Source organism: Aegilops tauschii, chromosome 7 (genome assembly GCF_002575655.3).
Source record: "Aegilops tauschii subsp. strangulata cultivar AL8/78 chromosome 7, Aet v6.0, whole genome shotgun sequence".
NCBI lineage: Eukaryota > Viridiplantae > Streptophyta > Magnoliopsida > Poales > Poaceae > Aegilops > Aegilops tauschii.
The window spans coordinates 183,635,421-183,707,509 of NC_053041.3; the positions used below are offsets into that span (position 1 = coordinate 183,635,421).

Below are 72,089 nucleotides of genomic sequence, written 5' to 3' on the forward strand. Positions count from 1 at the left end.
TGGGAGAAGGGTTTCCCCTCTGGTCCTTGGCTTCCATGGCATGGGAGGGGCGAGAGACCCTCCGAGATTGGATCTGTCTCTCTGTCTCTCTCTGTTTCTGCGCTCCCAGATCTGGCCTTTCACCGTTTCCTATATTCCCGGAGATCCGTAACTCCGATTGGGCTGAAATTTGAACACGATTTCTATCCGGATATTGGCTTTCTTGCTGCAGCACCAACCACCTTACGAGGTGTCCAAGAGGGTCAGGGGCGCGCCCCCTGCCTCGTGGCCCCCTCGGGCATCGTCTCGCGTTGATTCTTCTTCCCAAAAATCACATATATTCCAAAAAAAAATCTATGTCAGTTTTTATCCTGTTTGGACTCCGTTTGATATGGATTTTCTGCGAAACAAAAAACATGCAACAAACAGGAACTGGCACCGGGCACTGGATCAATATGTTAGTCCCAAAAATAGTATAAAAAGTTGCCAAAAGTATGTAAAAGTTGTATAATATTGGCATGGAACAATAAAAAATTATAGATATGATGGAGACGTATCAGCGCTCCCACGCCGCCTCGCCGCCCCAAAACCACTCCCCACCGCCGGTCCGCCGCCGCCCCGGCCAGCCCTCTAGCTCTTCCCCCCTACCCGCGTCGAGCTTTTTCTCCGGCGATCCCCACGCCACCGCCCCACCACCGCGCCCCCACCGCCCCCACCCTGAACCCTAAGATAGATAGTGGGGTACCTCTCCAGCGAGCCCCCCCTCCCCGCTGCGGGTGGTTCTTCCTTAACTCCAGCGAGCCCCCCACCCCCTGAAAATTAACCGACCCAAAAGTCGATTCAGTCGACTGAAGTGTAGCTAAATCGGAGCAGAGGAGCAGCACGAGTGAGGAGGAGAGCAGCAACAGCAAGGCGAGCGAGCGAGCGAGAGCCAGAGCAGCAGCAGCAGATCTAGCTGGTATGGATGCTGCCACCGAAGGTGCCTCGCACTGGGGGAGAGCCATCATGGAGATGTCGCCCGCGGCATCGACTTCGAGGTAGCGGCGCCATGGGGGTGCGGGATGGAGCACCGTCGGCGCCGGGAGGTCAAGTTAAGGAGAAGGTACGATGCGATGAGTGTACAACCTCTTTGGTGGCGCCGAGTAGGCCTCGGCTTCGTCCGAAGAGTCAGCGAGGATGCTGCGGTTCTGGTGGAGCAGGTTAAGGCAGCCCTGTGGGGATGGAGTAGCCGCAATAGATGAGGCGATCATCGGAGCAGCTCCTTGGAGGTGGAGGACGGGGCGGCTGAACCGGCGGGACGATAAGATGGATGACGGATCCTCATCCGGTGAGGTGGATGAGGGACGTCAAGCTGTTGCGGTGGACGACGTCTTCGGGGAAGAGGCTCCGGCTGGACAGCGGTGAGGTGGCGGACGGGGGAGGGTGGGGTTTCGTGGGTGGAGCAGAGAGGTTATGGCGGCATGGGATTTCAAATGGCGAAAAGGAGGCGATGGGAGGGGGGAACCATGACTTAGAGACGTGCTTGTCCAAAATGTAGGGTGTGTTACAAAAGTACCCCCACCGATTTGAACTAGCGGCCCTTCCGGCTCAGGGTTAGGAGGGGGATTTCGTGTGTCGGGATTTGGCAGCTGGAGGGAGTTTTCACGCACGTTGTAATTTAGGGATAACAAGGCGCGGGTTGTGAAGGCGCGAGTTTTGGGAGCACGATATCTGAATTTTCGGGATATAACAAGGCGCGGGTTGAATTTTAGGGACAAGCCTAACGTGTAATATTGTACTTGTACGTACCAAATCAACTCGCACTTCCCTCAACGAAAAAATGAAACTATTCACACCACACAAAGAAAGAGTCTTGTCTCGTTTTACTATACAAATGCTATTCAAAGCTATGAATCCATGTTATGCCCAATTAATTTTTTTCGCTGGTTGTATAATGCATGTAACCTACTCATACAAACATTTTAGTGCATTCCAAATGTCTATACTACCACTGCAATTTGAACTAAATTTGAATTTGTTTCTCTATTTGAATAAGAATCTACAATCATGATTGTTGCCAACTTCAACCATCATTCGTGTATTACCTTAACAACACACCATATGATTACTATAGAGATAGATATGAACTATGTGTACTATATGAACTCAAATTAATTTTTTTGAATACACTTGATGTTGATTCCAAATAATAGTACATTTGATGTACTAACTAGATATTCATAATCTAAACCATGTTCCATGCGTGCACCGTGTTTATCACACAAAGTATAGTGCCCCGCCCCCTACATTATGAAAAGTATTTAGACCTGAGCTACAAAAGCCACACATTATCTCAAATTATAATCAATGTTCTATATATTATATGTAGTACTAGCAAGATGCCCATGCGTTGCACGGAACATCAAGATGATCGAGGGGAGGCCTTATTTGCAAATGTGGAGAGGGGTGTGGGTATCTTTTTTCAAAGTTGCCATAGTTTCCTTCCTATCCGTCAGATATAAATCGGACGGCCTATATTGTAGGATGGCAGGCACACCATCATCACCAACTCTGTTTTTTATATATAAAATATATTATATGTAGTATAACATGTTCATAACCACACCATGTGTATCACTGTTATATATATTCACGCATGCGTCGGTTTAAAACACTATGATAAATTCTTCAAATATCCGAATTCACTTTTTATAATGAATTATGATCTCTATTTGCCTTTTACACCCACACAATCCTCTTATCTTTGTAGCTAGCACTAACTTTCTCTCGTGCATGCACACGCTCGCATCCCTCTCACCGTCCCTCAGCATTCTCTAGCTCCATCGTGCAAATTTGTCTTTTCACTTTAGTTTGTTCACCCATGGTGTGTGTAGGCCCCCTAGCTCCTTCTTTACGGCACACATCGATCAATATGCCTCTCTAGCCAGGTGTGCCTACCATAAACACAAGCTTTCCCTCTTCTCTTCTCACCGTCCATGCCTAACTCCCGCCCCTCTTTTCATCGATCTTGTACTCGCACACTCCTTTCCCCTCGATATAGTATGCCTCTCGCACCACCTCCTAGCTGCATCGCTCTCTCTCTCTCTATCCTTCTCTCCGGGCCTTATTTGCTTCTAACACATACATGCATGTATACCGATCGATCTCCCTACATATACCTATGTCGACTTTAACTATTTTTCCCCACCCATCGATCGACGTATCTCACAAGTTATGTCTCTCCTTTCTCCGATAAAGTATGATTGATCTTCGTATGTAGTTACCTCTTCTTACCACAGCCATATCGTCCCCCAACATCATTCGTACATGCCTCCTGACCCATCTCTCACACACACGTGCACAGACAGGCAGGCATCCCCTCTCTTATTGATATTGCAGGCGTGCCCTCCATTTGTCTAGCAAGCCTCTCCCACCATTTGTTAAGCAACTCCACCACCAACCCCTCTGACACTCTAGCTCTGTCTCTCTCCCAACCTTATTCCTCTCCTACACATATGCATGGATGCCGATCGATCTCCCTCAATACATAAGGTAGGTCTCTCTCCTCCTCCACCAGCCATTGTACCTCTATAGTTAGGTCTCCCCCCACCCCCACCCCCACACACCATAGTCGAGCGCTGTAGGTAGGTATCCATGCCATAGAGACAAACTGCACCTTTCCCCACTCACATTCCAGTAGGCCAGCCACCCTATATCTTTGACGTGGGCACAGACAAATTCGATGGCACTCTTTATCGATCGCGCACACACACATCATCCCTCTCTTCGATTCTATGGATACCTCACGCCGATGATACCTCCACTCTCTTCTCGTGGATCGCCCCCTCTATATATATATGATATATCCAGGCCTCTATTTCACACACATTGCATATGTCACATTTTTTGATTGAAATATCATCGACACATATTCCATGTCTATCTCTCACGCCCCCCCAAAAACACTCACGAACCCACACACTATATCTCTGTACGTTTGTATCTCTCTCACACAACCCCACGTAGGTGGTGCACGTACATGAATAGAATAGGTGCACGTACTCACGCTTCGTGCCCAGCCACACCTGTGCGGGTACACGGTGGAGCTCATTTCTATACGAAATGGCAGCCCACGTGCTAATTTGAGCGTGTGTAGTGGTTGTTTACCTACGGAGGTCGTGTACCATGCGTGCACGAAACAAAGTTCGACTTGATGCATTGGCGCATTATTTTTAAATAAAGTTATATCGCTCAATGGCACGTACACAGAATATAAAACGATTTTTATGGAGAAAAAGGTACTCTGCTCCACTATATTCAATGGAGCCTACCTGCCGGGGTTTGTCTCTCTTAAGAGTATCTCACACAAGGTAGCGGTGGCCTCTCTCTCTCACCGTTGGTCACTGATCCGGCCGCATCCCGTCCTCTGGCGGAAAGGGAGGATGTGCATCGTTTCTCTGTTCGACGGCACCGAGGCAACACGTCCTGATCTGCGGTACCCGCCGTTCTCTCTGACCAAGCTCCGGCGCAGTAGGGCCTACGCCACTTGCTCGCTGCCGCAGTATGGCAGATCCCCCGCCGCCGCTCTCCTAGTTACATCCCGATGACCCCCAGGTATCCCCTCCGGCCTTGCTCCACTGCCCATCTTCCCACGTCGCTGCATGTGGATCTTCCATAGTTCTTTGCCCAAAGCGTAGCTCGTCCGGCGTACTTTCCAGATTGCAATCTCGTCCTTACACCGTTTTAGACAAACACAACTGTGTTGTTATCTTCCCTTAGGACAAGGAATATGCTTCTTTTTTGTCGTCGTATGTGTCATCAACTTTTATTTGCCAGTAATTGTTTCCTTTCTACCTTTTGCAAATAGGGCTATCGATTTCACCTTGTTGCTATTTAGACCTTTTGGTGAACTACACAAATCACTTTTTTCTTAAGAGTGTTTTGTGCAGTTGTACTAAAATGTCACACGGACAACGTCTCTACATTTCAGTGCGACTGCACAAAGGGAGATTGGTTTTGCTCTATCCTCCTCATCCAACTCCGAGCCTAATCTTCTCCAACTATTTGCTTAATCTTCTCCAACTAGTTAGTCTTAAGAGAGATTGCAAAGGTGACTGGCTTCTATTTGTGTGTTTATTGTTTCATCAACAATCCTCTATTATTGTAATCACACTTAATATCTTTGGAATAGGGACGCTCAGCTCTATTTTAGTGAAACTGCACAAAATGATCGGAATGTTGCATGTTCCAGACAGCTACTTTTTTCCCCAACATGCCTTGTTGATTTAGACTGAGCTGGGGGGAAGTTGCTGTCGATGACAGCATGGATCAATTTTAATTTAACACCTTCTCACAACTTTGTCTTCAGTTGTGATGTAAATATTAGCTCTGATCTGCTAATCATTGAGATGCATTGGCAAGGAAGTTAGTTTTTTCATTTTTTCTGAAAGAGCATGGATGGCAAGACACACGAAACAAAAGCTGAAAGCTCAGAGCATTGTACAATTTCATGCCGCTGGAAAATTATTTGTATAGTACGTCAATTATGTAAACAAATGCTGGAAGCTTGATAGCATTGCCAGAAGCCTCTTCAGCATCCAGGTCCATGTGCCATGCACAAAATTATACTCCCTCCATTCCTAAATATTTGTCTTTTTAGAAATTTCAAATGGACATGTTTTAGAGTGTAGATTCACTCATTTTGCTTCGTATGTAGTCACTCGTTGAAATCTCTAGAAAGACAAATACTCTGTAGTATTTAAGAACGGAGGGAGTAGTGCACAACCGCATGGGAGACTCAGCCCGATCATTCCGCCGCACTAATATAGTGAGTAATGAGCAGTCCAATCATAAGCCCCACCTTTCCCACTGTAAGTTGCTCGGAAGAAGCAACCATCAATACGCTCTTCTTTGAATCCGCTCATACTACTCCCTCCATCGCTGTTTATAGAGCGCGCTTCAACAATCTCTGGGACCAAGGCGACTAGCGATCGGCCTGAAAATAGAATTGGTAGTTATAGCACGGCGTCTATTACTAGAAAATAATGCGTACACACATGCATGAAGTGCTTCCACCCCTGGTACACACATGCATGCACTTACTCCACTCCGCGTACACACCTAGTACATTGAGAGAAAATTGCGGACTTGATTGCGGTTACCACGCCCTAATTAATAGAGCATTAAACCAAACGCGTCTAAAGTCTCTCTGGTGGTGGAAATGCATGGAGAGAAATGCATGAGAATGAAGCGCGCCCTATAAACTGTGACGGAGGGAGGATTAGTATGAAGGTGCAAAACCAAGTACGCGTATGGCCAGTCGGTCAACGAACTTCCTCTTGGCATATCACTGACATGTGGGACCGGAGTGTGAGCAAACCGATATCAATTGACGGCAAAATGGCCAACCCGCTGTTTCTTGAGAGATGAGGAGCGAGAACGCACAAACAGGCTCGCACGGAGGCCAAGCTATATTCGAGCATGGTTGATCAATATCATCATTACATGTTCGATGTTTTTTAATACTACGATTGGGCTGCCGTTTTCCGCAGTTCTTCCGAATAAATGTGTACTTCATCAGAGATTAAAATAAAATAAGAGTACAAACGCTCCACCATGCGGTTCTAGTAGTAGTACTACTGGTACTACTAAACCTTGCGCTTGGCTCTTCGCCTCTTCGTGAAGTCAAACAATGATGGTACTATAGTGTATGCCTCTGGCAATCTGACACCGAATGAACTGCTGCATGTCCATCGCCTGGGCGTGGGTAGGTTGCATTAGTCAAAAGCTTCTCCTCGTCCTACGAGCCACCAGGCTTGAGGAAGACGGAGTGGGCGTAAGCAAGCTTCACCTTGTCTTGCAAGCTTCTCCTCGTTCTGCGAGTTGACAGGGCACACCAAAAAGTAGTGCTAGTCCATACTCCCTCCTTTCCGGTTAATATGGCTTAATCTTTTTTGTGGGTAAATGAGAGAGCTTTATTCATATATAAGCATTCTTAGGATGATCAGCCAAGAGATTGGTCACTAGGAAGCGAGGTACCCCGCAAAAAAAGAAGAAGGAAGCGAGGTGTTTCATCAAGCCAGCTCTTGGTCACATTCAAAGTGCAGCAAGCACGGTTCGCACAAAGATGCGCCGCAAGGTTTGCTGACCTGTTTACATGCTGAATAACAAAAAAGAGAAAATATTACCGAGTGTTCCTATTTGTAACAGGATATGAGCCTGAATTAAGCGAGAATTGTGGTGAGCGTTCCATGCAATCAACTTCCATTATCACATGCGAGAACCCTCGAAGAGAACCAAATATGTTGAAGATTGCTTTATCATATTTTAAAATAAAATAAGAGTGCAGACGCTCCACCATCCGGTTCCTAGTAGTAGTACATACCTCTATAGTAGTAGTACTAGTACTAGTAAACTTTGCGCTTGGTTGTTCGCCTCTTCGGGAAGTCGAACAATAATGGTACTAGTACAGTGTATGCTTCTGGCAATCTGACACCGAATTAACTGTTGCACATTCACCGCCTGAGCGAGGGAGAGCTTGCATTAGTCAAAAGTTTCTCCTTGTCCTGCGAGCCATCGCGCGCAAGCTTCTCCCGTCCTGCAAGCTTCTCCTCATTCGGCAAGTTGACGGGACACAACAAAGTAATGCTAGTCCATACTGCCTGCTTTCCGGTTAATATGGCTTAATTTGAAACGAGATAAATACACTGTCTGTCACTATATATTTGTAAAAATACGGTCAGTGGACTTCATAATACGCTCATTGCGCTCAATATATACATTTTCCGGTGTCTATATGGTCACTAGCTCACCCTGGCTGAGTATGTGTGTGCATGCACGTGTAGGTTGAGCACTTGAGCGTGACCGTGTGTGTTCCGTTGTGTGCTCAGACATGCATGCATTAGGGTATCGTGCGCGTTTTTGCGTCCATGTGTACGTGTGACTGTTGCATGCATGCACGAGGTTGTAGTCCCTCACATTCACATGTTCATAAGTCAATGCTTTGTCAAAACATGCAAGGTTTAATCATTCGTTGTTCACGCATGCATTCCCGATATTAATATGTTGGTAAAGACAATTTCTTGAGGAAAATGAGCCCCATGAATTGAGTACAAAGGGGACCAATAAGCCAGGATGGAGGGAGTACTAGTAGTGAACCGGAAGGAGGGAGTAGGTACTAGTAGTACTACGTAGTAACAACGTGCAGTAACAAAATTCCTCTGTGCGCATCCTGTCTACGTGTCATGCAAGAAAATAGAGATAAGTACAAGTGAGACTCAGGAACGGTCATACACGTAAGGGGGTACGTGTAGGGGCCACTCAGGAGCAGTCAAATCACACAGTAAGTTAGTCAGAAGAAGCTACCATCATTTCAATCTTCGATGACACGTACGCAATATAAAATGGTTGATATGGAGAGAAAAAGAAAACCGCTCCATGATATATACACTAGCAGGAGCCTAAGCTACAAGCCTACTTGCTTGGGTTGCTCTCTTCACAAGCATAGAACGACGGTGGACACCACTGGTCACAGATCCAGCTCGATCCCGCCGCTGGGTGGAAGGGGACGATGTTCTCCGAGACGCGATCGACAGCGGCGAGGGAGAAAACCCACTATCGGTGTGTCCCGATCGGGGGTCCCCACGGTATGGGCTGATGCCGCCTCCTAACCGCCCTTCTAGCTATAGCTCAACGTCCCAGGTACAACTTCCTTTTGGAGCCGGCTTGCTCCACTGCCACAGCTCCCCACGTAGCTCCATCTCCGTGTGGATCTTTCTCTACTTCTACCGGCTTCTATTTGTGATGAGTTTATGTCTCACGAACTAGTGCCAGTACTATTATTCTTTAGCTCGCTCCTCCTTTCTTGGGTTCCCTAATTGTCTGCTATTGCTAAAGCTCAACCTATGCCTCCGGCAAAGGCAAGACGGAAAGCAAGCTAGTGGAATGCAACCAACAACAAGAAGCCCTCAGGTCATGAGAAAAAGATATGGATCCCTATTCCTTTCTATCACACTTCTTCAATATCTTTGCCAACAGGGATGCTCAGCTCGATTTTAGTGGAACTGCACAAAAGCATCGTATGATCCGAGGGTGCCAGCCGTCTTTCCTTCGACAGGTTCTACCTACCCAGGAAATTCAATCCTATTTAGGGTTCAGGGTTTACGTCGTAGGGACCCCATCAGTAGTTTTTTTGGTACACACTCTCACAACTTTTGTCTTTAGTTGTGAAGTAAATATTGGCTATGATATGTGAATCATTGAGATGCATCAGCATGCGTGTTAGTTTTCCTTTGTATTTGATGGAATGTTGTAATGGGGCAACCTTGGAGTAGGAATGAAAATGGAGTGGAAAGTTTCGGTTTTTCTGGAGAAAAAGTGGAAACGGAGAGAAACCAGCCTTTCGTTTCGTTGCATCGCGCCATCAAGCAAAACCAACGTTTAAATCACGTATGTCGCGTTTGTGTCTCACCCTCCTCCACGGCTCCAACCCACACGGTTGCTCGGCATGCCACTCACCGCAAACTGAGTATACGATAACTTTCCCGCTTGCTTGTTGATGGATCGCGCAATGGAGTACTAGCACTACTAGAAGAGATTGACGAGGAGGGGAGGACAACTAGCTATAGCACGGACTCCCAAGAACTTTTTACATGCATGTTGTGGCCGGCTATTGCGACCTTTGAACGTGGAGCAGTCACGTGCACTGGGAAGCGGCACAAGCGACGCTCTCTCGGCCGGCGCGCCGCTTCAATCACTACAAAAAAAGACACATCCATGACATTTTGGGCTGAACGAAAAAAATTCTGTCATACTTATGACACTTCTATGACAATAATTGTGACAAAACCCGGTATCATTATAGATGTGGTGGGGTCCTACTTCTATGACAAAAAATCATGACAAAAAATGGGCTTTTCGTCCTGGGCGGGCCGGAGACGCAGCTGCATGACATTCTTTGGGCCGTCCATGACGGAAAAACCATGGTAGAAGCGAGGGCGAGGAAAATATCGGGGTGTTCCCGGTTACGGTGGGTGGTCGGGGCCGAGCGATGCGCGTTTCTCTCATACACGCACGCGCGTGGGTGCGAGGCGTTGGGCTCTAACTGAACCCAAGCGAGGCATTGGGCTCTAACTGAACCCGAGCGATTGCACTGCAGGCTACTTGTTACTGAACCCGAGCGATCGATCGATGGCTGTTAACTGAACCCGATCAAGCGATTCCTTCGCTACTGCTGCTAAGTAAAGCTGATCGATGCTGCCTCTGGATGAACAGTGAGCGTTGCTGGGGGGGCGGTTTGGATGAACAGTTCCCGGTGGGGGTGGATGAACAGGACCCTGTGGTGTTGCCTCTAGATGAACAGGACCCCGATCGATCGAGCCGGTTGGGGCTGGATGAACAGGACCCCGTGGAGGGCAGGATGAACAGGACCACCCCGTGGAGGGCTGGATGAACAGTAGATGGTGGAGGGTTGGATGAACAGTAGCCCGTGGAGGGGTGGTTGAACAGGAGCCCGTGGAGAGGGCAGGTTGAACAGTAGCCGGTGGAGTAGCGCGCGGTGGAGGCTGGATGAACAGGAGCCCGTGGATGAACAGTCGCAGGTGGTGGCTGGAGGAGGTCGACGGTGGATGAACAGTAGCCCGTGGAGGCTGGAGGGGGTCGACGGTGGAGATGACCAGTATCCCGTGGAGTCCCGTTTTGTGGTACGCCACACCCCTCCCGATGAACAGGACCCCCGTTTCGACCATAGCGCTCCAACACAAGTCCGTTTCCTCCGTTTTGCGGTACGCCACACCCCTCCCAATCAAAGGACCCCCGTTTCGACTGTAGGAGGTCCGTTTCCTCCGTTTTGCGGTACGCCAGACCCCTCCTGATGAACAGGATCCCGTTTCGACCGTGGCCGGTCGAACACAAGGCCGTTTCCTCCGTTCTGCAGTACGCCAGGCCTCGTTTCCATCGGCTGTTCCGTCCAAGCCCTCCTGATGAACACGACGACGTATTCTGTTCCGACCCAGCCGGTTGGCTCCCCATGAACACGACGACGATGCAGTTTCTCTGTTCCGACCCATCCATGTACACGAGCCCTGGCCGTACGTATGCGCGAGTAGGCGTTCGAGACCCTGCCCGTATGTACGTACGTGGCCGTATTTTCTTTCTTGCACACTGGCCGCTGTACATACATGTACATGCTACGTGCGCGCCTCTACTACGACATGTGCGCGCCTCTACATCGACCAGTATGTACGTACACGTTCGTGACCAGAATGACAATGCTACGTGTGCTTCGACTAGGTGGGTCCCGACTGTCAGGCACTTCCTTGCGTGCGAAGATAGCTGGTGGGTCCCAGCAGTCAGGGGGCGAATCGTTTTTTTTTGCCCGGACGCACTTCCTTGCGTGCGAAGATGTAGCTGGTGGGTCCCAGCAGTCAGGGGGAAACTTTTTTTCGTGAAACACGATGGCCCGTCCGGTGGGTCCCCGCTGTCAGGTGGAGGAATGATTATTTTGCGTGTAATAAGGAGGCACTTCATTGCTGCGGCCGTGGACCCAGCTGTCAGCCTCTCCACGTACAGTCCACGTCTGATGGAAGCCGTTCCTTGACCACGTTGAGCACGCCGCGCTGAGAGCACCAGGGCGGTGGACGACGGTGAGGCCTAGGAAGGGGACGACATGGAGCCGAGGAAGACGCGGCAGTGGATGCCCACGCGAAGAGGAGTATGATGGTTAACTGGTTCGGCTGCGGTGTGAGGCTGCCGTCGCCACAGAATAACAGGGGGTGTGGGTGAGTAGAGGGATGGCCTGGCCAGCGGTGGGAATAGTAGGGGCGGTGAGGCCTCCGCGGCAGCACAGCCGGCCACAGGAGGCAGGAGCATGCGGCACGACCGGCGCTACTTTGGGCGGCTGGAGCAACAACACCAGAGGTTGAAGAAGCACTACGGCCGTTGGATGGACATCGTACGGTCGCTGGAGCTAGAATCGTTCTTATTGACTAAGTTGACAAAGCACTCCGTCCCCATCAACTTAGCAGGCCCACAAGTCAGCCTCCCACCAAGGTGGGTCCCAACCAGCAGGGGGAGTATTCATTTTTTTGTGCGTAATAAGGAGGCACTTCCGGTGGGTCCGAGCTGACAACGGGGGGAACATTTTTTTTTCACGCAATACGGTGGCCCGTCGGGTGGGTCCCAGCAGTCAGGGGGGAACATCTTTTTCACGAAATACGGTGGCCCGTCCGGTGGGTCCCTGCTGTCAGGTGGAGGAATCATTATTTTCCGCATAATAAGGTGGCACTTCCTTGCTGCCGTCGTGGACCCAGCTGTCAGCCTCTCCACGTACAGTCCACGTCCGATGGAAGTCGTTCCTTGACCACGTTGACCACGCCGCGCCGAGAGCACCAGGGCGGTGGACGACGACGTGGCCTAGAAAGGGGACGACGCGGAGCCGGGGAAGACGTGGTAGTGGAAGCCCGCGCGGAGAGGGGTACGAGGGTTCACTGGTTCGGCTGCGGTGTGAGGCTACCGTCGCTGCGGAATAACAGGGGGTGTGGGTGAGTAGAGGGATGGCCTGGCCAACGGTGGGAGTAGTAGGGGGCGGTGAGGCCTCCGCGGCATCACAGCTGGCCACGGGAGGCAGGAGCACGCGGCACGACCGGCGCTGCTTTGGGCGGCTGGAGCAAGAAGACCAGAGGTTGAAAAAGCACTACGGCCGTTGGATGGACATCGTACGGTCAGTGCAGCTAGAATCGTTTATATTGACTAAGTTGACAAAGACCTTGGTATGCGTCAACTTAGTTACCCCACAGGTCAGCCTCCGAAACGGTGCGCCCCAGATGTCAGGGGGAGGAATCATTTTTTGGGTGGCTAAAGCAAGAATATCCGAGATTGAAGAAGAAGCACGACATCCGTTGGATGGACATCCAACGGCCACAGCTGCCAGAACCGTGTGTTGTTGACAAAGCCTTGCATACGCGTCAACTTAGTTTTTCTAGGGGACGCGTCAACTTAGAAGGCCCACAAGTGTGTGGCAGAGAACATATAGCCCATTTGCGATTTGTAAGAATGTACAACCCATTTTTTTAATTCTAATGGAATTTACTACAACCCATTTACAATTTGTTAAAAGTACAACCATTTTTCTAGCTAGGACAACGATTAGTAATTTCAACCAACCGCTCAAAACAAAATTCAAAAAAAAATTCCCACATTTTTATGGGATCCGAAATTTCTAGTCAGATTAAATATAATTTCAAAATAAAGTTGTATTACGTTAAAATCCAACGAAATATTGCGCGCGCAACAAGTAATGAAATTAAAAAAATTCAAATTCCGAAAATAATATATTTTTTAAACTAATTACGTGTTTGGTGCATTTTTTATAGTTACTGCCGAGTTATTATAATTACATCCCATTTATTATTTCTTAAAGTCCATTTTCTTGTTAAGCCTAATGCATACCTCCTAGGAAAGTTTGCAGCCCAGCGGGGCGGAGAATAACAAGTTGACCCGGATATTGTGTACAACTGTCGGCCCAGTTGCATTGCTGATGTTGAAAAAAAAGGCTTGGCTAGTACAGTACAACCTAACATGGCTACTCAGCCCACATTCAGCTACGCCGTAAAGGCCCAAACAAGGCTTCTGTACAACTTTTTGAAGTCACTGAGCTCAATTAATAACTTAAGAAAAAAGTTAGATTACAGTGGAACCTAATTAAAAGCTGTCACGAGCAAAGAAATAATTCAACGGGTCCCACTTGTGCGTGTGTGTGTGCGTGTGTGTGTGTGAGAGAGAGACCCATCTGTCGATGCTCGTAAACACATCTTTCAACCATATGCATTGCTGATGCTCAGTAAAAACTTATATAGTTGATACAATCATATAGAACATCATAGCACACTGAACTTGCATACAAAAATTTCACGCAGGCGGCACAATCAGGATGGAAGCAGTGGATCGCTACGGGTAGGGCTATGTTGAAACCAACGTACTCGTACATAACGGTTCATCGTCTTTATCAATGACAGGGAAATATCTTGAATGCTGTGCAAAGAAAATAGACAGACGACACAATAAGTTCTGCTAGCACATTAAGTTGACGTACAGCCCTTTCTAAAAAAAGTTCAGGTGACAAAATTAGAACAGGTCACAATCAAATGTACTGGCACATCAGTGCTTCACACCCACAGCTCGGATTTAACTAGTATCTGACAAGATTCTGTTGTTACCTCAAATTCGAGCACATCCAGGTAGCTAGCCCTGCCTCTTCTCCCAAAGAAGCAGTGGCCTCTACCGCGCGATGGAGTAGGCCCCGTGACATCCATCAGTCCAAGCAACACGGGGAAAGTCTGACGTTGACTCCTGTAATGGACGTCGTTGACGGACCCTGGCACCAGCGGCGGCGGCAGGACTTTGATTGATGGATTGACCACTTCTTCGACATGCACGAACACTCGATACAGGTACATTCCTAACGTGGTCCGCGGCGGCCTTGGTGGCGACGAATAGTACAACCCCTGTTCCTGCACCGGTATCTCAACACCAATCACCTTCGGTATGGTGGAGGACTTCTTCATCCATGCCATAACCGTCAGAGCCCAGCTGTCTGGAGGAACAAACATACTTACGAGCTCACCTCCAAGGTCATTGATAAGCTCATTCATGGACTCGCTGTTCCAAGCACGTCGAGGCATGCCGTGGAAGGTAAGCTTTGTTAAAAAATCAAGCCCAGAGGGCACCGAGCCCCATCCTGGGTGCCACCGATCAGAGCTCACCAGCGCGCCATCGCAGAACAAACGCCGGGAAGATTCGAACACACGACTACAGTCGAAAGTTGTCCGGAACCTGACGAAGAAATCAGCCGGTGGCGGACAGACTTCGACGAGCAAGTCACTTATTTGGATGCCATGCGCAATGACAAGAGCTTTGACAAGGTCGTCCGGCGAGACGGGAGGCCGGTCGCCGTTGATGGTTACCATCAGCACTTTGCCGGCAAACTGGTCGTCAAGTGCCGCCATGCCACTATTGAGCGACAGCACGCAGCGACCGAAGGCAGGACGGACCTCGGGATCTCGGGCTCGGAGATCCGCGTTGACCAGCGACATGATAGTGAGCTTGAGTACAGGGAGTACAGGAGGGGGATTTGGGGGAACTGGAGTAGGAATCGAGATTCCAGAGGTGGGGGAGGGGCGGGAGATTGGGGATGAAAAGGTAGCTTGAATTTTGAACACGCGCCAATATGCTCTCGGCACGCAAGCGCACGAAAACACCGGTGGCGCCCACATGTTGGCCAAAGAGTCCTTATTCTTTCTTTTTTGGAGAGCCCGGCCTTTTTTGAGGATCTTTTGAGAGCCCGGCCTGAGAGTCATAATTGACCTGTTTGGCATTGCGTTACTACTCGGCCCATATTCAACGACACCTCACTGGCCCAAACAAGTGTACATCATCGAAAAGACACTGAGCTCAAATTATATAACTTGAAAAAAGGAGATACACTCTGAACACTGGAGAATGGTGATGCCCTCATTTAGCCCACCAGTAGTTCGAGACAATAAACAGTTCGAAACAACGATATATACAACATTCAAACACTGACTAGTGACTACTACTGACATAAACAGCAAGACATGATAGTTCATAAGAAGTCTTGCTACACCACCAAAATGCACCCATCTGCAGCGCTCAGACTCTCGTGATCCAGACAAGAATGACATTCTCAACAGAGCCAACTATTACATAGTAAGAGTGACATAGACGCGGATGACCAAATGACAAGGAATATGCATAAAAAAGAAAGAACTACTCATCCAGAACAAGCAGCAAAGACAACAAAGTCATTCGAAGAGATGATCCAACACCATCATAATTTGCAGCCCCCCTTCAGCGACCAATGATCCGGAGACACCAGTACTCCACCCTTTCGACGCAACAGCCCAATTACCTATCAACCTGAAGGCTTGAACCACATCACTGCCTGTCGTAATTGAGACGTCCAAGGATCAAAGTTAATCCAGATGCCTTTGTCATTCTCACCTTCTTTTGGCTGCAGACTGTATCGTTGACAATCAGGAGAGTTTGCTCCCGAACTCCTAGGGCTCGCCGTGTAGACACAGTTTTCCATAGCAAACAGAGCCTCTCTGCCATCAAGGTCCTTGCCAATGGTGATCTCCTGGTTAATCAGATAATTGAGTCCGAGAAACAGAGAGTGTGAACCAAGGCTGTTTACCCGCCTCCAACTAAAAAATCCTGAAGGCCCCAACAAGCTGGTGTCCTGCTCATAGACGTAACAGCCACTGTCCGGATACTCCCGGATCTAGGCGAGGTGATGGCGGGGAACTCCAACAGGTTTTGGTTTCCTCCTCACTGATTGATGGAGCCCAAGACTGCTTGACGACTTTCGGTGTGGGGTCAGCTTGAGCCGAGGTCGTCTCGTAACAGGAACAGGAAGAATAGCTTAGCTATACCGCTTAGGTTGCAAAGCAGCAAGCTCCCTTCTAATGCGTTATTGCTTGGAGCCTTCTCGCTTAGTAAGCCGCCTTCGGCCCTTCCTCCTTCTTACTCTGTTTGGTATTCGCTCGCGGGTTTGTTTCCAGGTTCTTTCGTTCACGAAAGGTGTAACGATCTGGGCACTGTCTCGGAGAGAGGCTCGGTGAAATAGACATGTCTGTGAAGATGCGGACTACCTGCACCTGGACAGAAACACGTATTTCACGGTGCTTGTATATAGTGGGGTTTTTGCAATATAACTTTTCCGGCTCATGTGTCCGAATGATCATCAGTCTTTTACCGTCATCTGATCGAGCGAGGAACCAGTTGTGCTTCCCTGTTTTTGGCAAAGGTGGTGTGATTACAAAGGGCAGTAACTGTAGGGACACTGCATCATATCAAAAAGGACAGGCATTGTTAATATAAGATCAGCATTATTCAAAGTATGAGTAGGATAATGCAAGAAACAACATTGATATATCCCTGTTGGAACTGGGAGGAAAATACAGGGAAATGTATACTGGGTTCGAAAATATAGAAGTGCCATGCATGGTTATACTCATGTTATCTCGCAATCAATTCTTCACAGGAAACTACCATGTCATGCATGTTATGGAATCATGTTCTGTCCTCACAAAAAAATTCTTCAAGGTAACTAACAGACCATGCATTGTTATATACTCGTGTTCTGTGGGCAAAATTTTTGTGACGATATTATTCTAGCCATTGATTGTTGAAGGGTGAATATAGGTATGTACACATGGTAAGCATTACAGGATTTCACTACTTCCAAATATAGAGTTCTCCATATGCACATTTACTTCCCTAATGTATGGTTAGATGAAACCAACAGTGTGGTGCATGTTTCTACATCATAAAAATGAGGAAACTAACATGGGCATTGATACACACTCATATTTAGTAGAAGTATATAGATTACTATAAAATAAGGAGAATATCCATATATTCCTAACCGTTTGATTATTCAGGGGTACAAATTGGCTGTAGTGACATGATCACAATCGTATGAATTAACTCATTCCAAATATAGCTGATTTACGACGTCTCTAATACATTGCCATAGTTCTACTCAAATTCTGCTCAAACAGGGATATGCCAATCATCACAAAAAGTTCAAACAGTGTCATGGCGTCAGCATTAACATGAGACGGAAACAACTTACACGCGCCGTCCCAGCAATACGTGGTGCCATCTGCTTTGTCGATCACGTAGATGATGTCATTGTGTTCAATAGCATCACAGAAGAGTGTATCAGCTTTGACGATGATCCACTGCGAGCTGAGTTGCCTCCAGCTAAAGAAGGCACCGGCGTAAAGATAGGCGAGTTCGTGGTCGAACAAGGCAATTAGCTTGAAGTCTGCGTAATTCGCATGTCGTGTGGGCACTTGGCAGATTACAATCTTCTGCAAAACAAGGTCCGTCCAACTCACGTGGTAATCTAGATGACTAGGACCGCGATGGTAAAACTCTATATAATCCAACGGAGGAAGGATAATCTCATGGGAGGTCTGGAAGTTCACGAGCACCAACTTTTTACCGTCTTCTCTGAAGGCAGCCATCCAGTGGGAGTTCATGCCGACCCAGTACATACCTGCCAAGAAGTTTCGGGCGATGGTGATCGGATCAAAGTCGAGGGAAATGATGTATGGCGACCCACTACATACCTGCAAAGAAGTTTCGGCTAATGGAGATCGGATTGAAGTCGAGGGGCATCATGTATGCCTCCGTATCATGGTGAGCCAATCTCGCAAGACCAGATAGCAGCAAGCAGGGTGTCTTGAAAAGCTTTTGCCTCGCTTCGATGATGGCCGTGTCCATGCCCCTCGAGCATGCAGCCAGCCGCAGGGCGCTCAACATATCCATACACGAACAACAGAGGTCGAGGACGTCACTGGGGAGATTGCTCCAATCGCGGCTCATATGGATCCTGCGCGGTTCGCGTTCGGCCATGGTGGAGTTCGGAAGGTTGGGTTTTGGGGGGCTTGATTTACGGGGGAGAAGGCTGTCGGTGCTGGAGCGGCTAGCGAGGGAATAGTGGTACTGGGGGAGGCAAGCGAGGCGAGGGTATGCGGGGGCACAGTGAGATAATGAAGAGTGACCTCAGGATCTCCGGCGAGACGGAGATGGAGATGGAGTGGTGCTAGGGGAGAGGGAGACGAGGCGAGGCATGTTATACAGCGGCGGCGACAGTTACTGCACAGTGCACAAGGTGAGGCTGACTTTGGTAACACAGACACGCCGCCTGGACTGGTGTCACCTCGGGCGCAGGGTCTTGTCACTTCACTATGAGGACCGGATGAATAATAGTATTTTGACCATCAAGTGTACCATAGTTGTACTACTACTACTAGTAGGAGTAGTAGGAACATGAGTACACTCCCGTGCTAGCATGCCTCTGGGTTCACTTCATCCTCCAGCTATCATCCATATTGCGAGCAGAACCAAATTCTCGTGCATGCGGAAGCGTGAAGAAGGACTTTTCTTTTTTGATGATAACCGCATATTCCTTAACCGTAGTAGGAACATGAGTAGTACTCCCTCCGGTCCTCTTTTGTCCGCGCATAACTTTTTTCAGTATTTCTCTAATTAGTCTGTGTATATACCCTTTTGCATGCGCCCATTCCCTCCATGCCACGCATTCACAGCATTAATTAGCGTACGCATGAGCAGCTGCAGCCAGACTCCAGCCAATAAACTGCAGCATGCAAGTGGGCCACTCTGTGCTCGTGGGAGAGAGAAAAGGCAACCGAAGAGCCCGTCCAATCCATTGCATGCAGCAGTCAAACCACCGCACCTCTCCTCATGCATGCACATAACTTCTCCCATTTACTTCTCCACCGGGAACCGATTTTCCTCGGCTTTTTCACTACTCCTTGATCTTCATTTGCATCCAAACCACACTGCATTCACATTGTTTTAACCTCTTCACATCCTCCTGGAGTAATTCCGAAGCCCCTATAAATAATCATCTTCTTCAGTTAGACTAGCAATCTAATCCTAATTCTCCAAACCATAGCTCTCCGGTCCAGCGGTTCCAAATGGCGAAAGAGATCGAGATGCAGGTTTTTAGCGTCCAACATGTCCTCGTCGAAGGCTCGTTGAGCATAGTTGCCACAGTCACCGACCACCCAAGGGTTGTTCGGAAGTGGATCAACAATGTATCCAACTCCCTCCAAAAGGTGGAGATGAATGTCATTGGTCTCGACGCAGAGTACACGGAGCGTGCCACTAGGAAGATCCAACGCGCCGCTGTCCTTCAGCTGTGCCTCGAAGATGATGTTTTGGTTTACCACATCATACACGTGCCCTCCATACCAGGTGAGCTTCACGATTTCTTGTCTCGGGAGGACATATACTTCTGTGGGGCAGCCATCGCAGGGGACAAACAGAAGTTGGAGCTGTACAACCTTGATTTGAAAAGCATCGCTGACCTACAAACCATAATAAAAATTCCTGTAGAAGATTGTGATAAACCGAGAAGATTGTGGGGCAGCCATCCCTATTCGACGTAGCAAATTTTGTGCTAGGAACAAATCTTCAGAAGGGTGACGAGACGCTGGCATTAAGGTCGTCTCGATGGGAGAATATCCCTTGACATACGAGCGGATAAAATATGTTGCCCTCGATGCCCGTGTGAGTTTCGAGATAGCTACAAGGTCCAGAGAGCTTGTTGCGAAGCCGTCTCCCACAGAAAATGAGAAGAAGAAGAAGATGTTGCACCAGTAGCAGGGCATTATGGATGGATGAACTATTTCCTCTCTTGTAAAAAAAAATTCCTCTCTATGTATATTGATATAGATGGACTATTTCGATGGTGTGCATCTCTTTGGAACAAGTAGTAGCGTGGGTCCACTTGACTATAAGGAACTATTTATCCACCTAGCTTTCTCTACTACTCCTTCCAGTGATCGGTATGCAATGCATGTGTCCGTAGACATGACAGCTTGTCCATGGAAGTTCAACTACGGCGACCCTCACGTTTCATCCACTGCCACTCGCGATTCCCACGACGCCGCTCCAACCCATGGCACCACATCCCCCGACGTGCGCCTCACCCCTCTCGGCCGCACCGCCCCTCTACCTTTGTGTGCATGACATGTGGGCCACCTTAAATGTGGCGAGCATCAAGTTTCTAACACAGCCACACGTGATTCCCACGACGCCGCACGAACCCATGACACAACACGTCCCGCACCATCGAATTTTCATCCAGCGGCTGTGACACATTTCGTCCTGGGCATCAATCCTCAGCTGGAGTACTTCTGTACTACAGGTAGTACCCGCCGGTGTGGCCATCTACGCCTCGTAACGCCCCGACGCCCAGCTGTGGCACCCTCGCCACGGCCACACCACCACCGATCGGTTCATCTCGAACGAGTGAGTCGCGAACCACACCACCACCATGAGAATGACATGTGGGCCAGCCGCATTTAAGGTACGCATGTAATTGACTCATAGGCCAAGCACTAAGCCACTGAAGTTCGATCCCGTGGGCCCCGAGAGGGAAATGTAACTCCCGCGGCACGCCTTGTGGTGCTCCCGCAGTACGAGCTCGTGCCAAACACGGAATTTGTTTCTTACTACTACCAACTACTAGTAAGGTACACGTGCATTGCACGCATGAGATTCTGGTGGTTTGTGCATTATGCTTCTACACGTGGAGTCTTCTAGATTCTACATGTGGCAAAATCTGGTGGAATGTAGATGATATCCAACGGCCAGTAGTGCTCGGATTTGCCATCTTTGTACCGTCGGATTGGCTTCATCCAACGACCAACTTTCAAAGTTATGGTTTGGTTTGCAGCCTAAGGTTGCCACGCCTAAGCTTAGGCATGCCACAAGTGTGTTTGGTTGCGTTCTCGTCTCGGCATAGTTGTTCCCTCTTCATGCATGCTCAACTCAACACCCCTCTTCATGTATGCTCTTTTCATGCATGCTTCTAGTGTATTTGTGCTAATCTAGTGTGGACTCATGCACCCTCCATACACTCTACCAAACACCCAAAAAATGGGTCAAGAAGGGAACTCTTGGGATCATGCACCCTTCATACACCCTACCAAACACACCAGGCATGTGTTTGGTTCATTGCTACACTTGTGGCTTGCCACACTTTTCTAGCTACATGGTCCACATGTCATAGACTCAACTTCTTGCCAAATGTTGCCACACTTGTGGTGGCCATTTTGTTAGCCACATTTTTTTGTTTCAGACACACTTTGCCTAAGCTTAGTTGTCGCAAAGTTAGTCATGAATGAAGTTCAACCATGGAGTCTTCTAGATTCTACATGTGGCAGAATCTGGTGGAATGTAGATGATATCCAATGACCAGTAGTGCTCAGATTTGCCATCTTTGTACCGTTGGATTGGCTTCATCCAACGACCAACTTTCAAAGTTATTCACACACTATATATGGGGTATAGATATAGATGTGCCGGCCCGTTGCAATGGATCCAAAGTATATATGTTTAGTGGAGTGCACTCTAAACACATTATCTATTTATTTTTCTCTAACCTTTCGTAGCCATGCAACCAAGCCACATAAGCTTCATGGGTGCCCCCCACATCATATTATTCATACTACGTTGACAGAAAAAAAGATAAATCACCCAAAACAAGATCTTCCCGTTTTTTGTTCCTACGATGTTGTGCCATGCACGTACCTACTAGTTGTATAGTGGTAGTACTAGTTGTATAGTACAAACTTGGTACTAGTAGGAGTAGAGTAGTACGGAATGCTCCTACTCTATCAACGAGCCCCATCTGACACCAAATTTCTTGGCTTCCGTGCTACAGCTAGATCTTCCCCTCGTTTCTGTTTTCCAACCCGGCGGCGGGCGGGGTGCAGTTTGCCAATAGTCGGTTTGCTCAACGGCGGTCCCACATGAAAGTGAAAACGCTAGGCAACACGCCTTACCTAAGCTATGTGTCATGCCGGACGGGCCGTGGAGTACTCCCGATTCCCGGGCGTGTGGGGGGGGGGGGGGGAGTGCGGCGCGAACGCGGCAGGCCTTTTCCTTTTACTAGCAATATGCTCGTGCGTTGCGACGGATCCAAAGTAGTAGAATAGTAGTACATGGTCACAAACTTGAAAGAAATCACTCTTGTTTTGATATACTCCTAATATATTACTCCCTCCGTTCCTAAATATTTGACTTTTTAGAGATTTGAAATGGACTATCACATACGGATTATATAGACATATTTTGAAGTGTAGATTCACTCATTTTGCTCCTTATGTAGTCACTTATTGAAATCTCTAGAAAGACAAATATTTAGGAATGGAGGGACTACTTTTCACTCAAAATATATTTCTCAGGCCGTTTTGACGAGGTGAGGGAGGGATGTGGTTGCTTTCAAGATAATAAGGGGTTTTCTCCAAATTGGAGCAGAGAAGTGGGCTATTGTTGCAAAAATGCCACAACTTACATCACAGTCGTTAGATGCAGATCTAATGGTCAGAAACGACGGATGGCAGACACACCACCATCACCAACTGAGTGTTTTATAGGAGTATATATTTCTCAGGTTGTTTTGATGAGGTGAGGGAGGGATGTGGTTGCTTTCAAGATAATAAGGGGTTTTCTGCAAATTGGAGCAGAGAAGTGGGCTATTGTTGCAAAAATGCCACAACTTACCTCACAGCCGTTAGATGCAGATCTAATGGTCAGAAACGACGGATGGCAGACACACCACCATCACCAACTGAGTCTTTTATAGGAGTATATATTTCTCAGGCTGTTTTGATGAGGTGAGGGAGGGATGTGGTTGCTTTCAAGATAATAAGGGGTTTTCTGCAAATTGGAGCAGAGAAGTGGGCTATTGTTGCAAAAATGCCACAACTTACCTCACAGCCGTTAGATGCAGATCTAATGGTCAGAAACGACGGATGGCAGGCACACCACCATCACCAACTGAGTCTTTTATAGGAGTAGGAGTAGAGAAACATGTATAAATTGTAACATTTTGGTTCTGCTCCTTGGCACGATCGATAGATAGAAATAACGATTGGAAACTCTAGGGCGTGGCTATTTCCGCCAGATAAGCAGGGTACGTAGTAGCTAGGTTGGCGCATCGTTGGTTTGGTCACACGCGGTCTGACATGTTCTAGTGTTTGACGGATCGAGTACTAGTTACAGTGATTCATATAAATTAAGCAAAGGGATCGCACATGTCGGTATTGACTGGAACGAGAATGCAACAGCACAATAAGAATTAAGGCCATGATGATGATGCGATCGCAGTGGTGGTTACAAAAGGCAAGAAGAAAGATGCATCCATCAACGTACGACCTCCTCCTCCTCAACTTAGTGCCCCGTGCCACCGACCGGCGGCTAAGGAGCGGCGGCTTTTGTGGCGAGGTCGAGGTGCTTCTCAGCAAAGGCATCCAAGGCTTCCAGCCGGTTGAGGAAGGCCAACGTTGTAGCGTCCTCACTGGCCTTGTAGATAGCTATGTACACGATTTGCTCGTACACATGGATATGTAGGTCGACGAATTCTTGCAGGCCGAGGTGCCTCGCGGCGAGCGCGACCTCCAGGTGGACATTCTTCGTGGCGTCGGCGGGCAGTGGCAGGGCCACCAGTGCTTGAAAGAGGTTCCGGCCATGGAGGCCAATTAGGGTGGCAAGCAATGAGGAGCCCGGGCGCGCGGGCTGGAGGAGTACGGCGATGTCGTCCGCGAGTTTCTTGAGGACGGTGAACTTGTTGGTGGTGGCAACGATCATCTGGTCCAACTGAGAGTCGTAGTTGGTGCCGACGGCGGCCATCCACCAGCCGGTCTCCAACACCGTCTGGAGACGATCCTCGGCACCATGCCGCAGGCCGACGTCGTGGACCATCTGGCACAGCCGCTGGCCGCTCACGCGCATCGCCGCCATGGGTCTGGAGTGAGCTCTTTTGCGCTTAGTGTAGGTGCTTAGGCAAATGCTTAGGTGCGTACGATGTGGTAGATGCATTGGAATGGAGGGGCGCCTTTATATGAGGGCAAACTACATTGCATTCACATCGTGCAGCCTCTTTTCCCGGTCCTCCTCCCATTACTTCCCTCATGCATTAATTGAAGGAGGATGCATTGGCCGTTCAACATTTCGGGAACCGCTACTCCCTCGCTCGTCTGCATTAAAGCCGTATCGGGAACTGTGCCGTCCGCTGTCAAATCGAATAGTACTGCGCCGCCCACTGCATGCCCGGCTGAATACGCCTCCTCACCTCCATCAAACCCCTCCGTTAAACCCGCATGCAAACCGAGAAACCTACTCCGGCCACACGTCCATTCATGAGTGGGCCGGAATTAAAGGCAACACCGGCCGAGCTCCTCCCGTCCGTCCTCAGTTTAAACGAGGCCAGACGTCGGCCAAGCTCCTACCGTCCGCCCTCTATTTACACGAGGCTAGACAGACAGCGGGCAAGAATCGCACCCCTCCGCCGCTCCCCCATCTCCTCCTTCACCATTTTCTCCACTCTTCCGATGGCTCCCGAGGAGCCGTTCTCCGGCATATTACCCGTCTGGGTGGCCCGCCGAGCCCTCCGGATACGGGCGAGGCCGCTCGGTGCTTCACCAACCTCGCTTGGCCCGACGAAGCCAGTTGCCGCCCCAAGCAGGCGCGTGGTTCAGCAACTCGCCGCTCCAGTTCAGCTCGATGAGGAGTGGCGAGTTGCTCCACGCCGGCATGGCGGCGAGCACACCGGTACGGGCGTCGTCGCTGCCGCGTCGTACCGCGCCTCCCGTGCCTGTGGGCGCGCCTCCCGTGCCTGCGGCAGCGCCATGCAGGCGGAGACAGAAGCCGGGTGCGTGGACAGCGACGAGTCGGTGGCCAGCTTCTCCGTGTCCGCCGCCATCATCGAGGAGAAGTAGAACACGGGAGGCCGCCGCCACTTGGGTCCCATGAAGGCCACCGCCGAGGCGACGACTGCGCATTCAGGTGGTTTCTTTGCTTCTTCGTCTCTTCCGAGGACCTTCGTCGACCCCACAAAGTGTCTGCCGGACATGAGGAAGACAAAGGGATCCGCGGTGGCCATTTAGATTATGTACTCCCTCTCCAACTGGCGGGGAATTTTTGTTCTAAGAATGGATAAATTGTATGTATCTATAACTAAAATAAGTCTAGATACATCCATTTCTAGGACAAGTATTTTCGGACGGAGGGAGTATTAATTATACCAAGAGAGCCGGATTGGCACCGCTTAGTTCATGTAAATGTAATGAAATCCATCATGTTTATATGAAGATCCGGCTTTTTATACGAAATCCTTCATGGTTATATGAAATCAGTCCGTGTTTGCACGAATTTCATCTGGTTGGTTAGAGTTGTGAAAATGTATGCCGCTGGCGTTTGATGTCGTCCTCCGCGGAAGGAAGCGGGAGGAAATTTGCCGGCTACCGTTGGAGATGCTCTTATGCTGGAAATAATAGAGTTACATCCAATCCATTTGAGTTAATTGCGTGTATGATTGTCCCTCTATAAAAAGTTAATTGCATGTACAGTGTACACTTGACTTGCAGGGTGGCTACATCTTCGTACAGAAAGTTAAAAAGAAACAGGTCCATCCTTAATCTTGTATTCTAAGTACTCTGTGGGTTCCACTATCAGTACAGTAGCAAAAGAAGTACATATTAAATAAGTAATATAAAATATAAAAATCTAAAGTTAAAGACAGAATTCGAACTCATGTCATCGTGTTGCGAGCATCCGGCGCTAACCAGTCCAGCACATTTTTATTGTAGACCATGCTGGAGATATATCTCCATGTCTACTCTTATACTCCATCCGTTCCTAAATATTTGTCTTTTTCAGATTTCAAATGGACTACCACATACGGATGTGTATGTAGACATATTTTAGAGTGTAGATTCACTCATTTTGCTCCATATGTAGTCACTTGTTGAAATCTCTAAAAAGATAAATATTTAGGAACGGAGGGAGTAGAAAACAGAGTTGGTGATGATGGTGTGCGTGCCATCCTGCAATATAGGCCGTCGGATTTATATCTAACGGATAGGAAGAAAACTATAGCAATTTTGCAAAAATATACCGACACCCCTCTCCACGTTCGCAAATACGGCCTTCCTCGTTCATCCTTTTCTCTCACAAGATAAACTACTCATACAAATGCATCTTGATGCTCCGTGCAACGCACGGGCATCTAGCTAGTTTCTTTTAAAATAGTTACTGCGATAATTGGGTTGAAGTGATATATTTTATGTCTGCCCCGAATGATTTCGGATTCACTAGTAGTAACAAAGAAAAGGTTGCCTTGTTAATTAACAAAAAATAGGGTGAAAACTATCACATGAGGCCAGTAAAAACAAGGCACACTGGGTTCAGCATCATCGTCACTACAGCTGTGCGCGCGCGAGAAGTCTACATATCGAGGGGGCTACTGAGCGAGGCACAGAGACACAATGTTGGAGAGAGAAACCAATTGACAGATTACGATCAGATCGAGTTGTCACCCTTCTGCTGTCATTGTTGGGGTGGGGGGAGGGGGAGGGAGAGAAAGACGTATCGAGAGTGTGCGCGGTAGGCACAGAGGCACAACTAGTGAGTGTGTGTGTATGTGTGTGTGTGTGTTTGAAAGAGGAGTAGATAGATTACTATCAAGATCGAGGTGCCGCCCTACTCCTTCGGTGTCGGGTAGTGTGTGTGCATGTGTGTGTGTTTGAGAGAGAAGCCAGTCGATAGATCAGTATCAAGATCGGGGTGTCACCCTACTCCTTCGGTGTTGGGAAGTCTGTGTGTGTGGTTGTGTGGGTGTGGGTGTGTGTGTCGGGGGGGGGGCAGTGACACTTACATATCCCTACTCTTATAAAAAACAGAGTTGGTGATGATGGTGTTCCTGCCATCCTGCAATATAGGACATCCGATTTATACCCGACGGATAGGAAGGAAACTGTGGCAATTTCGCAAAAAGATACCCACACCCCTCTCCGCATTTGCAAATAAGGCATTCCCTCGTTTATCCTTTTCTCTCACAAGATAAACTACTCATACAAATGCATCTTGATGTTCGGTGCAACGCATGGGCATCTTGCTAGTAGCGAGAAGGATTTTGTGTGACACATATCTAGCTATATTAAGGGATAGGTAGATAGCATTTGTGCGAGGCATACTTAAAGCATCACGAAGATAAACAAAATTGTGTGCATGCAAGTGCCGGAAAAAATGAAGCGAGAAACAATGTGTGCGCGCGTGCGCGCGCGCGTGTGTGAGAGAGAGAGAGAGGGAGGGAGGGAGAGAGAGAGAGAGAAATCTCAAAACAAAAGGTGCTCTGTTGGAATCCCATTGTATGTATTCATATGGTTCCGAAACTCGAGTTAACCTTAGGCATATGTGTGAGAGACATTATTATACTTTGAGACATTAGTGGCTGTGGGTGGGCGGAATTAAAGGGGTGGGCGTGTTCGACAGAGAGAGCGTGTGTGTTTCTGTGTGAGAGACTTGTAGGACGGGGTAGAAAGACGAATTCTAACCTTGACGGAGGGAGAGAAATACACGAAGTGCGCGTGTGTGATTCCAATGCCCACAGGGAAATGAGATATGTATGCGTGTGAGAGAGATTGCACAATTCATTCATGTATCACTATCTAGCGATCGTGGACGTGCATCGCTTGAAAATAAATCAATATCTACTTCGTATCGTGGCCAAAGGTACAATATCGATTCAACGCTATAAAGATTGGACACTCACATATCACATTTTTTTCTATTTAAATAAACCTTTTTAGTTGTGCATGCCAAAGTTACAGTGATGTTTCTTCAAACAACCAATGTAGCTATCATGTACATGCACCATTGTTACTCTTGCATTCAAAATCATTAGTCTTGGATGATTTAAGGTTCTATTATGAAGTAATATATGTAATATTCATATATGAATTCAACGGGTACGCAATTTATGAAATGGAGGCTATGTAATCATATGAGGTAACACTTTTAAGTAGCGGGCTACAATATCCATTTCTTTTTATGCGCCTCTACACTAACACGTCAGTGCATTATGTTTAAAGTAAATAACCAATGGCACTAAATTACCTATTTACACGAGAAATACATAGGCTAGGCGTTTGATCCCTTTTTTGAATGCGCCACTACACCCGTACGATTGGCCGCGCCCATGTGAACGTCCAAGTTATCGACGCATCGTCTCGAGTTATTGTATTTTTTCTGGGGTGGACACACCAGGTATTAACTGCTGATGCGTGCCTCGTGTACACAGTCTCGCATGACCTTCCTGCTAGCACAGTCCAAAATTAGTTGAAACTGGATATGAACGATCCCGCGGGCGGCAAAATCTCCCGCCTCCTTCTAAAATTTCAATACCTTAGTCTTTAGCATGCGAAATTTCCCTTTTGTCCTTGGTGCACGGAGACCAACAGTTACAATACCGCCCTCATCTACATAATAGGTCGGGGCTGCTTTGGTAACTTCCGGTTCCCCCCACTACACGGCACCCCCATTTCCTCTCCCCCTCCCGCAAAAACGAATAACTCCACAGCACCAGAGCATCTCACATCACGCCGTCCGTACTTCATCGGCCTTTCTCCCCTCCCCTCTCGAAACCCTAGACTGCTCATCCACCGGCGTACCAGAGCCCATTCACTGCCAGCGGCGTCCACCTCGCCGGATCTGCTTCTGCGGCCGCATCTACCCCTCCCACCTCCCCTAGAAACAAGTAGACTGCTCATCCACCAATGTACCACAACCCATTCAGTGTTGGCCTTGTCCACGGCGTCGGATCTGCTTCACCGATACTCTCGTCAACTGCAGCGCATCTGCAGCGGCTCATTCGTACTCCCCACCGGAGACGCTTCGTCCACACCCCCCCCAGAGCCGCCCCACCGACGCCCCCGTCGACGGCCTCTGATCCTCTTCGCCGACACCTTCCTCAACCCTACCGGAGCCGCTTCGCCGACACCATCGTCAACCCCACCGGAGTAGCTTCGCCTATACCATTTTCAACCCTACCGGGGCCGCTTTGCCAACTCACAAGTCCACGGCCTCAGATCCGCTTCCTCACACCCTCATCCAACCTACCGGAGCAGCTTCTGACGCCCCGTCCACAGCCGCAGATCCGCATCGTCGAGACCATCCTTAACCCAACCACCGGAGCAGCTTCACCTACGCCCTCGTCCACGACCACAGATCCGCTTCGCCCACACCGTAGTCCACCCTACCGGAGCCGCTCCACAAACACCCTACTCGACGGTTCTAGATCTCCTTACCAGACCCCGACAACCAGCGCAGTGTCATCACCCTTGACGTTTCTAACCTGATTCCCACCGTCTGGCAAGATGTCAAGCACCCACCACGGCCTAGGTACTTGTCACCTTTAAACCCGTCCAGCATCACCTGCCCGATGTACTTCAAATATACTAACAGGTCACTGTTACCTGTTATGCAGCTGTCAAAAACTACAAGGACGATGTTTCTTCTGGATCTAACAGCTTGGCCAACCAGGATCCTGGACCGAGGCATTGCTATGATCTTGTAAGCGTGTCTCTCTCTCTCTCTTGTATTGTTCTATGCCTGCCAGCGTGCTTTGCTAGGATTTTGGACCAATAATCCCTTTGTGCAGACAATGATTTCTACTACTGGCTGCTAAATTAGATATGTAGATGTCATACATGATACTACCTCGTACCTCCGTTCCTAAATATAAGTCTTTCTAGAGATTCCACTATAGGCTACATACGGAGCAAAATGAGTGAATCTACACTCAAAAATGCATCTTACATCTGTATGTGGTCCATACTGGAATCTCCACATAGGCATATATTTAGGAACGGAGGCAGTACATTACACAAAATCGTAGGTGGCATGTAGGAATTCCAGTACACAACATTAGGCTCCCTTAGAGTGCCTGCTAGTCCAGCACACAGAGTCATGGCTAGTTTATGCTACGCACACAATCATTAATTGGTGGTTTAAATATGCGCAAGGTATATGCAATGTATTATCATGTAGAGATGTCTGAAATTAGCCGTGTCAACTTGCAGATAGGGTTACACAATGAAAAAGTACAAGATGTATGTGGCAATTTCATGGAACATCACAAAAAAAGGAGAGCCAGCGGTGAGCCTATACAGTGTGCTATGGTATGTCACTCCTCCATTGCAATCATCGTGACATGTTATTTGTATGTCAGTTCTATTGGCCAAGTTTCTTAGGGACAGTTATTACGAGTTATCCTAAGAAAATAAGCACATGTGAATATAAGCTCCATGTAATAAGCCAACCAGTTCTTTTCATTGCGTTTTCAGCTTATCTTTGGTATGATCAGTGAAAAGTCTAGATTGCATTATATTTTTTCATTTTGCTGCCCGTATGAAAATTAATTTGACTTGCAAACATCACAAATTGAACCTAGTGCAGTAATTAATATGATAGGAAAACAGACCATCACTATTTGCTCAAAATGCAAATACAAAGATACCATCTACTTGGCACAATCTACTTTGGTCAATGTTTTCCATAGAGATCCCATTGCCTAATTTAAACAAAAAACACATGAGCCAGATTTAAATGAAGAACAATTATTTATTGAAATTCGATGGTCCAAGTGGCTAGTTATTATCATATAGTAGCACCACCTGAAAGCATCATATAGCAGCAGCAGCAGTGTGCAATTCATCATATACCAGCAGCAGCTCACAGCAATTCATCATATAGCAGCAGCAGGAGCAGCTCATAGCAATTCATCATATAGCAGCAGCAGGAGCAGCTCGTAGCAATTCATCATATTGCAGCAGCAGGAGCAGCTCGTAGCAATTCATCATATAGCAGCAGCAGGAACAGCTCATAGCAATCTATTATATAATTGAAACAAGAGTCAAACAAGCCATCATGTTTGTCCACATATGCTAATCTTTTTTACACCGTTTGATTAGAATAACAATGGCTGAGATTTAATTTCTTTATGTAACACGTAAAAATATATGTACCTGCAATATTGAACTTCTATGTTGTCACGTTAGATGCATATATAGATACCTGCAAAAAAATATGCATATATAGAAGTATAACGTACGTGAACAAAAAGGGATGCATTGATCCGGATGCACGTATATGTCTACTACCAATCGGAATACTCTTTAAAAAGGCAATCAGGATCCACACCAAAAAAGTAAACCATATAGAGACCAAACTCATAGGAAACCTCCCGTAAAAGCAAAACCAATCGGATTCCATGTGAAAAAAATCCATATCAGGAGATGCGTCCCAATTGTAGCCAATACTGTAATTAGAACCGGCCCTATGCATTACTACTCATGAATCATGATGCACGGAAGATGGAGAAAAAACAACATAAATTAGCCTCATGTTTTGTTGGGCCACAAGATACATTATGGGCTGCCTATTGGGCAGAGCAACTATGTGCGTTTCTCTTAGGGATTTGAATGAGCGAGAGAAAGTAAAAATAAATTGAGTATACGGAAGAATATCACAAAAATAACTATTTTAAATCTACAAAAGGTGATTAAGCCATTTAATTTAGTGGGTTGTAATAAGATCAAACAAAGCAAAAAAATTTAATTGGTCAAATAAAACTAATACCATTTTATTCGCCAAATATCTATTACACAATTTATATAGAGGACAAATAAGCGATCACGTTTGTCCACATATACAAATATTATTTCCTCTGTTTGATTATAGAATAATAACGGAAGGGGTTTCAAAGATTTTACGTAACACGCTATTGTTTATATATCAACATACTGAACCGTCATGTGTACCATATATATGGCTAAAAGAATATGATGCGCCAATTCAGTAACGGTTGAGCTGATTTTTTTTAACGTAAAGTCTATAGTCTGTGTCACACGTCGAACACCATCATATGCCATCACGTACTAATACAAATAATCATATGCCATCACGTACTAATACAAATAGTGATGTACTAGCACACCTATGTACATGCATCAACGTACTGATACAAATTGTGTTGTACTAGGACACCTATGTTTTTGGGCCCAAAAGCTAACTATCCGTGTCCACATGAAGGATAGCACGAAAACCTATGACACTTCCATCATGTGTCGTACACTTAACACAACGAAAATAACATGCAGTTTGAATATAAAATTTAATACAAAAAAATTTGTGGGAAGATATTTAATACAAAACTAAAATATAATTATATTAATAATCAAATTTTGATTCAATACAAATATAAGGACTACAAAATTATTGAGACGAGTAATAAGAACATTCGATAATTTAATAAGATCATTGATAAGCTTTTTATTAGATAAAAGTATATATACCAACGCCAAGCAATATGAATACAAACAAAATTAACATAAGGTATTATTGTTAAAACAAATTATTATTTCACTCGCAAAAAATAAACAAATTATTATTATCAATGTATCTATTAGTATATTATTATTATTATTTTTCGAGAGTACACCAAGTGTAGTACAACTCCACACCAACCTAATCCGAAGAAAAGCCACCACACACATTACAAACACAACGCAAAGGAACTTGGCCTAAATAGAACAACAAAGCCGCGTTTCGACCAACACCGGTCACCTCAAAGAGGAACAACTACCACCGGACTCCCCTTGCCGACGCACCAACCACCCTTGAATGCCGAAAAGGAGATGGCGAGTGGGTGGCGGGACTCGGACGGTCCCAAGATAGCCATCGTCTTGAACTCACCGGCGCCGACGTGCATAGCGCCGAAGAAGATCTACTTGGACCAGCGACGAGCACCGAAGAACCACAACATAGAGCCTCCATGCCAAGTCTCCACACACGATGCTCTCAACAGAGGAACGACGTCAAGACGCCGTCATCGCCGGTCTGGGAACGAACCAAGGCTTTCGCCTGGAAACAACAACCCAAACTAGGAGGGGGAGATGCCGACACACCTCAGCGACGCCTCCAAGGAGGGTAGCGACACCCGCAGGCGCCGTCGCCGCCAACACCGACCAAAGCCGGGCAAGATTTTCATCCGTGTCGCACTTCTCCAACACTCCTCATTAGATTGAGGCACACTGTCCATGAAGGGCCACTCCGCCGCCGCCGCAGCACCTCGCCATCGTGGCCATAATGATGTAGTACACCGACCCTGCACGGCCAAGGGCACGCAGCCCAACTTCCAACTCCCGTTCGGCCAAGAAAAAGTTACAGCTTTGGACCTCCATTCATGGCAGCACGGCAAGGTCACCGGCACCGCGCGTAGCCGCCAACCACACCAACTCCAGATTGCGCGGACGCAGCCGCGAGCCACACCACATCCAGCCGCCAGCCACCAAGCAGACAGCTCACATACTTGGAGCAGCCTCAGCGCGCCTCAGATCCAGATCCCGCGCGTCACTACCTCCCTCATCCGCGCCGGCGCGCAGAGGACACCACCGCATCCCCGAGGACGCAGCTGCCCCGGGCCGCTGCTTGCCCAGCCCCTCCTGGCTGAGCTCGCAGCGCCGGGACCATCTTGCTCCAGCCACGCCGCCGCCATCAGGTCCACACCGGCGCCTCCAGGATCCCAAGCCCGAGCGCCATGAGCCTCCACTGTAACTTCTTGCCGAGCTCCGCCACTCCGCTGCAACTACCCCCGCCATGCGCCACCACACCGGAAGGAACCCCTGCGCCGCCCGCATGACGCCTCACCTCCGCGCGAAGGGAGCCCGTCGGGGCGCGCCGACCCCGTCCGCCGCCTTCGGCGGCCGGGTGCCGCCGCCACCACCGGCGTCGGCAGCGGCGGCGGCCAGGGAAGCTCGTGGGAAAGGGCTCGTGGGGCTAGGGTTTCGGGCCTCTGGAGCGGCCCGCGTGAGCGGCCCGGGAGGAGGAGGAGGGGTAGTATATTATTATTGTAGCGAATGGATCGGCTTAATAGATGGATGATGTGATCAATGACATCAGCCAGTGAATATGTTTTGGTCACGATTATTTTTTTCAGCCTTTTTTTTGGATGGTCATACGGGCTCCAAGACAGGTACATGCAAAGTAATTTGAATAGAAAGTGGACATAGACGTTGTGCAATTGGAATTGTTTTTTTTGTGCATGTACAAATCGATGTAGGTTCTTAGCTTTCACTGAAGGCGGTCAAAATATAATTTCAGAAGCTTTTTTCTCACTTTCAAGTTTACAACATCAATGCAGCATGGCGAGCATAACATGTCAGTAGCATATATGCACACACACATCAGTGGGGCTTCTGCTAGAGGCGGCTCAATGTTGTCCAGATGTGGGATAACCCAATGTAAAGGACTTCTTCCACGCTGCATAAAGAAGCCGGGCACGAGAAGCACTGGCTTAACAAGAGAATAGTTCATAGACAATTCAATAGGTTACAGCTGGCAGACCTAGGCTTCGAGATGCCTTTGGAACTCCAGCGAGGCTCGACCTCCATTGATGGCAGCACACACGCGATATGCATGCCAGTGATTTAAGGCTATTTTATTTTTTGCGCCAGAAGGAAACATGGTAAGCTCTGGACAATGTTATTTTTACATCTATAAAAAAAATAAAAAAATACATTTGTAATTGTTACAGAGGTGGGATCAAAAACCTTTTTAAGGAGGATCAGTTAGAGCAACAAAGGTTTGTTGTTAGGAAAACGCTTCCTTCCAACCGACTGATTTCTCGCTCGCGTAAATGTAACACCCCGCATGTAACTTGCCATATTTGTAACTCCGACTCTTGCCATTTTCGGCTATGTGTTATGATATTCCCTCCGTGGTCGGGTTTTGTTTTTCGTTTTGCATTTTGTCATGTCATGCATTTTCATATCATGTCATCATGTGCATTGCATTTGCATACGTGTTCGTCTCATGCATCCGAGCATTTTCCCCGTTGTCCGTTTTGCAATCCGGCGCTCCTATCTTCTCCGGTGCACCCCTCTTGTTTTATTTCGTGTGCGGGTGTCAAACTTTCTCGGAATGGACCGAGGCTTGTCAAGTGGCCTTATTACACCACCCGGAGACTACCGGTCAAGTTTCGTTCCATTTGGAGGTCGTTTGGTACTCCAACGGTTAACCGGGCATCCGCAAAGTTCATTTGAGTGTCCAGCAAAAACCCCTTCAAAAACCAGCCCAAAACCCACCAAACTCTCTTCCATGCTCTAGGTCGTTCGATCACGATCGTGTGGGCGAAAACCGCACCTCATTTGGAGCCTCCTAGCTCCCTCTACCTATATATTTGCCTCCCCTCCCGAAACGAAATCGCAGTCTAAACCCTAGCCTTCCCCCTCCTCGCGCCACCGGACGAAATCCCCGCCGCCCGGACATGTCCGCCGCCCTCAGCCGCCGCCCCCGCGCCAGTCAGTAGCCGCCGCGGGCCCGCGAGGCCCGAGGCCGGCCCGCCCGTCCCCGCGCCGGGCCCGAGCGCCCCGTCCTGCCCGAGCCCGCGGCTCCTCTCCCGCGCCGCCGCCTGAGAGCCGCGCCTCCCGCCGCCAGCGTGCCCCCGTGCGCCGCCGCCGTTGCCGACCTGGGCCGTCGCCGCCGCCGCGGAGCCCGTCCGCGCCACCGTGCCCGCCGTCGCCGCCCGTCGCCGCCGGGGCCCTCTCCGTCCGGCCCCTCCTCCCCTTCCTACGGCCGCCGCTGCCGACTCCTTCCCCTCCCTCTCCGACGGCCGGCGAGCTCCCTCGAGCGATCCCGGCCTCGATCCAGATCCGGAGCCCGTACGGTTGACTTTCCCCCGAGCCCCCTCTTTATTTTCTCCAAGTCATGTTTTTCCTACAGCATATGCCTTTGTTCGATAGTGCATAACTCCTTGCATGTAGCTCCGATTCGCGCGTGTAATATGTCAAATTGTTCGTCTCATGATGCTCTACATTTTGTTCAATTGCACCATGTTCATTAGAGGTCATCTTGATGCCCAAATCTCTGTTGCAAGAGGGCTAGTTGCTGTTATCTGCTGGTTCTTATCAGAACTTGGAGATTTGTCATTTTTGTATCATTTAATCTGTGCATCTTATGGGCATGAGCTCTACATGTGTTTTGTTGTATGCCATGCCATCTTTCGAGTGGTGTATGCCATATATTTTTGTGATATCTGTGGTGACTAGCACAAGCATGCAAACTAGGCTCCGTAATGTTTCTGATTTCAGGGACTGATTTGTCTAAGTCATTGTCTGCTGTTATTTTATTGCCATGTAAACTTGATGCTACAGAGAGATACATGCATATTTTGGAGATGTTCAGTAAGGACATTTTGTAGCTATAGTTGTAATTGATCCATTACTGCCCTTGTTTGCAATTATGGGGTGCCATAGCATGACTCAATCTTGCTCTACTTTTGCTATAAAATATTTCTGGCAGATTCTTAACATGATATGCAATTTTTCCAAGCTTATTGTAGTTGATCCATACATGATATGCTTTTGTTCTTGCCATAGATAGCTTCATAAACATGCCGTCTTGCTGTAGGTATTCTTGGTTTGTCATGCATTGCTCTGTAGTGAGTGCATCAAGCTCACAAATACGCATACATATTATTATTTCTGCCATGCTCTGTTTTCTGCCAAGTCTGGAACCTGATAACGAAACTTGCTATGTTTACATGCTTGCCATCATATCTTCTGTTCCTTTTTGGTTTATGGTCAGTAAGGGAATTGTTTCATATGCATTTAGTAGAACACTTCCATGCCAACTTTTTCCATGTTAAGTTTCTGTAGCATGTTGATTTCGTGCTCTGAACATTGCTACCTGATGCTGTTTACTGCCATGTCCAGTTTTTTCACTAAGTCTGTGATCCTGTTACCTTTTGCACTTTTGCCATGCTTGTTTGAGCTTGATATGTTGTGATCTAGCCGTAGCTCAGTGTTCATCTTTTGTCAAGCATCTCCTGTAGATTACTGTCATATGCTTTGTTGCTATGTTGGAGTGCCGTAGCATTGTTGGTTGTTGCATTTTAAGCGCTATCATGCTGTTAATCGCAGATTCGTGTCATTCTTGTTTTGCTTGCCATTTGCAAACCGTGCATCCATTTCCGGTGATCTTTATATCGATTTCGACCGAAATCATCTCATCTTTACAGTGGCATGCTTGGTTTGCCAAGTTACTGCCATGTTCATCATTTTCCTTCCGGAACACGCATATGCATCGCATATCATATCTCGCATATCATACATGTTTTGCATCATGTTGCTTGTGCATTTCTCGTGATTGATTGTGGTTCCGTTTGCTTGTGTTCTTGTCTTGGGTAGAGCCGGGAGACGAGTTCATGAACGAGGAACCTGTCGAGTACGCTTACGAGGATCAAGCTTTCGACAACTCTGAGAACCTTGCAGGCAAGATGACCACCCCTCGAAATCACTTCTATCTTTGCTATGCTAGTTATTCGTGCTATTGCCATGCTGCGCTACCTATCATTTGCTATATCATGTCCCCCATTTCGCCATGTCAGCCTCTAACCATCCTTTCCTAGCAAACCGTTGTTTGGCTAAGTTACCGCTTTTGCTCAGCCCTTCTTATAGTGTTGCTAGTTGCAGGTGAAGTTGAAGTTTGTTCCATGTCGGAACATGGATATGTTGGGATATCATAATATCTCTTATTTAATTAATGCATCTATATATTGATAAAGGGTGGAAGGCTCGGCCTTATGCCTGGTGTTTTGTTCCACTCTTGCCGCCCTAGTTACTGATATACCGGGATTATGTTCCTTGAGTTTGCGTTCCTTACGCGGTCGGGTGATTTATGGGACCCCCTTGACAGTTCGCCTTGAATAAAACTCCTCCAGCAAGGCCCAACCTTGGTTTTACCATTTGCTACCTAAGCCTTTTCCCCGGGTTTTCGCGAGCCCGAGGGTCATCTTATTTTAACCCCCCCGGGCCAGTGCTCCTTCGAGTGTTGGTCCGAACTGAGTAGACTGCGGGGCCCCCTCCTGGAAACTCGAGGTTTGGTTTTACTCGTAGGATGTCTCATCCGGTGTGCCCTGAGAACGAGATATGTGTAGCTCCTATCGGGATTTGTCGGCGCATCGGGCGGCTTTGCTGGTCTTGTTTTACCATTGTCGAAATGTCTTGTAAACCGGGATTCCGAGACTGATCGGGTCTTTCCGGGAGAAGGTTTATCCTTCGTTGACCGTGAGAGCTTATGATGGGCTAAGTTGGGACACCCCTGCAGGGTATTATCTTTCAAAAGCCGTGCCCGCGGTTATGAGGCAGATGGGAATTTGTTAATGTCCGGTTGTAGAGAACTTGTCATTTGACCCTTTTAAAATACATCAACTGCGTGTGTAGCCGTGATGGTCTCTTCTCGGCGGAGTCCGGGAAGTGAACACGGTCTGTGTTATGTATGACGTAAGTAGGAGTTCAGGATCACTTCTTGGTCATTGCTAGATGATGACCGCTCTGTTGCTTCTCTTCTCGCTCTCTCTTGCGTATGTTAGCCACCATATATGCTTGTTGCCGCTGCAGCTCCACCTCATTACCCCTTCCTTCCCTTTAAGCTTAAATAGTCTTGATCTCGCGGGTGTGAGATTGCTGAGTCCTCGTGACTCACAGATTCTACCAAAACAGTTGCAGGTGCCGACGATGCCAGTGCAGATGATGGGGTCGATCTCAAGTGGGAGTTCGACGAGGAACGTGGTCGTTACTATGTATCTTTTCCTGATGATCAGTAGTGGAGCCCAGTTGGGATGATCGGGGATCTAGCATTTGGAGTTGTCTTATTTTCATTTGGATCTTGACCGTAGTCGGTCTATATGTTTGTATTTTGGGATGATGTATGAATTATATTTATGTATTGTGTGAAGTGGCGATTGTAAGCCAACTCTTTATCCCATTCTTGTTCATTACATGGGATTGTGTGAAGATGACCCTTCTTGCGACAAAACCACTATGCGGTTATGCCTCTAAGTCGTGCCTCGACACATGGGAGATATAGCCGCATCGTGGGCGTTACAGTATATCTCCTCGCGCACCGTCCGATCGCGAGAGATCCGACGGACCCGGTGTAGCGCACGACGCGAGCTGACAAGGACGCGTCTATCAAGTCGGGTTGTCTCACCCGCACCCCCTTCCCCCACCCCTACCCGCATTGCAACATTTTTCCCCTTTTCTGTTCGTTCCTCTCGCCCAAGCTCGCTCCAAATCTCCGATGCGACGGTCGTCGCGGCGTCCAGCTCCCGGGGCGGCGAAGCTGACGCGAGGTCGACGAGGGGAGGCGCGCGAGGAGGTCCGCGTGGAGGCGGCTGAAGACATGGACGGTGACAATCTGCAGGACAGGTACCTCCGATCCTTCTCCAAAATAATCCGGAAATGGCCGCAGTAGAAATTCGTAGTAGAAATCGTGTAGGTTCGACGTCCCAAACGATCTATTTTAGGGGAGGCGGATCGCTGGCTCGCCGGAGTTTTAGGGGCAGGCTCGCCGGTAGACATCTATTTTTGGGAGAGGCGCGGTGGTCTTTGTTCTGGATCTGGAGCAGGAGTTTTGCCAGAGCCCATACACTCTCTCCGGGATCTCGCGCTCGCAACTGCCTCTGTTTCAAGCTTGTTGCAATCTTCCACGTCTTTTGCACTGCACCTTGCTGAAGGTCATCAGTGATGGCATGTGTGTGTGTGTGTGCTGCTTTTCTGACAGGTTTCGGTGGTGCTCACGACTACTGCTACAACGTCGTCGACTGCATGTGGATTTATGCAGACGGTTGCTGCTATTTTTATGTGTGTAGCAGGTCTGATGATGCAGAGATATGATTAGACGGTTTTTTGCATTTGTAGTACTTGTGAGTTGTAGATTTTAGTGTAGTTTTGTCTGTTGTTGTGTTTGTTCAGGAGGCAGTTGTGTTGCATTGCAGTACATGTTACCCCAGGATTTTTACCCATATTGCATGGAAATTGCGGAAGTAGTTGTTTGTGTTTGTTTTTATTTGATATCTGTTAGTGATAGCTATATAGGTTTTCCCTTTCAGAAGTTAGTGAAGATGCTACATTGCATTTTTTTTATGTGGCCTCCTAAAATGAATGACCAACCAGCATTTTCATGCAATGACCAAGTATATTTCAGATTTTTTTCACGAGTTTCTGATTTTCATGCATTCCTTCTCTATAGCTTTTAGTGTTGTTAATGGGTGTTCTGAACATTTCCTTTTTGTTCTTTTTTTGCAGTGATCCAAAAATGGATGATGATGAATCTTCCGATGGGTTGTTTTCAACGCGCTTTTCAGCTAGCCGTTTGCGTGAGGTTGCAGACAAGGAGCTGAATATTAACAAGAGGGCAGTGCTAGAGAAGTCGAGTTTTGGTTCGTTGTTGAAGATCAGACCATTTTCTGTACCTCTTGAGCTGATTGACTGGGCAGTTATGAGAATTGACACTAAGCATTCTTTGTTCAGGTACCTTCAAATCACCCTCTGGCCCATTTCATTTTGTGTGTGTCTCTGTTGCAATGTTCTTTATTTGGAATTGCATAGCAATGTTCTTCGTCCTCGAATTTGACATGTGCCTTTTTGTCAGCCATAAAAAGAAGACTATATTGTTCACTAGAGACATGGTGCACAAATTTTTTAATGTCCCATCCGGACCAAGGGTAGTGGAGCTGCTGAAGAGGAACGAACGTTGCGAGCTGCGCGACATATATCGAGAAGGCACAAGGGCTCCAATGAAGAAATCCATTTCTGTAATCAAGAAAGCATCGGATAATGATGTTGTTACTTTAGAGAGGACTTGGGTTCTTTTATGCCTTGCTCTCGTGCTAGTTCCTGGCACCGGCAATGTGGTCTCGTTGGACTACCTTGCTAGCTTGAAGGACTTGGATGAACTGAATGAGTTTGCGTGGCAACATGGTCTCGTTTTTCAAGTTCCCTGTTCAAACTTTTTCTCTCTACAAAGCACACACATACCTTGAGTAAAGTGGTGCAGTTGTTGCGTGTCCTATGAAAGCTTGATTGTCTTCACTGTCCAACATTGTTTCTTGAAGCACCTCATATTGTTGTACAAATCTCCAGACAGAGTCTTGAGGGTTGACAAATGTCTTGAAGTAGGAGATGAGACCCTCAGACCACCCTGTAGTGCTTGTAAATGGGAAGAAGTTCTTTCGGAAGTATGCTGGAGCCTAGGTCTCTCGCGTACGCCACATGTTGCTTAGATGTCTGTTGTCAACCAAGTCAAAGCAATGCAGCATATGCTGCCAATTCTCCTCGAACTCATCCACCATCTCCGAATCATTGATAACCCCATAGAAAACCTGCTCAAAATTTTCATCCATGCTCAGGATCCTACCCAACTTTTCCCTTGCTTTTCGCTGGACGTGCCATTTGCAGCACCTATGCACTGTGTTTGGGAAGACATCTTTTATTGCTGTTTCCATTGCCTTGTCCTGGTCAGTCATTAGGTGCAACGGGTGCTCATTATTCATGCAATCATCCAATGTTGAAACACCCACTTGAAAGTTTCTATTTGTTCATTTGGCACCAAGGCACAACCTAGCAGCACGGTTTGGAAGTGGTTGTTCACACCAACAATAGGAGCGAAAGGCAGATTGTACCGATTTGTGTAAAATGTTGTGTCAAAGAACACACAATCTTTGTACTTTGGGTACAATGCTCTTGTCCTTCCATCCACCCAAAACAGAGTTGTCACTTCGTTTGTTTCTTTGTCAACTTCTGTTGCGTAGTAGAATTGAGCATTCTCAGCTTGACGCCTCTTAAAGTAAGCAACCGTCATATCCATGTCCTGAAATGACTGATTTTGTCGCAGCTTGCAACGCGCATTTGAAACATCCTTCTTCACATATGGCAGTTTCCTCCGGTCTCCGCCATGGACCATTCCAAGCATTCCCATGCAATTTGTAGTTGACAAGTTTACATCATGCATTGTCATCAGTAGTTGGTAATCTTCTTCTGGAATTTTGCGGTCTGAGCGGTAGAACCTCACAATCTCCTCATGCTGCATCAAAGGGTGTGTATGTTGTGCAACAAAGTAGGTAACAACCCACTTATTGCCCCTGAGGCCAACAATCATATGAGCTTTGCAATCATAACGCATAATCCGATTCCTCTGACGCTTGACTGTCACATCCATTTCAACCCCGGCCTGCTTGCTTGATGAGCTTCCCCCTGCTGCAATTCCTTCCGAGTGGCTGCTTGTCTCACATGTAGTCTCCGGTTTGCCAGCATGCACACATTGGAAGACCCTCTTGATAAGTTGTTGTGGACCTTTCTTCTGGCTGTTTTTTGAGGAAGCTAGGCGTGAGCCAAAGCCCGTTCCAAATGCATAGTCATTATAGAACTTTTGGTCATCTTCAATTGAGTCAAATTCCATGCCAACATAGGGCAGAAGTGGTTGAGATGAAATATCATCATCCTCATCTGCATCATGCATTCCACCATGAGTGTTTAGGACACCATCTGAATCCCCACCACCATGACTTGTGAAAGGTTGCTGAACAAAACTCTCCTCATTTGCCGCCCCATCTTTGGTATGCTACATCATTGCAACAACAGTAGAACAACACCATCAGTAGCAGTTGAGCAATATTGAGGTCAACATTTCTTTGCAAGAGAAACATTTTTTATAGATGAAACATTTCAACATGTATATCAGTAGTATATTTTTCATTGCAGCATGTTTATAAGATCTATAGGTAGTATTGTAGTAGTACATTTTTACGACATGTTTTGGTGCTGCATAACTTTTTTATCAACTTCAAATAACATTTTTTTTCATCATAGAGTTTTTGTGCTTGCTAAAATCCATAGACTAACACCACTATAACATGTATAAGGTCTCTAATCTACTACTGTTTTTTGCTATTTTCAGCAGCAAAAATATTTTTCTGAAGCTGAATTTTCAACATTTTTTTGCAATATCTGAAATCTAAAGCAAAGCAAACATTCAGTAGTCTTACATCCTCTGAATTTAAAGCAAGCAAACATGCAGTGTTGTTGCATTCTCTGAATCAAAGCAACATTCAGGGTCACTGAAAGTAACCTTTTCCAATTTTACACAACCTTTTTTTCTTGTTACTGAACTGAACCAAAGCAACATAATGTGTAGTTTCAAACATTTTTGTTTTTTCTACTTTTTGTGAATTAAAACCAATTAGCATAGCAACATCCAATGAGCATAACTGGCAAATGTCAATGCAGCACATAAACAAGTGGAGGATTTCAGAGGATTTGGCAGCAGGGGAAGCTCACCCAATTTGCAGTGGATCCAGCCGGAGGAGCATCAGAGAAAACAATTGGAGGATCTCGGTACATGCGCGTAGCAGAACTTTGTCGCTTGAGATCAAAGTCGCTCGCCGGAGCTGAAGTCGTCCGTCGGGGAACAGCCGAACCCTCGCCAGAGCTACCACCTATGGCGGAGTAGGCCATGTCCCCACCCATGGTGGAGTAGGCCGTGTCTCTGGCGATGTGGTGCGTCATCGCGGGCAGGGGGTGGGGGGTGGGGTTGGGGTGGGCAAGAGGTGGAGGGAAGGGGAGGCGGTCGCCGGTCATCGTAGTAGATCGCGACCTATCCCTGGTGGGGGGAAGCGCCCGCGATCTGCGGTCACAGGTGGGCATCGGTCAAAGTTTCATTGCAACAGGCCGTCAGCTGCAACGGCTAGCGGGGCGGAGGTGGGAGCGTGCGCGTGGTTCAGCTCAGAGATCGGACGGACCAGGGTTGTTCGATCGGACGGACGCGAATGCGGTTTATAAATTGAGAGAATCATCCGACTTACGCCTAGCACCGCCCTTATCGTTATGATTTACACGAGGCATTCACCATGCTTGGGGCGACTTCGATTATGAATCATACTGGTCAGCTAGCTTTGAACAGTGGAAGACGTAAATAAGCCAGCATACACTCAAATATATAGGAGTTTGATACGATGTAGAAAATTTAGAAACTAGGACATGAGTATCTACACGTACAAGTTTATACAAGCACACCATGATATGCACTAGAAAAATAGAACATGAAAACAGAGATGTAGTATAAAAACTACTCTCGACATATCACAGTATAAGATGTTTTTGCAGTTCATTTTGAACTGTAAAAACATCTTATATTTTGGGTACAAAGGTAGTATGTAAGAAGTGTTAAAAATGCATGTATTTGATGAGTATATACAACCACTAACCACACGAATGAAGAAAGAGAAAACAAGTTCAAAATAAGAGTCATTAAAGTTATACTTAATTCTTGGTGAAAACATCAAGAAAATCATTAAGGAAATCATCCTTGGTTCTACTTTTTGGTGTATGATTTTCTATCAATATAATGCATAGAAGTGAGGGACATCTAGGTGAAAGGTTATCCCAATCAATATGCTAGGTGCACTCATTTGACAACATCGCTTCCAATAAGAGAATATAAAGCTAGCGTTGTTTTGTGATAATGATTAGAATTCTTGGTTGAAGAATTCCCATGAAAGTTTGTTGGAGGGATACACACATCAGTAAATGATGAGTTAAAGATGAAAAATATAGATTATTGTAAATGTTAGTAAGATGATAAGTTTGTACACAATGTGGTAAAATGGCAAAGCTAATGCCTTTGCAAATCAAATCGGAAATGAGTTGCGAGAAAGATAGTGTTGGATAAAAACACCAAACATAACTTAGTATGCTAAATCTAGCCGCGCAAATGCGCGAGTTACAACGCTAGTTCATCATATAGCATCAGCAGAAGCAGCTCATAGCAATTCATCATACAACAGCAGTAGGAGCAGCTTATAGCAACTCATCATATAGCAGCAGCAGGAGCTCATAGCAATTCATCATATAGCAGCACCAACAGCTCATAGCAATTCATCATATAACAGCAGAAGCTCATAGCAATTCATCATATAGCAGCAGCAGCTCATAGCAATTCATCATATAGCAGTAGCAGGAGCAGCTCATAGCAATGCATCATATAGCAGCAGTAGAAGCAGCTCATAGCAATTCATCGCATAGTGGATCAGAATGAAAAATTGGCAAAAAATCAGAGGATATCCTCACCTTATTGGATGAGCTCATCCTTCAACAACACCTCAAGGCCAAGGCCTGGGAGGTGGGGAGGGGGAATAAGGTGCCTTCTACCGCAGTGTGGCATCAGCCGTAGTTGTGCAGCGCCTGCCGGAGTAGTGCGTTGGACGAACCACAGTGGAGCAGCTGCTGGAGACCATGAGAATGAGGGGCGGCACCAGAGGGAGGAGCAGCCAGGGAGATTTGCCCCTACCTGCCGGCCATGTAGCCTAGCTGGACAGAGCATCGTCGAGGACCAGGCCAGATGGGACCAGTGGCGACGGCTTGCTGGAGGAACCCTAGTGCTACAGGCAGGGGATTGAGGTAGACGGAAAGGGGAGAGGAGACGCAAGCGGGCAGGGCAATGAACGCTTGCGTGTTTGTTTTTACTTGAGGGTGAGGTGTGACGCGGGCGTCACCAGTTGCATTTTGAGTGTAATATAGGCAGACAACAGAGTCATTTCACTATTCCCCTTCCCTTCAATTTTTAGTCAGGTTCTACCCGAAACACCCCCCTCCAAAGCGAAATTAGTTAAGCCCAAGCCCATAACTCAAAAATGACTTCTTTACATCTTTTATGGCTTATTTTGACAATAAGCCCTGAAAAGGCAAAATAGAACTGGCCCTTAACCTGCAATTCAATTGTGCGTGCAATGATGAATCACTCCTGCCTGCTATAGTGTATATTTAGACATCATCATACATGGCATAACCTAATACATGTGCATTCCATTGTAGAATCTGGAATATGCAATGTTTATGTTAGTTCATACGTTGCACATGATGTTTAAATGCCCCTTAAATCTGGTCAGTCAAGTGATGGTCTTTAAGCCTCCTTCTTTGCTTCTTTTCTTGATATGTAAGACTTGCTCACACATCTGTTCAATTTCTTGTTTGCATCAGCCAACCATACTAGGACTGTTTGCTTTGATTACTTGTTGTTCTTGAACTAACACTCTAACAGAGCTTGCCAACGATTTAAACACTAAGGGCTGTTGTAGTGGGGCCTTTTCTAACTCATAGGTGACATAAAGGTTTAGTTGTACACTAAAGTAGGCTCTCCAAGAGTACCTGTGGATCCAGTTCGAAGGTATGCCTAGTTTTTACATAGTGCAGACATAGTAAATGCTCATTTCATTGTGTGCAAGTGCAAGAGATGCGGCATGTTTCATTATGTGGTGTTGTTTTATTATAATCTCATCCTTTTGTGTTCACAAACTGGAAAGTATGCATATTTATCTTCCAAGGAGACAAGTAGTTTGTGTCACCTTGCAGAGGGGGTGCAATGAAGATAAGATTGAGGATTTCCAAGTACAAAATGTTAGGAAGGAGCCTTGCAAGAGAAGTAGGAGCTGCGCTGAGCCTCTTCAACCTGTTAAGGTAAGTCACTGTACCCAAAGAATGACGCCTGATGTTGGGTACTTGTATAACTATTAGTTGACATAATTAAAGGCCTTACCATTTAATTACTCTGCCGAAGTGTGCCTGAAGCTTTGAAGTCTATTAACCACCTATTTATTGAATGAGGCTCACAATCTAGTTTATACTAGGCTAATGATTGCATAGTTTTGCTTCCTGTAGTATGTTTGTATGAAATCCTCTGCTGTTCATTATGCTCCCTAAGACTTTAATTGAGCTACAGAATGGCCAACTGCTTGCTTACTTCTACGCAATGTGCTGTCTAAATTTGTAACTTGTCTGTGTTTTGGATTGGGCCCCAACATCATGCTCCTCTGGTGAGCTAAGAGAGATTTCTGTGTGCAGGCTGCACAGACTACCTTTTATATAATTTTTAAAATATCACCTGCTTATGCTTCATGACGTGTAACATTATTGTTAGTCCTGTTTTGCCATTAAAAAATAGTCTATCTTGCTCGCTTCACTGTTGTAACTATATTTTTACCCTAGTCATGTGTACTTACAGAAACATTTCAGGTTGAAGTGACATCAACACAAAGATCTGCGAGCAGTGCGGCATGGCCGTTACCGAATGATTATGGGTTGGAATTGGAATGTGCTGACGTTCTCGAGCATCAACTAGAGGTGGCAAGACAACGTGTACATGATTCTGAACGTACAATCAACAAGTTGAGACTGGACATGCATGTATTAGATGCAGGAGTCAAAAAAATGAAACAAGACACTGAGGTAACAACGAAGGAATTGGAGATTTTGCAGACTGAAATTTGTGCTATCTAAATCTGGCCAATCCTATTTTCTGAAGAGATTATAGTTCAAATGGTAAGTTATGTTGATGCGCGTCCATGATGTATGAGTTGTATTTGCCCAGTGTATGTAATTTGTTGTTTGTGTATGCTTTATTATCACTCGTGCCGAACCATAATGCCTAGTGGGTATAATCGGCTGTAATTTGTTTATTGTATAGTGTAGGATTATTCTACGTTTCTATGCCTTAGTCTATTTATTGTATAGTGTATGTTTTTAGAGGTGATAGTATAGAGTAGGATAATTCTTTGAATATGCTAGATCGTTCAAACGGGGGCCAACTCATCCAAACGTTGTAGTGACCATGGCCCTCCACAGGTCGTACGATCCATGGGCCGTCTACGGGACGGACGATCCATGGCCTTCTATGGTCGTCAGATTCGTGGGCCTTCTATGGGCTGTCGGATCTGTGGGCCTTCTATCGGCTGTCGGATCCATGGGCCTTCTATGGGCCAGCGGATCCATGGGCCTTCTATGGGCCGTCGGATCAATGGGCCTTCTATGGGCCGTCGGGTCAATGGGCCTTCTACGTCCCGTAGGATCCATGGGCCTTGTACGGGCCGTCTCATCTATGGGCCTTGTACGGGCCGTATAAGGGGCCGTAAACGGGCTAGAGTGGAAATCGTACGTTTATGGGCTGACCATAACGGGCCGTTAATAGGTCGTATTTGATGATGCTATGAAATGGCCCAACAGTTTAATGGGCCATAAACGGGCCGACTGTATCCACGGGCTGAATTTGGCCCACAAGCAGAAAAGGCCAGTAACGGGCCGTAAGTAACCGAATGCTGGAAATGAGCCCAAGAATAAATGGGCCCTCAGAAGGCCGAAAGGTAACACGGGCTGGAAACGACCCAATGGAATAATGGGCCGCTAATGGGTATAAAGCGATACACTGTTCATTATAGGCCGGTTTCACCATGGGCCATTAATGTCCAAGAGTTACAAAGGGACTCATATGGGCCGGAATACGTCATGGGCCATACATGGGCCGGAAGTTAAAATGGGCTGGAATTATATTGGACGGCCCAGATGACGCTACTGGGCCTAATTCAGATAGGCCGTAAACGGGCCCTGGGTTAGCGGGCTGTAAATGGGCTATATGCGAACAGGTCGTTAAAAGGCTTGCCGTGGGCCGGCCCGCCACCTTTTGACCAAGTCAAACGGGCCAGACTTTTCACAGGAATGGGCCTCTGTTGGGTCGTGCCACGTGTCGACGTATCATAGGGCTTTGGGTCCAATGAGTGGATGACATCTGTCCCAACGGTGAGCCGACACGTGTTTCCTCCAGCCAATGATGATTTTACACGTGGAAAATCCCCATTAGTCGGGGCTGTTAACGAGTTATCGGATCCAAAACCGGACCCGATAGCTTAACGGCGTTCCGTTACGGTGGATGCCACGTGTCCGTCACCCTTGACGAAAGCACTTCTGTGATGCGCGATTTATCGTCATGGAAGTGGACACTTCCGTCATGATAATTTTGTTAATGTCATGGAACACTTCTACGATAGTACAGGTATGACTATCTTGATTCTGTCATAAATTTGTCATGGATGTACATGCATGACAGAAAACGTGACCTACTGTGACAAACACGTATCATCACGGAAGTGTATTTTTTTGTAGTGAATGCCGGCACCAGTGAGAGGTCGCGTCCGCTCTGGCCGGGCATGAATGCGGCACTGACCGTTTCGGGCGGGAAGCACGCGTGGGTGATGAACAGGGTTCGGGTTGGTCAAGAGCGCGCGTGGCAGCGGTCCGGACGCCCGCAAACAAGAGATGTTGTACGTTAATATTGTTGCGTATATAATTAACAATGTAAATAATGTGCCAGTTGGACAAATAAGATTGGAGATGGAGATGGAGATGCAATTTTACGTAAACACAGATATGCATGTCTATGTCTATGTGTGTGTGCGCGACGACTCTCGCGACCTGTAAGCGGGGGCATGTTTTTTATCGAGTTTTCTTTCTTGGTACATTAAAAAAAATTGTCCGCCAGTTTTCGTTTCTTTTTTCCAGGAACGCATGTATTCTATTTAAAACCACTGCTATGGAGAGATTTTTTTACTCCATTGTATATATAGCCTCTTGTTTGATAGGGTTTCTCGCGTCTCGCTCTCTCACCCTCTCCATATCTAAACAAGGTGACAGTGTCCACTCTATCTCTCTCCTCACCGGTGGTCACAGATCCGGCCGAATCTCGTCCGTTGCGGGAGGTGAAGAGGTGCAGCGTTGACGTTGTCGCCGTCGGCGATGGAGCAAGTCGATGCGCACCGTCCTCTTGGAGCCGGCACTGGGGCGGACGAAGGTCCTCCGTGCCCTTGTTCTCTACCGTCGTGTGGGCACATCCCGCCCGCCCGCCTAAGCGACATCTCGCCCACCTGAGGTATAACTTCTTTTGGATTTCATGCTTCATTGTACTGGTCCAGCTCCCCAAGTCGCTGCATGTGGGTTTTCTTCTATGCCACTACTCCCTAGCTCCCCATGTACAGCAGCTAGGGTTCGTCGCCTGGTCCAACATCACCTAATTTTTACTATTATAGAGGAAATGCCACTCGAAAAGTTGTCCTGGTTTATGCCTCGGTGGAGGTATACATGTTGTTTCAACAAAAAGTACATGGTGGTTGTGCGGTCATTGTCCATATGCTCCTACTGCTGCTAATCTAATACTATCACTGGTTAAATGAAGAAATGCTTATTTTCTCGGGTATCCTGGTTTAGTTCCCATCAAGATAATCATGATGCTTCTGCTTGTTGGTGTACTTTTCATTAACTCTTATTGACAATTGAGATGTCGCTGTTAATCTTGTACCACTGCCAAAACAAAGTAACAACACTATATCCCTTTTTTATATTTTTGCAAACAGCGATGCGTATCTCCATACCCGGGCATGTCTTCCTTAATTTTGGTGGAACTGCACAAAATTGGATGGCCATTGTTGTTCCACCTCAGTGTCCTCTGCCACATGGTTCTTCCTTCCTCGAGCTTGATTACCGAGAAGAAACATACCACAGTGAGGATTTGTCGAACTTCAGTGGTGCCTCACCCAAACTTGATGCCAAATGGATGATGCATCACCACGATGACCTATCGATGCTCATGGTTGCATCGGCTGGTGAAGCTGATTGATTTTCAACGAAAAACAAGGTGTCTTCCATCAGTGCTCTTTGCTTGTTACCCACAAAGATGATATCCTTCATCAGTTCACCTTGGTTGCGTTGGAGACGCAGTCGTCTTTCACGTTGGTACAATTTTATAACACAATTGGCTATGAACCAAATGTTTCCTCGAAGAAGGATCGACGTTGGTACTAAGAGCATAAGTTTTGTATTGATTTCTAAGCCTTCTCACAACTTTTTCTTCAGCTCCCCTGTAATTTTATTTGTCCAGCAATTAACTAAATATGTGGTCAGACTTTGATTAAAAAAATGGTGTGGACTAAAAACCCGGATGGACGTAGTAGCCCTCCATTTTATTTACTCTACATATTAGATTTGACCGAAGTCAAACTTTGTAAAGTGTGACCAAGTTTAGGCCGAACACAACAAACCATAATTATTGAGAGAGGGCAAACTGTACATACTCTCAAACCTTTCCGATAATTGAAATTAAAATTCTTTATTTGTACACACTCTCACATGTTTCCGATAATTTGGCGCATGTGTGGTTGTTCACTTAACGGAGGGTAGTGTACCGCACGTGAAGGACAGGAAGTGCGACCAGGACACGTGGATCGTTAGTTCATCGTAAGTAGTTTTCTTCATTGGTACGTTAAATAAAGAGTTTCATTTCGTACTTACACAATTTTAAACGATTGGTATGGAGAGAAAAAGAAAACCACTCCACTATATATTAGTAGTATACACGAGTACTATATAAGCTGGAGCCTCGGCACCTGTTCGCTAGGGTTTGCACTCTCAACACTCTCGCCGCACTACATATATATATATACATACATGCTGGAGGCTCAATGTTCCTTTGCTAGGGTTTGCTATATTCACAGTCTCTCACCCTCTGCACCAGATCTAAACAAGACGGCATTGGCCTCTGTCTCTGTCTCCCCCCTCACAGCTGGGAAGCTGTTCGGATCCCGTCACACCGGGAAGGGGAGGAGGTGCAGCATTCACTCTATCGCCTTCGGCGAGGGAGGCAATCCACTGCCGGCTGCGCTGTTCTCTTTCACCCAGCGCCTGTGTGGGAGGGCCACCGACCCCTTCTTCCTCGCTGTCGTACGTAGTGTGAGCAGATCCGGCCTCCCGCCCCATGCCTAGCCACATCCCGACGACCCTAAGGTATAACTTTCTTTGAAACCGTCATTGCTCTAGCTGCATGCGGATCTTTTTCGATTCTGTAGTCGAATCTAGGTCTTGGTTCAAAGAGAAAATAAGGGTGGGGTGGGGTGGAGCATGAATCTAGGATGTGGTTCAATGAGGAAAGGAGGGAGGGAAAGTAGTATAGACTGGCTATCCAGCCGCTTTGTTGGTCGAAAAGGGGAAAAGGGGGTAACCCAGTACACACATCTGTAAGGAACCTATCTCTTTGTTGAAAAAGGAAAGAAACGGGGGGTCGGGTAGTTTGTGCAGGACTAGATTTACTGCCCTCACAAAGGAAAAAGGTTCAAAGAGAACAAATATGGGACCAACGCAGATATGCTACTTGGCAACATACTCTCCATCACCCATTTATACATGTGGACGCACATGGTGCTAGCATGTCCCATGTCCCATGTCCCATACAACTATTTTACTGTTGTTAATCTAAGAATGTCGTTGGAAAATTGAAGCAATGCCACTGTTAAAAGTAAATTACATTTTTAAAGAATGTTATTTTAAGAGAATTTCTCTATTAATATGAATCAATGCAAACGTTTTAGAAATGCTACTGTCCTATACTTTGTTTTCCATCAAGATAAGGTAGATGCTTCTTTTTGTGGCCGCATGTTTCATCCTCCTTTATTGGCCAGTAATTGATTCATTTTTTGCCTCTGTTAAAACAGGGATATCTATTCAACTTGTTGCTATTGCGGCATTTTGCTTCGCTAAGCGAAAAACTTTTGTTTTAAGAGTGTTTTGTGCAGTTCGAATTGAATGTCACACTGGTGACTTTGCTTGATTTTGGTGGAACTGCACAAAAGGAGATCAGATTTCCATATATGTGTTGAGATTTATTTCAAGTCCTCCTCGCGAGTTGTTTCAAATCTTGGTCAAGAAAGGTCAGTACCGACTTTCATCTACATGATGCTATAGTGTGCTTTGAGATATTGTGCTACTTGTATTGGTACTATTTTGGATAAATGTTGAATTGAAGCTATTAATTGCTGTCTTTACCATTAAGTGAGCAAAAATTGTTCCAACTCAGACATGATGCTTGTTTCTTTGTTACAACAAAACTCTGCATCACCCCCTTTATAAGTAGATGGAAGCACATGGTGTTGTTGCGCCCACTCTCCCCTGGAACTGTTTATGCTTTTTGTTTCTAATGCCCCTGGTAAAATTAAGCAATGCCACTCTCCCCTGAAACACTTGTTAGGGATCGGCGGGAGTACCATTTCCGTTAGGGATCGGCCGGGTACATGTTTAAGAAATGTATTGTTGAGATAATGTCTCTGTTATTATATATCAGTTACAGTGTTTTACAAATGGTACTACCTTCTTTGTAATTCTTTCTACATGTTTAACCAAGGTATTGTTAAGATAATGTCTCTGTTAATATGAATCAGTCACATTATTTTAGGAATGGTACTTTTCTGCTTTGTCGTTCCACTACTAGGGAAAACCCTAGCAGTAGCGCGGGTATTTTGCTTATCAGTAGCGCGGGAGGACGCGCTACTGATAAGGCGCTACAGCTATTCCTTTGCAGTAGCGCATGCTACATGCGCTGCTGGTAAGACATATAGCAGCAGCGTTTGTTCACCCCAGTGCTACTGCTAATATAGCTATTAGTAGCATGTTTACTCTCCATCGCTACTATTCTTTTTCTCATTTTTTTTAATTTTTAGTATATTTATACGCCGTTACACAAATTTTGGTACAATACCAATTATGAGGTTGTTATATCAATATGTCGATAACAGTGTGTCAAATGAAGGTGGATTAGGTTTAAGTGGAGGGAACATGTGGTGCATGTCAAAAGTATACTACTAATCCAAACTTGATCTAGTTTGGACTAGTAGTACTTTCGATGTGCACCACATATTGCCTCCACTTGAATCTAATCCACCAACACAAGCTATTTAATCATCATCATAGTCATTACCACCAACAATAGCTATTTAATCATCATCATAGTAATTACCACCAACAGTACACATCATCATCTTCAAACTCATTCTAGCTAGCTAATCACCACCAAACACTAGCTGCGGTAGCTATCTAATCACCACCAACACTAGCTAATAATAATCATCATAGTCATTACCACCAACACTAGCTATTTAATCATCATAACTCATTTCTAGCTAGCTAATCACTCCTGCTGCTCTCTCTCAGGTAAAATAGCATAAAACATGTGTAGCACTCCTGCTTCATCAAGTTGGAGCATACAGATGAACCTGTCTCCTAATCGTGGGCTGCGCTTCTGATTGCTGCCCCCTAGTACTTCTCTGCGATCGTTCACAATTTTGCTCCAGTATTTCACTATTAAGCATTCCTCGCTATTAGAAATCATGTATGCACTGAAGTGCATTGTAGGATATCTTGGTCGTAAGCTAACAATTCTCATGCGACCTTTAGTCTCGATCCAATGAGGCACAACATTCATGGGGAGTCCCTGTTGACGAACATCGTATAGTAACATACTTAGCAATGAAGCTTAGCTTAAAAATAATGTATGCAAAATATGCACTGAGGACAAATAGTAAAAATCATACCATCTTTCCTAAATAGATGTTACCGTAGTTCAGTACGAACACTATTGGTCGCATGTTTTGAGTACTAAGATTTTTAAGTCCAGAAAAATAATTTGTCTTGACAGTATGAAGATCCTCAAGCCATGAAACATAATGACCTATCTCCTCGCAGTTTAGTTCAGCCCCGGGACAGTGGACGGTCATGTCTACCAAGCGCCGGACATGTTTGCTTGAATAGAAATAAGCTGTCAATAGAAATTAGTTGTCAACTATTTTTGAATAAACAATATCGAAGACATAAATATGGTTGAGAAACTCACATAATGGTATAACTGGAGGCGTCTGCACATCGACCCAGATGTCTCTATTACGTTCAATATCATATTCGGGACGAATATCAAAAGTGATAAACATATCAGGCTCAAATGCATAAGCCTTGCATAGTGCTTGCCAAGTTTTGCATTCAAAATAGGTGTAGGTGTCTGCGTTGTATAATTTTGCGTGGAAAGTATAACCATGCTCGGTCTTCAAGTTAACTCTCTTTACCTCCGTAGTAGTTCGCATAGGACGGAAACCTATCTTATCCAAGACAAAAACTCTTGCATGGCAGGGGATACGCTAGTAGAATAGTAAAAAAAATATAAGTTGAAGCAAATGAGGCTTAATTACGAAAAAAGACTTGTCCTTGTGACTTACTGTATCCACTTCAAAGTTCTCGTCCAGCTTGATGTTGAAGCGCCTATCATCATCTAGGAAGATTCTATCGCACAGGCCGCGCTCGTCTTCGCAGTATTCGCAAATACCGAAATCCTTTCCGTCGTCAGACATTTCCTATGTTCATAGTTGAAACATTAATTGAAAATCGATCGAAGGCAACTACCAGGATACTCAACACACAAATCCAGGGCACTCGATATTTCCTACATATTCTGGCACAAGTCATGCCAAAATTCACGAAAAAAATCCCGCATGACCTTTGCTAAAATAGGACATATCGAGCACCTAAAATTTTCTGGAACGAAAATGAATCAACACTCCGGCAAAACATAGGCCACTCGGAGGTGTAACCTGCAAACATGACCGGCCACTTGGGCAAGCACATATCCTATTTGAGCAACACAAGATATACATTTCAAAATATCTTATAGGACTCACATTGACATGAGCATTCAATAAGCAAAACCAAATCGTAAAATAAATAAGTATTCAAATTAGCATGCATTCAATAAGCAGAAGTAAATCATCTCATGCGCCCGTACATCGTCGAATATTATCACTAATACATCCCGAATAGTATCATACATATAACATCACTAATACAACTAAAACCCTAGCGCACGACGGGTATCGGCGCGGGCGGTGGACACCCATAGAGAAGGAACCATCACATGATCATAGCTCCAGTGAGATCCCTGGAGAACGTGCCAGGTATTGGAGAACCCGTGCTCCAACGCAAACAAGTGGCGACGGACGTGCACGTCCTCCTCACTGACACGGTGACGCACCACCTCCGCGGGGTCCTCGGGCCTCTAGACCGTCACTGGCCCACGCGACCGCCACCAAAGAAGGTTCGGGTCAATGACGGGCTGACCCCTCACCAACCTGCGTCCCCCGGTAGGTAGCGCCTCCCAGTGCAACCCCGGCGGAGCCCAGTCCCGGACATGGCCCATCTGGTGACGCAGGTGTCGTCCGCCGACTCGACGACGAGGATGCGGGATAGGCATCTTCGACGTTGATGCGGGAATAATTGCTTTAACAAAAAAGTAAAGTAGTTCTATTAATTTTCGTACTAAAAATAATATAGTTGTATTAACTCAACTAGTTCAATTAAGCACTTACTATAAATAAAAATAAACTAGTTTTTACTAAAAATAAACTAGTTCAACTAGTTATATTAATTTTCTTACTAATTCTATTAAACACTTACTAAAAAACAGTAAAAAAAACTAGTTAGATGAAGTCTAAAATTTAACCCTAACTAATTTGATGAACTCTAAAATTTAATGAACTCTAACTAATTTGATGAACTCTAAAATTTAACCCTAACTAATTTGATGAACTCTGAAATTTAACCCTAACTAATTTGATGAACTCTAAAATTAATTCTATTTAACAACTACTGCCATAATTAGCATCTAATTTGATGAACCCTAACTAATTAGATGAACTCTGAAATTTAACCCTAAGAACCCTAGCTAGCCAGAGGTAGGTGAGGAGGAGGGCGTGCCCACCTCGGGCGCAGGCGGAGTTAGGGAGAGGGGCACGCGGCATCGAGGTCGGGGACAGTGTCGGGGTCGGGGCGGCGGGCGCACGGCGGAGGGCGGCGATGTAGGGGGGCGTCGAGGTCGGGGTCGGGGGCGGCGTCGAGGTCGAGGTCGGGGGCGGCGTCGACGGCGTGCGAAGGGCGACAGGAGAGCGCGCGGCGGCCGGGCGATGACGGCGGCGACAGCAGACGCACGCGTGTTGGATTTGGGGGAAGTGGGCGTTGGGGAAGAAGAACGGTTGGTTAAGTGGAAAGTAGCAGCAGCGCGTTCCACGGAAAGCGCTACTGCTAGATTAGCTATCGCGCGTGTCCATAAAGCCCGCTGCTGCTATGCATTTCTCCTTTATTTTTATTTACATTTATTTTCATTCACATTTTATTTTTTCCTTCCCCTTTTTCTATTTCTTTCATTTTCATTGACTTTTTTATATGTTTTTCATTTTATTTTCCTTTCCTTAGCAGTAGCGCTTCCTGCACGAAACACGCTGCTACAACAATCTTAGCAGCAGCGCGCTTTCCTTAGGCACGCTACTACTGTAGGTAGCCTGGCGAGAATAGTAAGGGGAATTGTAGTAGTAGCGCCTCTACAGTTAGACGCGCTACTGCTATGATCTTAGCTGCAGTGCGTTTGGATAACATGTGCTAGTGGTAAATTGTAGTAGCGCTTCTTTTTGTCCCGCGCTACTGGTAAGTTTCTGTGTATAAGGTTTTCCCTAGTTGTGTTCTTTATACATGTTGAAACAAGGCAATGTTAAGATAATGCCTCAGTTAATATGAATGGATCACACTGATTGAGAATTGCTACTCTCCTGCTTTGTTTCCCATTAAGATAAGGTAGATCAGTAAATGTTTTTCTTCCGGGAGTATAAGTCATCAACCGTTATTTCTCAGTAGATGTTTCCCTTGTACCTATTGTTGCATACAGGGATATCAAAACTTCTGCTCGGTTTTATTTCGACTTTGATTTTAGTTGAACTGCACAAAAGGAGCCAATGTGTTTAAGGAAAACTGTTGCATTAGTGGGTCCAGTTGGTCTTACCACTTTGCAGAAAGAAGCAGTCACTGTTTGCGCTACATTACAGAAGGAATGATCGAGAAGCTTTACAGAGTATTAGTAGACGCTGGTGACATGACTAGTCTGCAGAGAGCATGGGCAACTCAACAACACGTGGAGTGCAAAATTCACTCCACAAGGAAAGGAGGTCAGCATCGGCCTTCATCCACATGATTGTGCTTTGTTATGTTGTGCTTCTTATATTGTTGTATTGTTTTGAATAAATGTTTAATTCAAGCTATTGTATTGCTATCTTTTCCTGTTAAGATAATGAAGACTATTATAGTTGTAAGCGTATGTTTAATCAACTAGTACCACTATTATATTCATCGCTTTTTCTGTATTTATGCAGACAGGGATGCTCAGCTTGATTTTAGTGGAACTGCACAAAATGTTTAGATGGTTCGTGTCCTCCATAATACTTCATCATGCACAATACATCAAATGGTTCTCTAATCATTTGTCGTCACCTTGAGCCACCGGACTATCTGTTTGAATGGAGCTGCCAACGTGTTTAACGATTTGCAACATATAAATACGAAATCCACCATGCTACTCAAGACATTGTTTGATTTCAGTGGAACTGCACAAAAAGATATGCTCGTTAATCCGGCTCCATGTGCCATTTCAATGTGCAAACTGATGGCAAACCATGCCCGTTTGAATGAAGCTACCAACGTCTTCAAGGTAGAAGAATTCCCACAAGTTCAAGGGAAAGAACTCTGTCCAGCAGAATACTACCTTTAAGAAGGGTAAGAAGAAAGACAAAAAGAGAGATGGCTGCTTTACTTGTGGTTCGGAGGAACACTGGGCAAACAAGTGCCCAAACAAGTACAAGAAGCCAGGACAGGACTCCAAGTCTGTCAATGTCACTCTAAGCAACAATGATGGGGCATCTGGGTATGGTAATCTATTTACCGTACTTTCAGTTTGATAGTCCACCGATTGGTGGGTTGACACTGGTGCCAATATTCATGTGTGTGCCGATGTGTCTTTGTTTTCTTGTAGCATATAAACATGAAATCCACAGGGATGCTCAGCTTGATTTTGGTGGAATTGCACAATATGTTCAGATGGTTTGTGTCCTCCATAATACTTCATCATGCACAATACATCAGATGGTTCTCTAATCATTCGTTGTCACCTTGAGCCACCAGACTATCAGATGACAAACTGATGACAAACCCTGCTTGTTCCACAATCATAGGCATTACATATTTTGAATGGGAAAATCTTGTCAAAGTTTAATCATTGATGTTAGAAAGAAGACATTAGTTTAATATATTGTAATTGGAAAACCTTGTCAAATTTTCCTCATTGATGTTAGCTAGAAGACATGCATTTGATATTTTTGAGTGGGACGCCCTTTGCTGTGAGCAGTGTCGATCGTCTTTTCCAATTCCTGTCTTCAATTCAGAAGTAAATATTTACTCTGATGAGATGCATAGTCACATGAATGTTGACTTATGTAAGGTATTTTAAGAGTTTGTTCTGAATGTTCTCTATGTAATGCCAGGCCTTGTGAGTTTCACTGCAAAGTTGAGTTTGGAATGTTGTGGCATGCAGCATCACAAGCTGTTCACCGTGCCTCCTGAGAATAGTGCCTCATATGTTTTGCATGTTGATCTAATGCCTGTGATGTGCATGTTAAGAAGATCCTCTTCTGTTGTTTTCGTGCTTAAGAAGTTCATTGTCTTATGTTTCATTCATAGCCTATACGACAACTCAGGTAGGTTAGAGGTGAAACCATATGATCTTCCGATCAAGTCATCATCTTAGGCCGTGATTGGGTCATCGTTTTCCAACCAAAACCGCTTGTAAAACTGACGCTTGTAAATAAAAACAGATGGTATTGGGTGAAGCGCTTGGTTGATCGATTTCGACTAGTAAAATATACACTGATCTCTCAAATTGCACGTGTAACTCACCGGTTTTCATTACAGACCTCGGGCCCTCGGTTTCATTACGCCTGTATATTACACGTTGTTTCTGATGACGAGTAAATTACAATTGTATCTTAATATAGGTGTGAAACAATCTAGAGCTCCCAAGCGCGGACTTACCATTTCATGTCGTCTCAGTCTCTCGAAGGTGCTCATAGGTGTCCGATGATCCTGGCTTCCTGAATGAGCAGTGGGCTCTGTATCAGACCATCTGTAGGGCCCGCGAGGCCCTCTCCGTCGTCCTTCGAGTTATTGCGCTCGCCGTGGCGCTGAGCATTGTCAACATGGTCAACGAACATGAGGAATCAGGAGATGACTTTATTTGGAGAGGATGACAGTAGGGACCCACTAGGGCCATAGCCCTACGTATGCAAGTTCCTCCTTATTATATACAACTATAATTTTTTTTGCTTCCTCCTGGTTTCCTGACATCACGGTGCCACACCATCGTCAACCTATATAGTCAATAAACGAGAGAATTGCACAAGGAGCAGCCGACAGTTGGGACCCAGCAGCTCGAGCAGTATTTGTTTTCTAGGTGTAAGCAGAGTTTTTCTTGAGCGATGTTTTTGTTGTTGTTCCGAGGAGCAGGGTATCAACTGGGCGGGCTGTGGCCCGTCTAGCCCAGGCTATTATTTTATGTCGACCAAATATCCAGCGCAGATATTATTTTTTCATGGTGAAAATGGCTAGCCTAGCTATACTTTTTTTCCGGAATACCCAACCCAGGTCAACTTGTTATTCTTCGCCCCGCTAGGCTGTAAATCATTCCTATGAGGGATGCATTAGGCCTAACAAGAAAATGGGCTTTAAGAAATAATAAATGGGATGTAATTATAAAAACTAGGCTGGAAATATACAAAAACGCACCAAACAGGTAATTAGTTTCAAAAATATTATTGTTTGAATTTGGAAATTTTAATTTCATTACTTATTGTGTGCGCAATATTTCTTTAGATTTTTACCTAATACAAATTCATTTTGAAATTATATTTAATCTGACTCGAAATTTCGGGATAAAAATATTTCGGATCCCATCAAAATGTGGGATTTTTGGTTGAATTCTGTTTTGTGAGGTTGGTTGAAATTATTAATCGTTGTCCTGGCTAGAAAATGGGTTGTAATTTTAACAGAGTGTAAATGGGTTGTAGTAAATTCCATTAGAATTCAAAAATGGGATGTACATTATTACAAATCGCAAATGGGCTATATGTTCTCTGCCACAGATGTGATGCTCACTTGTGGGCCTACTTTTTTTGAGAATTATAGTCAGTGACGTGTACAGAAGGCTTGTGGGCCTGCTAAGGCGTACGGAAGGCTTTGTAAACTTATAGTCAAGACACTCCCTCAAAAAAAGACTTATAGTCAAGACACGATTCTAGCAGCAGTGGTCGTTGGATGTCCATCCAAGGGCTGTAGTGCTTCTTCAATCTCGGATATTCTTGCTTCAGCCGCCCAAACCACCGCCGGTGGTATCGCCTGCTACCGCCTCCCATGGCCGGCTGTGCTGCCGCGCAGGCTTCACCAGCCCACTCTAATCCCAAATGCTGTCCAGGCCATTCCTCTACTCACCAACACATCATGTTCTTTTCCGGCGATGGCAGCCTCACACCGCAGCCGAACCAGTGAACCCTCGTACTCCCCTCTGCGTGGGCATCCACTATTGTGTCTTCACCGGCTCCGGGTCGTTCCCTTCATAATACTCGCCATCGTTCACTGCGTTGGTTCTCTCGGCGCGGCGTGGTCAACTTTTTCAACAAACGACAGCCATCGGATGAGGCATGTACGTGAATTGGCTGACAGTAGGGACCCACATGGCCCATGGCCGCACGCATCAAGTGCACCCGTATTATGCGAAAACAAATAATTTCTCCCCCTGACAGGTTTGACCCACCAGCTACATCTTCGCACGCCAGGAAGTGCTTCCTTTATTAGGCGGAAATAAAAAGTTTCCTCTCCCTAACAACTGGGACCCACCAGCTTTATTATGATCCTTTTCGTGAAAATATAGATTGTACCGAAGATTTTAAATTGTTTTCTTTTTATTCTAACTCAAAAAAGAAGAAATAAAAACTCCAGAAAACATCTTCGCACGCAAGGAAGTGCCACCTTATTACGTGAAAAAAAAATTGATTCCCCTTGCAAGCTGGGACCCACCAGATTTTGAGGCTAACTTGTGGGCCTACTAAGTTAACACGTATGTAGGGCTTTGTCAACTTAGTCAATAAACGATCTAGCTGCATTGACCGTTGGATGTTAATCCAACAGCCAAGCTGCGTCTTCAACCTCTGGTCTTGTTGCTCCAGCCGCCCAAACCTGCGCCCACCGTACCGCCTGCTCCAGCCTCCCGTGGTCGGCTGTGCTGCTGCTCAGGCATCACCGCCCGACCATATTACTACTAGACAGGCCTTCCCACTACTCACCCACACCCTCTGTTATTCTCCGGAGACGGCAGCCTCAAACCACAACCGAAGCAGTCAACCATCATACTCCCCTCCGCGTGGGCATCCACTATTGCGTATTCCCCGGCTCCGGGTCGTTCCCTTCCTAGGTCGCGCCGTCTTCCACCACCTTGGTGCTCTCGAGCGGTACGGCAACGACAGCCATCAGAAGAGGACTGTAAGTGGAGAGGCTGATAGCTGGGTCCATGGCCGCACGCAAGGAAGTGCCTCCTTATTACGCGCAAAATAATGATTCCTCCACGTGACACCTCAGACCTACGGAAGGGCCTCTGTATTTCGTGAAAAAAAATATTCCCCCCTGACAGCTGGGACCCACCGGCTTTATTTTCACACGGAAGGAACTGCCTTCTTACCCCCTGACAGCTGGGACGCACCAGGTTGAAGCGAAGGTAGCATTATCTGTCCGGCCGTGAACATGTACGTACATAGCGGTCGATCGGTGTCTCTGCAGCGACGTACCGTGGTCGACTAAGGAGCAGCACGTGTTGAAGTAGAGGCGCCGACGTAGCATGTCACATAGTCCCTTCTATGTCGTGTACACGTACGTACGACCACGCTGCAAGATAGTAAATACGGCTACTTAAGTACATAAGGGCGGGGTCTCAAACGCGTACAGCGACTAATCCTGTTCGTGGGAAGCCAACCGACTGGGTCGGAACGGAGAAACTACATCGTCGTGTTCATGGGGAGGCAACGGAATGCGTCGTGTTCATCGGGAGGCAACGGAATACTCGTGTTCATTGGGAGCTAACCGGCTTGGACGGAATAGCTGAAACAAGGTCTGGCGTACCCCAGAACAGAGGAAACGGGCCTTCTGTTCAATCATGTATGTTCGAAACGGGGTTCTCTTCATCGGGAAAGGTCTGGCATACCGCAAAACGGAGGAAACGGACTTGTGTTCGACCGCGTACGGTCGAAACGGGGTCCTGTTGATCGGGAGGGGTTTGGCGTACCGCAAAACGGAGGAAACGGACTTCTCTTCGACCCCCGATGGTCGAAACGGGTCCTGTTGATCGGGAGGGGTGTGGCATACAGCAAAACGGGACTCCACGGGCTACTGTTCATCCACCGTCGACTTCCTCCAGCCTCCACCTACTACTGTTCATCCACCGTCGACTTCCTCCAGCCTCCACCAGCTACTGTTCATCCAGCCTCCACCGGCCACTGTTCATCCAGCCCTCCACGGGTTCTTGTTCATCCAGCCTCCACCGACTACTGTTCAATGCTACCGCTTGAGCACTGTGTTGGTTTTCCCTTGAAGAGGAAAGGGTGATGCAGTAAAGTAGCGTAAGTATTTCCCTCAGTTTTTGAGAACCAAGGTATCAATCCAGTAGGACACCACGCTCAAGTCCCTCGTACCTACACAAGCAAATAAGAACCTTGCAACCAACGCGATAAAGGGGTTGTCAATCCCTTCACGGCCACTTGCAAAAGTGAGATCTGATAGAGATGATAAGATAATTTTTTTGGTATTTTTATGATAAAGACTAAAAGTAAAAAAAACAAAATAAACGGTAATAGAAATAACGGTAGATTAACATGATAGAGAATAGACCCGGGGGCCATAGGTTTCACTAGTGGCTTCTCTCAAGCTAGCACAAGTATTACGGTGGGTGAACAAATTACCGTCGAGCAATTGATAGAATTGAGCATAGTTATGAGAATATCTAGGTATGATCATGTATATAGGGATCACGTCCGTGACAAGTAGACCGACTCCTGCCTGCATCTACTACTATTACTCCACACATCGACCGCTATCCAGCATGCATCTAGAGTATTAAGTTCATAAGAACGGAGTAACGCTTTAAGCAAGATGACATGATGTAGAGGGATAAACTCATGCAATATGATATAAACCCCATCTTTTTATCCTCGATGGCAACAATACAATACAATATGTGTCGTTTCCCCTACTGTCATTGGGATCGAGCAGCGCAAGATTGAACCCAAAGCTAAGCACTTCTCCCATTGCAAGAAAGATCAATCTAGTAGGCCAAACCAAACTGATAATTTGAAGAGACTTTGCAAAGATAACCAATCATACATAAAAGAATTCAGAGGATATTCAAATATTGTTCATAGATAATCTTGATCATAAACCCACAATTCATCGGATCTCGACAAACACACCACAAAAGAAGATTACATCGAATAGATCTCCAAGAGAATCAAGGAGAACTTTGTATTGAGATCCAAAAAGAGAGAAGAAGCCATCTAGCTAATAACTATGGACCTGAAGGTCTGAGGTAAACTACTCACACATCATCGGAGAGGCTATGATGTTGATGTAGAAGCCCTCCGTGATCGATGCCCCCTCCGGCGGAGCGCCGGAAAAGGCCCCAAGATGGGATCTCACGGGTACAGAAGGTTGCGGCGGTGGAAATAGGGTTTCGGCTCCTCCCCTGATGTTTTCGGGGTACGTAGGTATATATATGAGGAAGAAGTAGGTCGGTGGAGCTACGAGGGGCCCACGAGGGTGGAGGGCGCGCCCCCTGCCTCGTGGCCTCCTTGTTGATTGCTTGACGTCCACTCCAAGTCCTCTGGATCACGTTTGTTCAGAAAATCACGTTCCCAAAGGTTTCATTCCGTTTCGACTTCGTTTGATATTCCTTTCCTTCGAAACACTGAAATAGGCAAAAAAAAACAGCAATTTGGGCTGGGCCTCCGGTTAATAGGTTAGTCCCAAAAATAATATGAAAGTGTATAATAAAGCCCATTGAACATCCAAAACAGATAATATAATAGCATGGAACAATCAAAAATTATAGATACGTTGGAGACGTATCAAGCATCCCCAAGCTTAATTCCCGCTCGTCCTCGAGTAGGTAAATGATAAAAACAGAAATTTTGATGTGTAATGCTTCTTAGCATAATTTTCAATGTAATTCTTTTTATTGTGGCATGACTATTTAGATCCAAAATATTCAAGATAAAAGTTTAATGTTGACATAAAAACAATAATACTTCAAACATGCTAACCAAGCAATTATGTCTATCAAAAATAACATAGCCAAAGAAAGTTCATCCCTACAAAATCGTATAGTTAGGACATGCTTCAATTTCGTCACACAAAACGTTCTCATCATGCATAACCCCGATGACAAGCCGAGCAATTGGTTCACACTTTTTAACGCGCTTTAGCCTGTTCAACCCTTACGCAATACATGAGCGCAAGCCATGGATATAGCACTATGGGTGGAATAAAGTATAATGATGGGGATTATGTGAGAAGACAAAAAAGGTAGAAAGTCTCACACTGACGCGGCTAATCAATAGGCTATGGAGATGCCCATCAATTGATGTCAATGAGAGGAGTAGGGATTGCCATGCAACGGATGCACTAGAGCTATAAATATATGAAAGCTCAACAAAAGAAACTAAGTGGGTGTGCAACCAACTTGCTTGCTCACGAAGACCTAGGGCATTTTGAGGAAGCCCGTCATTGGAATATACAAGCCAAGTTCTATAATGAAAAATTCCCACTAGTATATGAAAGTGACAACATAGGAGACTCTCTATCATGAAGATCACGGTGCTACTTTCAAGCACAAGTGTGGAAAAAGGATAGTAACATTGTCCCTTCTCTCTTTTTCTCTCATCTTCATTTTTTTCTCTCTCTTTTTTTTTGGGCCTTCTCTTTTTTTTTCTTTGGCCACTTTTTCTTAGTCCGGAATCTCATCCCGACTTGTGGGGGGATCATAGTCTCCATCATCCTTTGCTCACATGGGACAATGCTCTAATAATTATGATCATCACACTTTTATTACTTACAACTCAAGAATTACAACTCAATACTTAGAGCAAAATATGACTCTATGTGAATGCCTCCGGCGGTGTACCGGGGTATGCAATGAATCAAGAGTGACATGTATGAAAAATTATGAAAGGTAGCTTTGCCACAAATACGATGTCAACTACATGATCATGCAAAGCAATATGACAATGATGGAGCGTGTCATAATAAACGGAACGGTGGTAAGTTGCACGGCAATATATCTCGGAATGGCTATGGCCATGATAGGTAGGTATGGAGGTTGTTCTGAGGAAGATATAAGGAGGTTTATTTGTGATAGAGCGTATCATATCACGGGGTTTGGATGCACCGGCGAAGTTTGCACCAACTCTCAAGGCGAGAAAGGGCAATGCACGGTACCGTAGAGGCTAGAAAATTGTGTAAGGTTGAGAGTGCGTATAATCCATGGACTCACATTAGTCATAAAGAACTCATATACTTATTGCAAAAGTTTATTAGCCCTCGAAGCAAAGTACTACTATGCATTCCCCTAGAGGGATAGATTGGTAGGAAAAGACCATCGCTCGTCCCCGACCGCCACTCATAAGGAAAGCAATAAAAGAACACCTTATGTGTCAAAATTGTCACACAACTTTTACCATACGTGCATGCTACGGGACTTGCCAACCTTAACACAAGTATTTCTCAGTTTCACAATTACTCAACTAGCACATCCTAATATTACCACCTTTATATCTCAAAACACTTATCACGTATCAAACTTCTCATGATATTCAATGAACTCAATATGGAAGTTTTTATTATGCTCATCTTGGATGCCTATCACGTTCGGATTAATTTCACAATTAAAGCAAATTACCATGCTGTCTAAGACTCTCAAAATAATATAAGTGAAGCATGAGAGATCAATAATTTCTATAAAATAAAACCGCCACCGTGCTCTAAAAAATATAAGTGAAGCACTAGAGCAAAAACTATATAGCTCAAAAGATATAAGTGAAGCACATAGAGTATTCTAACAAATTCTGAATCATGTGTGTCTCTCTCAAAAGGTGTGTACAGCAAGGATGATTGTGGTAAACTAAAAAGCAAAGACTCGAATCATACAAGACACTCCAAGCAAAACACATATCATGTGGTGAATAAAAATATAGCCCCAAGTAAAGTTACTGATAGACGAAGACGAAAGAGGGGATTCCTTCCGGGGCATCCCCAAGATTAGGCTTTTGGTTGTCCCTGAATTTTACCTTGGGGTGCCTTGGGCATCCCCAAGCTTAGGCTCCTACCAATCCTTGTTCCGTAATCCATCAAATCTTTACCCAAAACTCGAAAACTTCACAACACAAAACTTAACAGAAAATCTCGTGAGCTCCGTTAGCGAAAGAAAACAAAACACCACTTCAAGGTACTGTAATGAACTCATTATTTATTTATATTGGTGTTAAACCTACTGTATTCCAACTTCTCTATGGTTTATAATCTCTTTTACTAGCCATAGATTCATCAAAATAAGCAAACAACACACGAAAATCAGAATCTGTCAAAAACAGAACAGTCTGTAGTAATCTGTATCAAACGCAAACTTCTGGAACTCAGAAAAATCTACCAAAATAGGACTACCTAGATAATTTTTTTTATTGATCTACTTCAGTTGGAATCAGTATTTTATCACATTCTGGTGATGTTAAACAATTGTTTTCGTGAACAGAAAGTTTCTGGAATTTTCAGCAAGATCAAATAACTATCATCCAATAAGATCCTATAGGTTTCACTTGGCACAAACACTAATTAAAACATAAAAACACATCTAACCAGAGGCTAGATCAAAGATTTATTACTAAACAGAAATAAAAAGCAAGAAAATTAAAATAAAATTGGGTTGCCTCCCAACAAGCGCTATCGTTTAACGCCCCTAGCTAGGCATAAAAGCGAGGATAGATCTAGGTATTGCCATCTTTGGTAGGCAGTTCTTCAATAAGACACCTATAACCCCTAGGAGTTTCTTTCTTCTTATTAATTATCAAACTCCTAGGCTCAAAATCGAGAAAATCATTTGTAGCAAAAGGTTCCTTAAGGATAGCGAGAAAGTTGGGGTGAACACTTATGGATTTGAGGTCCGCATTTCCTTACTAGAAGTTTCACCCTTATTTTTGGGAACATACATCAATTTGGCAATCTTAGTATTAGAAGGAGTGTTTTTCACGGAAGAAAGGGCAGACCCTAGGTTGGTAATAATATCCTCAATTTTATCAATTCTAGTGGAATCTTGATCTATCTTTTCATCAACCATAGGTTCCTTTTCTTTAAAAAAATTAAGAGCAACTCCTACCTTAGATCCGTATTGGGTAACTTGGTTGTGGATCTTTCTATCCAAATTTTCAATCAACTCTACGGTGGCAACTTTATTTTCAATAATTTCAAGCCATTGCATCACATGTTCCAAAGTTAAAATAGTTCCATTAACCAAAAGAGGTGGTGGGCCAAACAAATCTATCATAGCATTAAAAGAATCAAAAGTATGGCTACCAAGAAATTTCCTCCGGTAATGGTATAAAGAATATATCTATTCCAAGGAGTGATGCCTACATAAAAATTGCGAAGAAGAACGGAAGTAGATTGCTTCCTAGTAGATCTATTTTGCGCATTGCAAATTTTGTAACAAGCATCTTTTAGATTTTCTCCCTCCCTTTGTTTAAAATTAAGAACTTCATTCTCGGGAGACAAAGGAGTAGAAAAAGGACTAGCCATGATGGCACACGGGACACAAGAGGAAAGCAAAAAAGAAGCGGAAGGAAAGAGAGGGCGAATAAAACGGCAAGGGTGAAGTGGGGGAGAGGAAAACGAGAGGCAAATGGCAAATAATGTAATGCGAGGGATAAGGGTTTGTGATGGGTACTTGGTATGTCTTGACTTGTGCGTAGACTCCCCGGCAACGCCGCCGGAAATGGCTAGTTGCTGGGAGATCAAATCTTGACTTGACTTGGCGCAAGCCTCCCCGGCAACGGCGCTAGAAATCCTTCTTGCTACCGCTTGAGCACTGTGTTGGTTTTCCCTTGAAGAGGAAAGGGTGATGCAGTAAAGTAGCGTAAGTATTTCCCTCAGTTTTTGAGAACCAAGGTATCAATCCAGTAGGACACCACGCTCAAGTCCCTCGTACCTACACAAGCAAATAAGAACCTTGCAACCAACGCGATAAAGGGGTTGTCAATCCCTTCACGGCCACTTGCAAAAGTGAGATCTGATAGAGATGATAAGATAATTTTTTTGGTATTTTTATGATAAAGACTAAAAGTAAAAAAAACAAAATAAACGATAATAGAAATAACGGTAGATTAACATGATAGAGAATAGACCCGGGGGCCATAGGTTTCACTAGTGGCTTCTCTCAAGCTAGCACAAGTATTACGGTGGGTGAACAAATTACCGTCGAGCAATTGATAGAATTGAGCATAGTTATGAGAATATCTAGGTATGATCATGTATATAGGGATCACGTCCGTGACAAGTAGACCGACTCCTGCCTGCATCTACTACTATTACTCCACACATCGACCGCTATCCAGCATGCATCTAGAGTATTAAGTTCATAAGAACGGAGTAACGCTTTAAGCAAGATGACATGATGTAGAGGGATAAACTCATGCAATATGATATAAACCCCATCTTTTTATCCTCGATGGCAACAATACAATACAATATGTGTCGTTTCCCCTACTGTCATTGGGATCGAGCAGCGCAAGATTGAACCCAAAGCTAAGCACTTCTCCCATTGCAAGAAAGATCAATCTAGTAGGCCAAACCAAACTGATAATTTGAAGAGACTTTGCAAAGATAACCAATCATACATAAAAGAATTCAGAGGATATTCAAATATTGTTCATAGATAATCTTGATCATAAACCCACAATTCATCGGATCTCGACAAACACACCGCAAAAGAAGATTACATCGAATAGATCTCCAAGAGAATCAAGGAGAACTTTGTATTGAGATCCAAAAAGAGAGAAGAAGCCATCTAGCTAATAACTATGGACCTGAAGGTCTGAGGTAAACTACTCACACATCATCGGAGAGGCTATGATGTTGATGTAGAAGCCCTCCGTGATCGATGCCCCCTCCGGCGGAGCGCCGGAAAAGGCCCCAAGATGGGATCTCACGGGTACAGAAGGTTGCGGCGGTGGAAATAGGGTTTCGGCTCCTCCCCTGATGTTTTCGGGGTACGTAGGTATATATAGGACGAAGAAGTAGGTCGGTGGAGCTACGAGGGGCCCACGAGGGTGGAGGGCACGCCCCCCTGCCTCGTGGTCTCCTCGTTGATTTCTTGACGTCCACTCCAAGTCCTCTGGATCACGTTTGTTCAGAAAATCACGTTCCCGAAGGTTTCATTCCGTTTGGACTTCGTTTGATATTCCTTTCCTTTGAAACACTGAAATAGGCAAAAAAACATCAATTTGGGCTGGGCCTCTGGTTAATAGGTTAGTCCCAAAACTAATATAAAAGTGTATAATAAAGCCCATTGAACATCCAAAACAGATAAAATAATAGCATGGAACAATCAAAAATTATAGATACGTTGGAGACGTATCATTCAACCAGCCCTCCACGGGGTCTTGTTCAACCAGCCCCTCCACGGGGTCCTGTGCAACCAGCCCTCCACGTACGGGTCCCTCCATCGGTTATCATTCACCCACCCCCACGCCTCCTCGATCGGGGTCCTGTTCATCCAACGGCAACGGTCTCTACTACCACGGGATCCTGTTCATCCAACCCCCACCAGGAACTGTTCATCAAGAGGCTGCTTCGATCGACTTCAGTTAGCAACAGTAGTGAAGGAATCACTCGGGTTCAGTTAATAGCAAGGGATCGATCGGGGTTCAGTAACGTAGTTAGTGCAATCGCTCGGGTTCAGTTAGAGCGCAATGCCTCAGACACACGCGCGTACATGTACGAGAGAAACGTGCAAACCTCTATGCATTGCTCAACCCTGACCACCCATCGTAACTGGGAACTCCCCGATATTTTCCTCGCCTTCGCTTCTACCACGATTTTTTCCGTCATGGACAGCCCAAAGAATGTCATGCAGCTGCGTCTTCGGCCCGCCCAGGATGAAAAGCCCATTTTCTGTCATGATTTTTTGTCATAGAAGTAGGAGCCCACCACACCTATGATGATACCGGGTTTTGTCACAATTATCGTCATAGAAGTGTCATAGGCATGACAGAAAAAAATTCGTTCGGCCCAAAATGTCACGGATGTGTCTTTTTATGTAGTGATTGAAGATCAAAAAGAGAGAAGTCTTCTAGCTACTAGCTACGGACCCATAGGTCTGTGGTAAACTACTCATGCATCATCGGAGGGGTAACAAGGATGATGAAGAACCCCTCCATGATCGTTACCCCCTCCAGCAGTGTGCCGAAAAAGGCCTCTAGATTGGTCTCGTGGTTCTGGAACTTGCGGCGGCGGAAACTATATTTCCTCGACTCCCCTAGGGTTTTGGGATTTTAGAGTATTTATGGAGGTCGATGTCGGTGGAGAAGCTTCCTGTGGGCTCCACTACCCACCAGGGCGCGCCAAGGGCCTCTGGCGCACCCTGGTGCCTAGTGGGACCCACGGGCCACCTCCCATGTGCTCCTTTGGCTCCCTGGGTGTCTTCTGGGCAGAAAAAATCTCCAAAACGTTTCATGGCATTTGGACTTCGTTTGGTATTGATATTCTGCAAAGTAAAAAAACAAGCAAAACAACAACTGGCATTAGGCACTATGTCAATAGGTTAGTCCCAACAAATGATATAAAGTTTCTAGTAAATGAATATAAAACATCCAAGATTGATAAATATAACAACATGGAACAATAAAAAATATAGATACGTTGGTGACATATGACCAACTTGGTAGTTAAGAGATATTTCTAGGTGTCACGGTACACAAATAGGGGTGTATGTTTCCCCTGACTTGTGCACGGACAGTGGGCCTCAGACCCGGCAGCCAAAGCTCGGCAAGGGAACAACTACACCAACATCCAAAGCAAGGCAAGCCAGAGGAGCAGCTCTTTGAGAGATCAAAGAGCGGATCAAAAAGACCAAGACAAGCCAAGACAGCAAGATATCACCTTGGGAAAGCCTCCCTTGCCAGGCAAGAGAGCTTCGCTGGGTCAAGGCTGCCCCCAAGGACATGTCCAAGACTTCCCAAGCAGGCT

The 72,089-nt window shown here is 45.9% G+C and overlaps 1 protein-coding gene across 1 annotated transcript; it reads right to left on the reverse strand.

Moving 5' to 3' along the window:
- Positions 1-41,754: 41,754 nt before the first annotated feature.
- Positions 41,755-43,841, reverse strand: LOC123494893 (protein FAR1-RELATED SEQUENCE 5-like). The gene is made up of 2 exons (XM_045231380.1): positions 43,542-43,841; positions 41,755-42,825 (listed from the first exon to the last, which is right to left on the reverse strand). The coding sequence occupies exons 1-2, from the start codon at positions 43,839-43,841 to the stop codon at positions 41,755-41,757; spliced, it is 1,371 nt and encodes a 456-aa protein (XP_045087315.1).
- Between the last annotated feature and the right edge of the window lie 28,248 nt (positions 43,842-72,089).

What these genes read in the sequence shown, in the direction of transcription:
- LOC123494893 (XM_045231380.1), bottom strand. Translation starts at nt 43,841, where the DNA reads ATGACCGGCGACCGCCTCCCCTTCCCTCCACCTCTTGCCCACCCCAAC. An exon ending in CTGGATCCACTGCAAATTGG is followed by an intron (nt 42,826 to 43,541) that starts GTGAGCTTCCCC and finishes GCAATGATGTAG; the next exon opens with CATACCAAAGATGGGGCGGC.